At 56.4% G+C, this 60,948-nt stretch overlaps 3 protein-coding genes, 1 long non-coding RNA gene and 1 other non-coding gene across 8 annotated transcripts; 2 read left to right on the top strand and 3 right to left on the bottom strand.

Annotated features, from left to right (window-relative positions):
• Nucleotides 1-740: 740 nt before the first annotated feature.
• On the bottom strand, nt 741-8,706 carry UBE2Q1 (ubiquitin conjugating enzyme E2 Q1). Its single transcript, XM_025858801.2, has 13 exons — nt 8,206-8,706; nt 5,866-5,970; nt 5,443-5,547; nt 4,840-4,890; nt 3,300-3,440; nt 3,016-3,100; nt 2,725-2,785; nt 2,527-2,617; nt 2,368-2,426; nt 2,233-2,281; nt 1,869-1,964; nt 1,618-1,684; nt 741-1,220 (listed from the first exon to the last, which is right to left on the bottom strand). The coding sequence occupies exons 1-13, from the start codon at nt 8,530-8,532 to the stop codon at nt 1,189-1,191; spliced, it is 1,269 nt and encodes a 422-aa protein (XP_025714586.1). The 5' UTR covers nt 8,533-8,706; the 3' UTR covers nt 741-1,188.
• A 5,692-nt stretch (nt 8,707-14,398) lies between these two features.
• Nucleotides 14,399-14,504, top strand: LOC112813796 (U6 spliceosomal RNA). Its single transcript, XR_003205577.1, has one exon. It is a non-coding gene; the product is annotated as a U6 spliceosomal RNA (small nuclear RNA).
• Nucleotides 14,505-14,522: 18 nt separating this feature from the next.
• LOC141371747 (uncharacterized) lies at nt 14,523-17,359 on the bottom strand. Its single transcript, XR_012376943.1, has 3 exons — nt 17,210-17,359; nt 16,587-16,720; nt 14,523-14,652 (listed from the first exon to the last, which is right to left on the bottom strand). It is a non-coding gene; the product is annotated as an uncharacterized lncRNA (long non-coding RNA).
• A 94-nt stretch (nt 17,360-17,453) lies between these two features.
• Nucleotides 17,454-29,047, top strand: CHRNB2 (cholinergic receptor nicotinic beta 2 subunit). The gene is made up of 6 exons (XM_025858918.2): nt 17,454-17,642; nt 18,793-18,938; nt 19,101-19,145; nt 19,615-19,724; nt 20,507-21,407; nt 25,480-29,047. Exons 1-6 carry the CDS (start codon nt 17,579-17,581, stop codon nt 25,648-25,650), a joined length of 1,437 nt encoding a protein of 478 aa, XP_025714703.1. The 5' UTR covers nt 17,454-17,578; the 3' UTR covers nt 25,651-29,047.
• Nucleotides 29,048-29,883: 836 nt separating this feature from the next.
• ADAR (adenosine deaminase RNA specific) lies at nt 29,884-53,801 on the bottom strand. Of its 4 annotated transcripts, XM_073888601.1 has the most exons (16): nt 53,700-53,785; nt 47,093-48,249; nt 46,826-46,975; nt 45,100-45,280; nt 44,531-44,679; nt 43,843-43,987; nt 43,550-43,740; nt 36,844-36,991; nt 36,371-36,542; nt 35,863-35,956; nt 35,320-35,442; nt 34,951-35,084; nt 33,317-33,499; nt 32,878-32,990; nt 32,462-32,589; nt 29,884-32,278 (listed from the first exon to the last, which is right to left on the bottom strand). In XM_073888601.1, exons 1-16 carry the CDS (start codon nt 53,772-53,774, stop codon nt 32,041-32,043), a joined length of 3,381 nt encoding a protein of 1,126 aa, XP_073744702.1. In that variant the 5' UTR covers nt 53,775-53,785; the 3' UTR covers nt 29,884-32,040. The 4 variants fall into 4 exon arrangements, with proteins under 4 accessions (XP_073744702.1, XP_025714754.2, XP_025714756.1 ...); XM_025858969.2 differs by having other exon boundaries at nt 46,826-48,249; nt 53,700-53,729; XM_025858971.2 differs by lacking the exon at nt 53,700-53,785 and adding an exon at nt 52,679-52,830 and having other exon boundaries at nt 46,826-48,249.
• Nucleotides 53,802-60,948: the final 7,147 nt, after the last annotated feature.

Raw genomic sequence — 60,948 nt, 5'->3', positions numbered from 1 at the left:
GCCCACCACCCAGGCTGCGGGCAGGTGGGGCCCCGAAACAGGCTCACTGGCCAGGAGGAAGGCAGCACCTGGACCCTGCAGGTCCGCACAGCACCGCACGGCCTCCCCACCCCACTCTCCCCTGACCAGCAGTTCCCAGAGCCGGGGTGAGGCCCCGGGTGCCCCGAACAAGCCCCTGGAAGCTAACGTTTCCAGCAGGACCCACCTCAGGCGAGCGGCTTCAAAGAACCCATGATTCTCCAAGCCAGGCAACTTGCTTCAGAGCTCTGCCCATCTTCCCGCACAAGCCTGACGAAGTGAGAGGTCCAAGAGGTCACTTGGGGCCAGCAGAGGCCTTTCCGAGGGAGGGGAGCCAGGGAGCACCACATCCCCCACCCCTCCATTCATTTGGAAGCAATTCTCTGAAGTGGCCTCTCCAGCCTCCGTCCTCACTTTTTCTCAGAAATTTGGAAACATTTGTGACTGGGTAAGAAAAGGCGTCCTAAGGATCAAGGGCATCGTCCCGGCCTGCTCCGTTGTGGCCTAGCGGGCCGGGCTCTGCATTCCGAGGGGCCAAGTGCTGGTCGCTCCGGGGGCCTCCGGGAGAAACCTGGGGGGCGAGCCAGGCGAGCCTCAGCAGCAAAGTGCAGCCCCTCCTCCGAGCTGCCGGGCCCTGCCCCTCCCCCACCGCCCAGGCAGCGAGGGGGGGGACGGGGGGGCGGGAGGGGGAAGAAAAAGAAGGATGAGTCAAGACCAGCATCTTCAAATTAACAAACTGTAATTGTTTTCCCAAAGATACATTTTTTTTCATACACATCCATCATACACTGTAACCAAAAAAAGCAGTGTACATGAAATAAGAGAAAATAAATTAAAAATCCATAGCATAGGTAAGGAGGCTCTAGTCTGGAGCACAGCTGAGTTTCCAGCAGTAGAAGGAGGCTCGAAAGTTCTTTTGTAAGAATGCCTGCTAGCAGGGGTTCCAGCCAGGTGGCGGGCTGGTCTGTAAGTCGGTCTGGAGTACTTGAAACGGGTCTGTGTTTTTTCCTTAGCGTTTAGAATAGCCATCATTGTCCTGCAATAGGCAGAGCTATCACGTCCAGGAAAAACGAGGGAGGGAACCACAGAGGCAGCGTGAGATCCGAATACAGCATTCAAAGGTAATTGGTCCAGTGGCGCTGGGGGAGGTGGAGGCACGGCCCTCCAGGGTTAGCCATCTTCCTTGGGGGGTGTGTACCAGCCTGCAGAGAAGCCAGGAGACAGTCGCGGGGTGCAGGCCCGAGCCCACCCTCCCAGCCCGGTCCCCGAGGGCACCTCCAGGGTCATGGATGGGACGATCCCAGCAAGGGCTTCCCAGTGCGGGGGCTGGGGGACCGTCTGCTGTGACAGGACACGGTGGCATGAGCTTTCTGGAAGGGAGCTGGGGCAGAGGGCAGCCACCGAGCCCCCCTCCCCCCAAGCACGACGGGCTGGCGGTGCTTTTCTGGGGAGGGAGGGAGGGGACGGCACCACGTCCAGCCCTTCCCTGGAGAACAGGGGCAGGCGTGGTGGTAACGGGTAGCAAAGCCTCAGGAACCGAAAGCGGGGCTCCTGCTCTCTGGCAGGAAGTGACGTTCTCGGGCCCTGGCCGGGGCTCACCGTTCTTCTCGTGGATCTGCACCAGGGACTTGTACGACTGCTGTGCTCTCGTCAGGCTGTACTGGGACTGGGACAGGAGGCCACCATCAACACGGCCAGCCGTGCCCCCCTCCCCCACAGCTGCCGGCCAGAGACCCCGCGGGACCCTCTGCCCACAACCCCCTGCTCCCAGGACCACGCGGCGAGGCGCCAGCCAGAGGCCCCATCCCAGCCGTCCTGAGCGCAAGCAGCCCCGGGACCTGGCTCCTCACTTTGTTGGCTCCAAACTGCACTCGCGCTTTCCCCTTCACCAGCGTGGCGCTGATCTGCATGATCACAGATTCTATGGAGTAGGCGCTGCTCCAGCCCTGGGAACACGGAGCGACGGAGCACACAGGTCAGCAGACTTTCCAGAGGCACCTGACGCCTGCCCCCCAGGGCAGCTGCGTGGGGAGGGGGCCTTGCCCTGCACTCCGGGAGGAGCCAGCAGCTGTCGGCAGGGGGCAGTGGGTGCAGGCCCCGCCCCGCAGAACGAGAGAGCCATGTAATGCCCGCCCCACCCCGCCCCCCGGCCCGGCATCAACGCCGACGTCGGCACCCCCTGCCCAGGCCGCCCAGAGTGAGCAGCGGGCTCACCTGCTTGGTGAGAAGTTCCATGCAGATGGCGCCTCCGCCCAGAACGTACCTGCAGAAGGAAGGTCAGTGAGGTGGCTGTGCCTGGCAAGAGCTGCAGGCCCCTTCCCCGCCCTCCGCCTTCGCTGAGCCACTCACCCTCCGGAGAGGACTGGAGACACAACCCTGACGAACGGCGGGTCGAAGGGGAAGTTATCCTACGAGGGAGACAGAGATGACATCAGGGGGGGCCCACGTCCCCCCAGGACTGCCCTCCACAAGGCAAGGAAGGCGCCTGGCTGCAGAGGGAAGTCTTACTTTGAAGGAAAAGTTAAGTAGGATGAAGTCAGCTCCTTCTTTCTCTTTGAGGATCTGGAGATCGTTGTGCAAAGCGCTGTCCTGGTCGACTCTATGAAGTAAGAAGTATGGGCTCAGACCCCTGGTCCCAGCCCAGGGGCCCTAAAACCGCTCCAGCTCCCCTGGGCCACTCCCCGCCCACCGCCCGTCTGCACTCACTTGAGGAGTTTGACGTTCCAATCATACAGACTGTCATTCACAAGTTCGACTGCATAGTTTCCTGGGAAGAGAGAAGACAGGTGTCGTCAGGACAGTCCGAGGGGGGGAGGAGCCCGATGCAGCCCCTTTCCCAGGCTGACCGAACAGAGATCAAAGGCTCCAAGTCCACCCCACACGGACACGCACCCAGTCTAAGCCACTGGCTTGAGGCGCCGGATTCGTGGCCTCGAAGGTTCACGAACTTTCACATAGCTAAGAACTTCTCAAGGCCCCTCTGTGACCCATACTCACCGCCTTTGAAACTCTGTGACCGGTATATATCCCTGAGCTCCTTCATCAGCCGGTCAGTGGCCTGCACCGAGCCAGACACCGCGCCCTGGACGGGAGAGGACACACGTGCTCTGGAGACACACGCCTGGGCGGCCCGGCAGCTGTCCTGGACCAGGCCGGGCTCAGACACCCCACAGCCCACCTGAGGAGAGCCTCTGCCCCCCCGACGGACGTGCCAGGGCCTACCCCCACCTCCCAGCCGGCCCCACCAGCCCCCACCCGCCCCTCCCGGAGAAGGCACGTACGTTTAAGTAATCTTGCCTCTGGTTCTTCTTAATCTTCTCTAGGATGGCCAAGTTTTCCTTCCCGATGCCGTCGTCTTCAGATTTCTTGCCCTCAGCTGGCTCCTCCTCTTTCATTTCATAGTGATCTAGGTCTTCCGTGTCCTGGGGGAGGCGCGGGGCGGGTGGGAGAGAGGAGAGAACCGGCACGGGTTGTGCAGACGGCCCGCCGCTCTCCCCGCCCTGTCCGGCCTAGAGCCGCAGGCGAGGGAACAGCCACGTGTCCAGCAGGCTGGTAAACACGGAGCCTCTGCATTTCTGGAGCAAGTCCCAGCCCCGCTCCCTCCACGATCTGAAGGTCCCAGGCGGCAGAACCACGCAAGGACCCGGGGAAGGCAAGCAGGGACTCAGCTGTCTTGTTCCCTAGAATGACCCTGCTCCAGCCGTCCCTAAACCTCTCCCCTGGCAGCGACAGTCCCTTGGTAATTCCTAGAACGACTCGGGCCTGATGCTGTGACTCAAAGTTCACGTCCCACTGGGTCACTAGGGTTCCTGGGAGTTCTGAGGACTCTGGGTCTAGTGGGTACCCGGGTCAGAAGAAGTCTCCCGCCCGCCCCGTCGGCAGGCGGAGGCACCTGCTCCCGACGTGGGAACGAGGGAGGTGGGAGAGGTCAGGAACAGAAGGAGCCCCTCATGCACCCTGCTCCAGGTGGGCAAGCAGTTAGCTCGCTGCGCGTGGGGTGGCACACGGGCTGCCTGCCTCACGCAGCAGCAGCGACCCCAAGGCCCTGGAGCGAGCTGCACGCTCCAGCAGAACGTGGTAGCTACTAGCCCCCGTTGTCAACTTGGCTGCCCACACCCCTGGAATGCCTGCCACGTGCCAGGTGCTGTACCAGGCACTGCGCTCTGGCTCGGCCACTTCGCACAATCCGCACGCTGCCCTTCTGTCATCAGCCCCGCTCCCCAGACGAGAAGGCGGAGGTCGGTGAGGTTTACCATCACGCCCACAGCCACACCACCCTCAGCGCAGCTATGACCTGACTCCCGTTCCACATGGCCCTGAAGCTCAAGTTCTTGACCGCTGCGTGACATTCTGCGAGCGCGTCTACATTTTCAGGGACCAGACTGAGAGGATTTTGCGCTTATCACCCACTGCGTGGGGCACTGCACACACAGCACCTGGCTGCCCATTCACAGGAACCCCCTGTAGTCGTTACGATCCCGTCTTACAAGCGAGAAAACCGCAGCTTAGGGGACCAGGTCGAGTTCCCCAGTCCGACACCGGATGTGCACGTGGATCCGAATGCAAGGCCCCTGACGCTACCCGTGACCGCGTGGCCTAAAGACACAGGTGTGGGGGGCGCCCCGTCTCCTACGACTCTGGCTGCTCCCCAAGTCAGTCAGGCTCTCCTCAGTCCCCCCCAGTCTAGCCCGCAGCGCCGTAAACAGCGGGTGCTCAATGCTGCTGACTGCCAAGGCCTGCCCGCAGCGCCGTAAACAGCGGGTGCTCAATGCTGCTGACTGCCAAGGCCTGCCCGCAGCGCCGCCCCGGGGGCAACCCTACCTCAGGCATCTCCTCGTCTTCGTCTTCTGAAGACACATCCTCCTGTGTGCACTGCGGCGGGAGGGGAAGGCAGAGATCAGAGCCCCAGTGGCCCCCCAGCGCACAGCCTCCAACCTCTGCCCGCGTCCCCGCGCTCGCGCCCCAGCCGCTCTGCCAGCCGGGTCCGAATGGAAGCCATAGCCCAGGGAGCGACTTCACTGGCAGCCTGTCCTCCTCCCGCCACGAGCTAAAGATCAGGAGATGCCCAGTGGCTGTGTGTGTCACCCACGCACATGGCCCGGTGCGATTCTTCCAAGATCCCCTCTCGCCTCTAGACTGACGCCACGCCGTTGGGTCTCAGAGAGGAGCCCGGGTCCCCGATGGCCGCCCACTGCTATCGCTAACAGTAAAAAGGCCCCTAACCCTCAACCCGGGAGACATGCCTGGGGATGAATGTGACAGGTGAGGCCACTAGTGCCCTGTCTGGAGATGGCAAAGCCGAGAGCCATGACACGCGTACGTGTCTGGAGGGGCCAGAAAGGGAGAGACACTACTGCGGGTGTGTCTCGATGGACAGGTGTTCACTGAGTGCCACAGGGCCCCCGGAGCCCCTCCGCCGCTCACCTGCTCTGCTGGCAGGGGCTGGTCCAACATCTCCACGTCTGGGTGCTGAGGGAGGTTGTAGAGTTTACACAGGTCGGAGATGATCCTCTTCAGATGCTGCAACAGCTGGGGTAGGGGACACAGTGCTGGAGTCAAATGCTCCGGCCCCATCCACTCCGGACAGGTGTGTGGATGAACTCCTAAAACCCCATGTGGTACCTAGTTCTCTGAATCTTGGGGACCGTGTGGCTGTGGGGGGAGTTTCCTGGACCAATGCTGGGTTTAGCTCAAGGCTCTCCCTCCGGCTTCAGAAAACACCTCTTCTGAGGAGTCTGTCCCCAGATGTGCCCTTTCCAGGTATGTCTCCCTTTCACAGGGTATCTCTGTGACATGGGCCTCACAGCAAGAAAAGGTGCCCCCCACCCCAGCACCCTGGCCCCTCACCAGAGTATTCCCTTTCTTTATGTCCACCAGCCTCTCCAAGACAGCAGCCAAGTTCGGGTCATCGGACTCCACTGACCAGATGGGAGGCACAGCAGGGTAGGACTCCTGAGGGGAGAGAGCAGGGACAGTGGTCAAGACGGGAGACCCTGGGAAGGGCTACATTTTGCCTGCCTCCTCTCCCCCCAACATTTCTAGTCCCTTTGCCCCTCCTGCCCCCAACAAAAGCCCAGCTCAGCGGGTTAGTACCTAACCGAACAGCCTCCCAACGAACCCCAGACCAGGAGAAGTCCCCGAGAGGGCCCCTTCCAAAAAGCCTGAAGGCTTCTTTCTCTTCTCAAGAGCAAGATCCGACAAAGTGCAGCCACACTGTGCACGGTGCGGCGGGGGGGGAGGGGGGTCTCCTCTCCACCATGCTGCCGGTGCGGGCTCTCCCGCTCCCAGCACAGGGCCCGCCAGCCCTGCCGCTCCTCCAATCCCACGGTCCGTTCGGGAAGGGGTCCCCTCATCACAATGACACCAATGTGAAAAAAAAGCAAAGGTTGCAGATCACTTTCACTTTGGCTAGAGAAGGAGAGACATAAACTAGATTCTGTCTCCAGAACCTAAAAGAAAGGAGCAGGAAGACTCTCCCCACCCGGTCACTCCCAGCAGACGCCCTGGAAGGCCAGTTCTCCCCATCGCTCCCTTGGGAGCCTGCCACCCTCTCTGCCCAGTGTGGGCTGCAGGGCTCCACATGGCAGGCTGGGAGGAAGAAGCCTACGCTGCTAGCATTCCCAGCATTCCTGAGCCACGGTGCCAAATGCAGCCTGACCAGACTCCCCCTCTGCCCAAACCCAGGGGCCCAGTTCAGGCCAGGTCTCCTTTGCAGGGGCCACAGGGGGTCTGACTGAGAACCTCCTAAACTAACTTCCTTCCGGGCACAAAGACAGTGGATGGACTCTGGCCGCTAGAAGGGCAGCTAGAAGGGGGCAAACCTACCCTCCAGGAGCTGGAAGTTCAACACAGGAACAGAATCAGCTCCTGGGGTTTCCACCCACATCAGGGAAACCTACCCGCTTCTACTGGGGGCCTGAGCTCTGTCACAGCACTAGCCCTCAGTGCTGGAAAAAACGATCGCAAAGAAGATGCTCAAGCCTTCACCTCACGAAACCACACCCAGTCCCTCAATCTCAACTTTTTAGTGCGAAAAAAGTGGAGGAAGGAGGAAATGGGACATGCGTTTTGGTGGGGCACCATCCAACCCAGGCTGAGGCTTGCCGTACGCCTTGACCTGGTTTGATGGAGGAAAAGGGATGGAAAACAAGGACCACGTAAACTGCAATCAGGCCCCCCAGTACCACGCAACTGGCAGGTCAGTCTCTCCCCAGACTACTGGCAGTTGCAGTCGGCCTGCCTGTCCCCTGGCCCCCTAAGGCCCCTGGCAAGGAGAACGCTATCACAGCAGGTACGTTCGGCCAGGATCAGTGCTCCGCCGCGCAGTATTAAGCCTCCCCAGGTTCTCCGACGCTGACCCTCTTGCAGAGGTGTCTGAAAACGCATAGACAGGGGACATGTAGGGTGCCTCCTGGTTCAGCTATGCTAGCTCCCATGCTAGGCATGACGTTCGCTGGGGAGAAAGGGGCCGTTACCGCTCAGAACCAAGAGGATGGCCTTCCCACATCACCAAGAAAGGCAACCACCCAGGGCAGCTGGAGATACCCCAGGGCACAGGAGGGGAGTAGCAGATCTGCTCCCGGCTGGGGCAAAAGGAGGAGAATCACAGGTTACGCTGGAATGCAAGGGGAACCAGAGAAGCAGAACAAAAAGAAGAGCCCACGACCTGCGAACCCCCACTTGGTAATATTCTGGGAGCAACGGGGGGCTTCGGCAGAGGTGCCGGCGCAGGGATCCCACAGGTGGCACCGTGTCCTAAGTCACAGGTAGGAGCGACCGGGGGGCATCACTGAATGGTGCAGGGCTCCAGGCCAGGCAGGTCCCTGCAGCTGTGCTCAGGGCAGAGGCCCGGGGCCCTGCGGTGACAGCAGGGGAAGAAAGGGGCCCTCGCAGGCGGGAAGGCAAAGTCGCGGGGGGCCACATCACGACCCTCGGGGTGTGGGTGAGCGGCAGGGGCTGGTCGAGGCGCCATATGTCGGGGCGCCCCTCGCCGCCAAGGGGCCGTGGCAGACTCCGGGCGCACGGCACAAGCTCCAGCGGCAGAAGCAAGGGGAACCCGCCGGGAAGGAGCCGAGCCCCGAGAGCCGGGGAGACTGGGCCTCCCAGGTCCTCGGGGGCAAGCCGCTGTGCGGGGTGGCCCCAAGTCCCTGACAAGGGGCCCGGAGGGGCGCACCGAGGGGTCCTCACCGTGATGTTGCAGTGGATGCGGACGGGATCCCCGGGCAGCGGCCCCCGCGGGGGCAGATGCGGTCCGGGCGCGGCCCCCGCCCCGGCCCCTCCAGCCCCGGCCAGCAGGAACTCGCAGCTCAGCTCGTCCAGACAGGCGCTGGCAATGCGGAAGCGCTCGTGGCCGCGGTGGAAGATGGACTCGAGCAGCTTCAGCTCTCGCCTCAGGCAGGGCCCCGGCCCCGGGCGCCCCCCCGGGCCGCCCCCGGCCCCCGGCGCCGCCCCCTGGCCCCCCAGCTGCTGCCCCGGCCCCGGCTGCTGCTGCCCCTGCGGCTGCGGCTGCTGCATCCTCCGCTCCGCTCCGCTCCGGGGCCGGCGGGCCGGGAGCCTCCGGCCTCCGCTCGGGCTCCGCCGCCGCCGCCGCCGCCGCCGCCGCCGCCGCGGTCCGCACTTCCTGATCCCCCCTTCGCCAAGATGGCGCCGCCGCCGCCTCCGGGACGGGGCCCCCCCGCTCGCCGGCCCCCAGCCGCCGGAAGCCGCGCGCCCCTCCCCCTCCGCTTCGGCGGCCCGCCCCGCCCCTCACGTGACCGCGCGGCGCCGGCCTTCCTCACGTGACCTCTCCCTCTCGCCCGCCCCCTGGTGCTCGCCGGCCGCCTTCCACACGTGACCCAGGGGCTTTGGGCCCGGCGCTCTCGGCGCCTCCGCGCGTGCTTACGCACGTCGTGCGCGCGCGCGCGCGTCAGCCCTGCCGGCGCTCCCCTGTCACGTGCCCGGGCGCCGCGTGCTCCCAGGGGCCCCGCGCGCGGGACCCGCGTCCTTGCCCCGGCGTGTTTGCCCGCGCTCGAGCCGCGCCGGGCCTGCGGGGGGGGGGGGGGGGGGGGGGGGGCCCGCGGCTACTGGCTGGGCGGGAGCCCGCGAGCGGCTCCTGGGGCTCGCAGGCTTGGCCCCGGCCCGCCGCCGGCCGGGCGTGTGACCTGCGGTTAATCCCCGCCCCTGTGAGCCTCAGTGTCCTCGTCTGTGCGGTGGCTCTGGGCCGGGCGAGTGCGCACAGTGCCTGCTCCAGACGACTGCCGGGCGCCGAAGGGAGACGCCGCTGCAGTGTGCGGTCCCTTCCGTCCGGGGCGTGGTCGGTCGCTGAGCCTCGCCTCGTCAGCCCCCGCGGGTGGGGACGAGGCTGGGGCGCGGCGTGGGCTTCCCTCGTGGGCGCGGGCGCAGGGCAGCGCCGGTGTGACCCGCCAGCCTGAGCGACCGCAGCCCGACCGAGGCGGCGGCTGCTGCCTGTCGCGGTGGCCCTGGCCCTCGCTAGGTGGCACTGCCACCGGGGACTGCGCGGCGGACAGTCCGGAGCCTTGGAGGCCCGCAGCCGGCCTCCTTCTGCCCGGGGCCCCGGCTTAGCCTGTGCTTGGGCCTGGGGAATTCTGCGGGCGGGCTCAGCGCGTGAGCCGCGGGCCAGGTTGCCGGCTCCTCCCACCCGGGCTAAAATGATTGGGCTTTATGGGGAGCGGGCTGCAGACCCTGGGGCTCGGTGCTGGGCTGCCCGTTTATCAGGTCAGCGGCGGCTGATAAAGGCCTTCTTTGGCCAAGTTGAGCTCTGGGTGTTGAGAGACGTTTGAGACGTGTTCTGCTCTTCCTGGGGCCGTTGATCTCCCTGGGGGAGCCCGAAGAGTTGGCCCCATGTCCCCTTTGTGTCTGTGGGTGCAAGACGGTAGCACACAGAAGGCTGCGGGAACAGTTCCCACTTACTGAGCACTTCCCGAGTCAGGGTATCTTGCAAGTATTTCTAGTCCCCCCAACAGCTTTGCAAGGTAGGCATTTTTTTTTATCCCTGTTTTACAAGTGGGGGGTAAGCAGTGGCTACGCAAGGACACACAGCTGGTAAGCAGCGTGCTGGGCTTCTCTCCAGTCCCTGCCCTTCTGCCCCACTCTGCCTCCCTCTGATGCTTTCTCAGGAGGTTTTCACATAGCTTGACACCAGTCCTTAACCAAAAAAATCCCCACAGATGCAACCATTTGGAAAATCCTGAATTCCATATTTTAATTAATTAGTTAATTTATGGTTTTTAAAAAATTTTACTTTTTTTTTAGAGTGAGCACGGGGAGAGGGGCAGAGGGAGAGGAGAGAAAATCCTAATAAGCAAGCTCCATGCTCAGCTCGGTGCAGAGCTGGACGCGGGCCTCAATCGCACGACTGAGATCATGACCTGACCCAAAACCAAGAGTCAGACGCTTAACCGACTGGGGGACCCGGGCACCCTTGAATTCCATGTTTTGTAAAGGGTTTTAATGGAAGGAAACAAACTGACGAGACACTCCCACGGTGTTGCACGGACTCCAGAAACTCGAAAGTCTTGGTCACTGAGGGGAGAGGGGTGTCTTCCTCTCTGCTGATCCGTTTGTACCTCAGCTCTCCGGCTGGGAGAGCCCTCTGGTAGAAGCCTAGTGTGGAGTCCTGTCTGCTGAAATGTGGAGGGCAGGGGCATTAGACATGACGGGAACTGATGGTTACAGTCACTTAATGAATCCTTGGGTGCTAGGGAAACAGGAGTGAGTAAAACAAAACTCCCCACTCCTGTGGAGCCTGCATTCCATTGGGGGAAGCTGACTCAGGAGGCACAGGATTCCACCTGCCACATGGTTGGTAGCAGTGAATGCGTCCGACCCTGCGTTCAGCCCGGTGGGAGGGCGGACATAAGGCGGGCACTTCATCGCAGCTATGGGACGTGCCTCAGAGGGCAAGACTGGAGCCCTGATCCCGCAAGAAGCGGCGCACTGAATCCTGAAGGATAAGTAGCATTCCTCAGGGAGGAGAAGGGCTGGACGCTGTCCCTGGAGGAAAGGGTGGCACGTGGGAGGGTTCTGAGGTAGGACCATAGCAAGCTGGAGGAAGGGCAGGAAGGCTGTGTCTGGGGAGAGACACAGATGAGGCAGGCAGAGATTAAGTATTGGTAGATATTCAAAACCACGTTTAGGAACTTGGGCTTGGCTTTAAGATCAAGGAGGACCTTATCCAGGCAAGTTACTCAGCCTTTCTGTGCTTCGGTTTCTGTTCCTGCAACAGGGAGATTGTCCTCGCACCTATACCTCATGCGGTTGTTGGGAGATTGGGCGACGTAACATGAGAAAAGTGGTTAGAATGGTGCACCTGGTAAAGAGCTTTTAAAGTTTTTGGAAAGTGGAGGATCAGCATACCTTGGGTCTCAGGAGAGGAGAGAGGGTAGGAAATGAGGCCAGTGGCGAAAGCGGGGGTTGAGTTGCGGAGACCACGGTAGGTTGTGCGGGTTTTATTCAGAGTGCAGAGGGAAACCATGACATATTTTAAGCTAGGAGTGGCATGATCTGATTAAAATGTTAAAAGGTCATTCTGGCTGCTCTATTAAAAATGAACGTAGGGATTTTTGGTTTTTTTTTCTCCAAAAGGGTATGTGTTACCAGAGTGAGCAGATGCACCTGTTTGGGACACAGTGAGCGGCTTTCTCCTTTGACTTGCTCCCAGAAGCACAGTGTTCTGTCACAGACTCAACACATATGTGCTGGGCACTGGCTCTTTGTGGGGAACTGTAGGGGCATCGGGGAGGCAGTGACTCCTGGCACAGAGGGGAGGCTCCTTCCACAACAGCCGCTGCTCCCTTGATGCTGCCCTCAGGAGCGCACAGCCATGGATAACCTGGAGGCACATAAATCAACTGTAATACAGAGTGATGAACACAGGGATCGGGAGCGGTAACGGCCTTGAAGGGTGATATTAGGAATAACTCCCAAGAAGGAATATAAAGAAGTTACTTAGATGGAAGTGGGGGGACATTCTGAAAGAACTGGGCCTCAGAGTAGAAGGAGATGGGGAAGAAAGGTTAGGGAGAACAGAGGGTGCGGGGGGCTCAGCTTAGGCTGAGGGTGGAGTTGCTCGCCTCGGAGCCTTAGCCTAAGGCCCAGGGCAACCCTAATAGTATGAAGCCTGCAGGAGGTCAGTTTTTACCAATACATCAGTAATTTAAAAACTTAAAAATCTTTGATCCATCAATGTCACTTGGAAATTATTAAAGAAATATGCGGGGCGCCTGGGTGGCTCAGTCGGTTAAGCGTCTGCCTTCGGCTCAGGTCATGGTCCCAGGGTCCTGGGATCGAGCCCCGCATCGGGCTCCCTGCTCCGCGGGAGCCTGCTTCTCCCTCTGCTTCTCTCTCTCTGTCTCTCATGAATAAATAAATAAAATCTTAAAAAAAAAATGTGCAGAAATTTACCTGAAGTGGAATACACTGCAACTATTAAAAATAGTTACCAAAGAACACTCACTGGCATAGAGAGGTATTTGAGAAACAGTAAGTGGAAGTTACAAGTCTAGATTTACAGATTGATCCTTTTTTTAATTTTTAAAAAATTTTTAAAATTTTAATTTTTAAAATTTTTAAAAAATTCTTTTTTTTTAAATTTGAGAGAGAGAGTGAGAGAGAGCAGGTGAGAGAGCACAAGCAGGGGGAGCTGCAGAGGGAGAGGGAGCAGCAGACTCCCTGCAGAGCAGGGAGCCCGATGCGGGACTCGATCCCAGGACCCTGGGACCGTGACCTGAGCCGAACGCAGACGCTTAACAACTGAGCCACCCAGGCGCCCCAATAAATAAAATCTTTAAAAAAAATGAACAAGTATGTTCATGGCAGTATATTATTTTTAATAATTCAAAACAGGAAACACCACAAGTCCCTCAGCAGTGGCGTGGATGAACGAGGGCGTGTTTGAACGGGGAGTGTGCTCAGCAGTGCCCACGAATCTCACTAACATAATGTCTAAAAAACCACACAAAGATTAAGATTCCCTTTATATAAAATTTAGCAAAGTCAATGTGTGCTGTTAGAAGTCAGAATTGTGGTTACTTTTTTCAGTCATTTTTTTTATTTGTGGGAAAATATATGTAACATAGGATTTACTGTTGTAAGCATTTTTAAGTGTCTGATCCAGTGGCATTCAGTACATTCAGTGTTGTGTATCCATGACCTCTGTCAAGTGCTTGAACTTAAGCAGCAACCCCCCCTCTGCCCTCCCTCCATGATGTTCCTATTGAAGAGGAGGGAATGATGACTGGGAGGGAACATAATTGGGGCTTCTGGGTGGTGGTAATGTTCTATTTTTTTATCAGGGTGGGACTATATAGATGTGTTCATGTTGTGAAAATTTAGCTGTACACTTGTAATTTATATATGTCTTGTATGTGTGTCATGTCTAAATACACATAAATTTGGAGATATGTAATATCTACCTATTTGTATAGATAGCTATTATATAGATTTTTTATTTAATAAATAAAATTATTTTATTTAATAAAATATTTTTATTAATGTATAAATATATTCGATATTTATATGTAAAGTGTTAACAGTCTTTTTTTCTAGGAGGTAGGATCATGAATCTTTTCTACTTTGTTTTGCTAATTTGTGTTTTCCAATTGGTTTTCATGAATATGTATTACTCTGGTAATAGTTTTTAACAGTGAAGTAGTTTTAAATTTAAAATAACTTGTGGGGCGCCTGGGTGGCTCAGTCGTTAAGCGTCTGCCTTCAGCTCAGGTAGTGATCCCAGGGTCCTGGGATCGAGTCCCGCATCGGGCCCCTGCTCCACAGGAAGCCTGCTTCTCCCTCTGCCACTCCCCCTGTTGTGTTCCCTCTCTCTCTGTCTCTCTGTCAGATAAATAAATAAAATCTTAAATAAATAAATAAATAAATAAAATAACTTGGGGCGCCTGGCTGGCTCAGTGGGTTAGGTGTCTGCCTTCGGCTCAGGTCGTGATCTCAGGGTCCTGGGATCGAGCCCCGCATTGGGCCCCTTGCTCAGCGTGGAGCCTGCTTCTCCCTTTGCCTGCTCCCCCTGCTTGTGCTCTCTCTCTCTCTCTGTCAAATAAATAAATAAAATCTTAAAAAAAATAAATAAAGGAAAAGAGCATTAATTGTAGTGCCTCACAAGAGACAATGTTCCTTACCATCAGAGTCAATGGGAGTATCCCCTCAGAACTTTTCTGGTTAACATTTTGCCCCAAGGCTGACCCTTCTAGATGTGTCCATCACCCTGCATGGTTCTGGCTGGGACAGACGTTCTCTCTCCCTGACCACCTTTCTGGTGGGGATGGGAGGAGGCTGTGAGAGAGACGTGTGGGAGGTCGGTCCAGCTCTGCTTGGCCACCGGGTGGTTGTACTTGGAGGATTCTGTCGAGCTGCAATTAAACTTGAAGTAGAGCTTGCTTCTCAGCACATAGACTGAAATTGGAATGATACACAGAAGATTAGTATGGCTCCTGTGCAAGGCTGACATGCAAATTCATAAAGCATTTCATATTTTATTTAAAAATAAAAAATAAGGGCGCCTGGGTGGCTCAGTTGGTTAGGCGTCTGCCTTCGGCTCAGGTCCTGGGATCGCGTCCCGTGTCGGGCTCCTGCTCACAGAGAGAGTGCTTCCCCCTCTGCTCGTGCTTGTTCTCTCTTCTCTCTCTCAAATAAATAGATATTAAAAAAATAAAAAATAATAAGCTTGAAGCAAAAGCTGGGGTACCTGAGAAGACAGAGGCCAAGGTGAGCAGGCTACGCGGACTGGCCCTAAAGGAGCGTCAGGAGCAGCCAAGGGCTTCAAGCGAGCCCATGACCCTCCAGTCCGTCATCCCAGAAACAAGCAACCACTCTGGAGAACACTCAGCCTTCCTCAGTTACTCTGCATCCACCAAAAGAGAAAAATCCTAAGCACTAAGGACATCTGCGTGTACAGCTCCCTGGCATTCTTGTTCAGGACTTTGAAATGCCTGTAAGCCACCCGGTTTTGCTGGCTTCCCCCTCTTTGAAATCTCAGTTTCATGTCCATTTCCTGCAGATGCTCAGGAACTATTACCTTCCCCTCCTCGTAGCACCTTGTTCATATCTCTACCCGAGTGGTCACCACACTGTGTAGTAAGTCTTTGTCGCCAAACTGTGACCTCCTTAGTAGCTGGGTGCTTTGATCACTGTATCCTCAACTCCTATACAATCATTGAAAAACAGTAGATCCCCAACAAATGTTGATCTGAAATGTTGAAGGTGGGTCATTTTCCCACCTCGGACCCTCTCACCAAATGGAGTGATTGCACACCTTTCTTCTCTTTTCCTTAAGGCTTTTATTCTCCACTCCTTTCCTCGCTTCCAAGATTTCTTTAGTTCTTAGAAGATCATTACATGTATGCATTTGTCCTGCAGCTTGTGCAGGTCTGTGCCCACTGCCGTGTGCATCACAGGGCCTGTGGCCACTCACTTCTCCTTTTCCAGTACTTGTCTTGTTTTTGCCCTTCAATTTCAGGAACTGAGGACATGTTAAATAAGTTGCTTTTGGCTGAGCTTTTATTTATTTTTTTAAATATCAGTTTCTTGGACTTATTTATTTATTTTTGATTATGTATTTAATTTTTTACAATAAACATACAGCATATTTGTAAGGAAAAGAAATAAACACATAATCAAAAATTTAGAAAAGACACCCACTATAAAGCCAGTGTGTAAGCCATCACTGAGAGTAACAGGCAATAACTGATTAAAGCATTAAGTATTCTCTGATAAGAGAAAGCCTTAGAAAGGACATAGGGCCATTATGGACAAAACAGCTAATATCTGGTGCAAAGTAGTCATTGATTGTCTCAAGGCAATGGGCTGGTGGAGGGAGCTTTTTCATAGAAACCATGCCCTCAGTATCATTTTACTTAAAAGTAAAATAAATATCCTGACTTTCTGAAATCCAGCTTTGACCACAGTATAATTCATGTCCAAATGAGTGTGATGAACTGGGTATAGAGGAAGGTTTAGCTGAGCTTTTAAGAAGGAATCTTCCCCTACACACTAGAAGATGTCGGTCCTACATGAGCCCCTTTTCTTATTTGTTGAGTCCTCATGACAAGCCTGGCACTGTGCAGGTTCATGATCTGTCAGCAGAGGCAACCACTGCCTTAGGGTGGTTTTCATCGACTGGACACCATTTGCGAACATATAGCAGGGCACTGTCTTAGTCCTTGGCCAGATATAGCTTCCTTGAGGAAGTGACATTTCTGTGAAATGTTCAAAGTTGACTAGAAGGTGGTTGAGGGGAAACAGAGGTGATAAAAGAGCCAAGGGAGCAACGACAGGTTAAAAGGCCCTGGAGTGGGGCGCCTGGGTGGCTTAGTTGGTTGAGCGACTGCCTTCGGCTCAGGTCATGATCCTGGAGTGCCGGGATCGAGTCCCGCATCGGGCTCCCTGCTCGGCGGGGAGTCTGCTTCTCCCTCTGAGCCTCTTCCCTCTCGTGCTCTCTATCTCTCATTTTCTCTCTCTCAAATAAATAAATAAAATCTTTAAAAAAAAAAAAAAGCCCTGGAGTGTGGAGGATGGGGCAGGGGCTGGGGTGGATAATGTCCATGATCTGAAGACCTCACCAGTAGCTGGAGTGTGGAGCTGGGTGGAGTGGTCCAGATGAGGCTGAAGAAGTAGGCAGAGAGGGACTCAGAGCCTGGACGTATGACAAGGCTGCTTTAGTCAATAATCTTAGTTGTAAGTGACAAAAATCCACCTAAGAGAAAAGGGAAGACTTAATTGGCTTTCATGGGCAAAGATGTCATTGAGTTGTGAATCCTCTGGCTCATGTTTGCTCTTCTTTGCATTAGCTTCATTCTTGGGCTTGGTCTCTGGTCCTCTGACCCCCTTTGTTACACAGAAGCCAAAGACTGGGGTGGAAGGGAATGGGGCGAGAAAGCCTCTTTTCAGGCCCCCTGGGGGAGGGCAGGAAGGTTGGCCTTTGAGGGAGTTCATGGAGGTAGAGAAGGGGACGGGTGGGGGGTGCTGTTTCCAGACTCCAAAGCTGTTTGCTTTTGAAAAATAGCAAACCCACAACCCCCTATCTCTGGGAAGGCCTAAAATGCATTCTCTCAGCCGCATCTTGAGCCTTCCAAGGAAACAGGATCGTTTGGATTGGTAAGAGCAAACAAGGAGGGCGGGAACTGCAGAAACCCCTCCCGACTCCCGCCCCTCCTTCTGGCCCCTGTGCAAAGCGGGTTCTGACCTATTGGTCTTGCTCGCGCTGCTTCTTCCCGCCCTTCGCAGAGTCCAGGTCCCGCCCCAACTTCGGGGCTGCAGAACTCCCCGGGCCGGCGAGCTAGCTGAGCAGCAGAACGTCCCACCCTGGGACCCCCTTTTTTCCTGGGCTCCGGCGCTTCCGCCTCCGGGGCGGAGACTCCTCCCCCTCCCCGTCCCAGTTGTGTTCCCTGGAAAAGCAGCCGGGAAAGCGTCCGCCTGCTCCGGCCGGGGCGAGCGAGAAGCCGGCTCCCCTCCGCAGCCCCGCAGCCCCGCCGGCCCGCGGCCGCCCGCGCGCAGGGCCCCTCCGGCGGCGCGGGCGCTCCTTCAGCACCGCGGACAGCGCCCCGCCCGCGGCATGGCCCTGCGCTCCGGCCCCGCGGCGCTGCTGCTGGGCTTCGGCCTCCTCGGGCTGCGCGCCGGTAAGGACTGGGCTCCAAGCTGCAAGGGGGATCCCCAGAGATGGAGGAGCCCGCAGGGGGACGCCTGGGCGGCCGAGCTGGGAGGAGGACATCCCCGAAGGAGTAGGCGATGCAAGGAAGCGAGGGAGATCCGGGCAGTGGTGGTGGGGAGGGCGTGGGCACGGGGAGGGAGTCTCCCCAGGCCTTCTGGGGTGGCAGGAGGGCACACTCTGCGGCTGAGATGCCATTTGACTTCCCGTGAAACATCTCCAGAACTCTACCTGGAAGGGCACCCTCCCTTAGCTCTCCATCATTTTCTGTGCCCCACATTGGGCTCCTGATTCTGGCCACTCCACAGGGGCAAGACAGGAAGGGGAGAGAAGTGACTTCTCAACTCTCTTACACGGTGGGGCGGAAGACTTGGAAGGGAAGGCGCTCTGCCAGGCTGAGTGCCAGGAAGGAGCTCTGAGGGGTGGGGGTACAGCTGTGCAGGGCTGCAGGAGAGAGAGTCTGTGGAGGGGCGGGTACAAAGGGATTGTACAGCTAAACGAGCTTCCCACACCTGCATGCCATCTTATGGGGGGTGGGCTCCCATATGTGTGGAACTGGGGACTGAATACACGTTCTGACACACAGCGCAGGCAGCCCAGCTCTCCTCTCCAACCCAGTGCCTTTGAGGGTGGGGGCGGGGTGGGGTCACAGTCCAAGTCACATGTGGAGGTGCATAATGTTACTTGTACACACAGATGGGCCCTGACTGAGGAGAAAGGTTGTGTGGTGGGAAATAAAGAGCTGTTCCCTTTCACTACCATCCAAAACCCTCCTTGAACTGCAGGGATCTTTTAGGAGAAGCTGTGAAAACAAGAAATCTCAAGTCTTTTGAAACTATAGTCTGAGACCTCGCAGAAGAGCAGGTCTCCACTAATCCCTGCAGAGTGGGCTTTTAGTCTGGAGACATCTGTGTGAGGCTGTCTGGTCTCCCTGGTCGGTGATGTCAGAGAAGCGTTTCTCTGTGAGGGGCCCCCGTGGGATAACTGAAGCATTTTGCTGTATCCTTAGAGATGGAGAGGTGGGAGCTCCCGTTTCGGCCTGGTTGCCCCACTGCCTAGGGAGAGTGGGATGCTAGGTGGGCCCCCCTTGCCTACTTCCTTTCTTCCTACTGCCCACCCAGGAGTGTCGGGCACTGACACGGAGGAGCGGCTGGTAGAGCATCTCCTGGATCCCTCCCGGTACAACAAGCTCATCCGCCCAGCCACCAACGGCTCGGAGCAGGTGACGGTACAGCTCATGGTGTCCCTGGCCCAGCTCATTAGTGTGGTGAGTGGGGGCCCACGCTCTCTGCCCAGCTACTCAAGTCAAACAGCCAGAATTACTCCCCCGGAGCTCCCCAGGCTTGGGGAGTATGGGAAGGATCACAGATGGCTGTAGAGAGCCTGCAGGCTGAGGGGCCTTCTCAGCAGCTTCTTTTCTTCCCTGCAGCACGAGCGGGAGCAGATCATGACCACCAATGTTTGGCTGACCCAGGTTAGTGCTCTTCCTGCCCAGTGCACATCCCTGGTCTGCTTTTCCCTCCTTAGTTTTGTTTGTTTGTTTGTTTGTTTGTTTTGCATGTGCTTTCCCCCTCTTTTAATCTCCTCAAAAAAGGCAGAAAGGTATAGACTTTGGAGTGCTAAATAACTGGATCTGAGACTTGGTGCTTCCACTCACCAGCTCTGTGACTTTGAACATGTTAAACTCTACAAGATTCATTTTCTTATTTGTAAAATGTAGATTCTAATAGCTTAGCTTAGATGTGCAAATTAAATGAGAAACTATCTTATGAGCCACATTTGCTGGGCAGGGAAGTCACTGTGGGGAGGGGATGGCTTTTCCAAGCCCTCTCAAGCCAGATTGCCTCCCCCCTCCTCCCCCACCCCCATCCTGTCCTTGACCTTGAGTCTCAGCAAGGGCATGGGTTGGTAAGGTTCCCTCTCTCCCTCTCTCCCTCTCCCAGGAATGGGAGGACTATCGGCTCACCTGGAAGCCTGAGGAGTTTGACAACATGAAGAAAGTTCGGCTCCCTTCCAAACACATCTGGCTCCCAGATGTGGTTCTATACAACAAGTAGGTGGCCTTGGAGCAACGGGAAGGTTGGAGGAGACTACAGGAGTGCTCTGGGAGGGAAAGGGTCTTAGGGAAAGTAAGTTAGCTCGCACAGCGGGACAGAAAGGACTTCTTGTTGGCACAGACACAATCAGTATGCAGCAGACAGACCCAGACGAGTGAGGTGTAATGTGGAAAATCCAGACGATTCCAAGGTGATTTGGGCCATGCCCAGTCCCCTCTCCACCAAATCTGAGTCCCATTGTTGGGAGCCTCAGTGGGAGAGAGACAAGGGTTGACAGCCCCAGTGCCTATATGGATTCAAGAACAGCCTTTCCTGGAGGATCGTTCAGGGTCAAAGAACTTGGAGGCCCCAGTGTCTCCTCTGGGTTCCGTCCCCTTTCCTGCAACAATCCCACTTACCTCCAAGATCCTAAATCACTAGTGGGTGCATCTCCTGCTCCCACCTGCCCCTTTCCCCTTCATTGCCTGGGGCTCCTTACTCTGGCCTCCCAGGCTCCCCCAACCTCTCCTCTGCATGGGGAGCAACCAGCTCGCACAGTGCATGACAAGTAGCAGACAGCCCCCGTCATCCACCCTCTTCTGCTTCCAAAAGGCCTCACAGGCCTCCTGACCACCAACTCACCCAGATCCCCTTCTTGCTCAATTCCTGCCCCACCTCTGTCGACTCCTGGGCGGTTACCCTCCGGCCTGGCTATCCCTTCCTCCCGCTCAGGGCCGGGTTGATGGGTGGGGTGCAGGAACGCGTGAGCCGGGGCTGACCGCGCTCCTCCACTCGGCAGTGCGGACGGCATGTACGAGGTGTCCTTCTACTCCAACGCCGTGGTCTCCTACGATGGCAGCATCTTCTGGCTGCCGCCCGCCATCTACAAGAGCGCGTGCAAGATCGAGGTGAAGCACTTCCCGTTCGACCAGCAGAACTGCACCATGAAGTTCCGCTCGTGGACCTACGACCGCACGGAGATCGACCTGGTGCTCAAGAGCGACGTGGCCAGCCTGGACGACTTCACCCCCAGCGGCGAGTGGGACATCGTGGCGCTGCCCGGCCGGCGCAACGAGAACCCGGACGACTCCACGTACGTGGACATCACGTACGACTTCATCATCCGCCGCAAGCCGCTCTTCTACACCATCAACCTCATCATCCCCTGCGTGCTCATCACCTCGCTGGCCATCCTTGTGTTCTACCTGCCGTCGGACTGCGGCGAGAAGATGACACTGTGCATCTCCGTGCTGCTGGCGCTCACCGTCTTCCTGCTGCTCATCTCCAAGATCGTGCCGCCCACCTCCCTGGACGTGCCGCTCGTCGGCAAGTACCTCATGTTCACCATGGTGCTCGTCACCTTCTCCATCGTCACCAGCGTGTGCGTGCTCAACGTGCACCACCGCTCGCCCAGCACGCACACCATGGCGCCCTGGGTCAAGGTCGTCTTCCTGGAGTGGCTGCCCACGCTGCTCTTCATGCAACAGCCGCGGCCCCGCTGCGCTCGCCAGGGCCTGCGCCTGCGGCGGCGGCAGCACGAGCGGGAGGCGGGTGCCCTCCTCTTCCGGGAAGCCCCCGGGGAGCCGCGCGCCCGGCCCGCGCGAGGCGGGGCGGGGGCGGGTGGCTGCGGCCTCCGCGCGGCGGTGGACGGCGTGCGCTTCATCGCGGACCACGTGCGCAGCGAGGACGACGACCAGAGCGTGAGTGGCGCGGCCGCTGTGGCCTCCTCGGGCTCTCCCCGGTGGGCTTCCGGGAGGCGGCGCCGTGGAGGCTGGAGTCGGTACGGGCGGCGGGGACGCCTGGGGAGGCCTTGGTGGCTTTGCGGCCAGCCGGTGGCCGCGACCCCGACGCCCAACCCCCGCTGGCCCCCCCCCCGAGTCCGAGCTGGCGACTGGTGATCGCAGCTCTCGGCACGAAGGGCTCCGGGTCTCCCGTGCGCCCCACGGGGGCGCGGAATGGGGGCGGTGGAAGATGGGTGGGGGCAGAGGCCCAAGTCACACCCCTTTTCAGCGCCTTTGGCAGGGCCTGGTGAAATCGTTTTGGAGGAGGGGCAGGTGGAGGCAGGGGCTTCCCAGAGCAGCGCCCCCGCCGCGCGCACACCCGGCTTTTTGCACCCAGGCGCCCGCCGCGGAGGGGGACCCCGGGAAGCCCCGAGCCCGCGCAGGGGCAGAGTGCCATGGGCCGGTGGCGGCCAGCGGGCAGCCTTCGGACACCGGCCGGTTCCAGGCTGCGGCTCGCCAGTGGTTGCCATGGTGACTGGCCGGGTTTCCGTTAGGATGCAGCCGTTCCGGTTTGGGGGTGAGGAAGGGCGGCTCCAGCGCTACCGCTGGGGGCGGGGGTGGGGGCTTGAGAGCCTGGCGTTTCCATTCCCCAGGAGGGCAGGACGGCGGGCTGGAGCTGGGGCTTGGCCAGGGAGCAGGGTACGGGCCTGATGGGCGGAGGGGGGAACAGGCCCAGGGAGACGTGGCCGGGCAGCGCTGGGGCTCAGCCGCGCGTCGCGCCCCCGCCGCCCCTGCCGCAGTCCGCTCGGTGCTCGGTGCAGTGGCCTACTTGGACGCCGCACTGGCATCTCAGACCACACGTCCAAGCCCCAGTGCTCCATCTAAACCCCACCACCGGCTTGCTTCTCCTGCAGTCTCCCCATCTTACAGTAAACGGCATCACTGTGCACCCAGAGGTTCAGACCAAAAACCTGGAGTGATTCTTGACTCTTCTCTCTCTCACCTCCCCCCCATCCAAGTCAGCGGAAGTCCTGCCCTGTGAGCGCGGTCTCCAAAGTCCTCCCAGCTGTCCCCTTCCTCCTCACCTCTCCAGGCTACTCCCGGGACGGTAGGCCTCCCGCAGCTCTTCCCGGACTGGGGCAGGATCTCCTGGAAGTCTCCCCGAGTCAGCTCTGTTCTCCTTCCTCCAAATGTGCGCCGTCTCCTCACCTTGTGCGTTCTCCTCTCTGGCTCAGGTCACTGGCCCACTAGTCTAAGCAAGCAAAGCTCTGTCTTATCTCAGGATGTCTGCACCCATTGGTCTCTCTGCCTGGAATGCCCTTCTTTTTTTTCCTTTAAAAAAGTATTACTGGGGCTCCTGGGTGGCTCAGTCCCTTAAGCATCCGACTCTTGATTTCCGCTCAGGTCATGATCTCAAGGTTGTGGGATTGAGCCCCGCCCCCGGCTCTGCCCTCAGTGGGGAGTCTGCTTGGGATTCTTTCCCTCCCCGACTTCCCCCTACCCCCCCCACACTCTCTCTCAAATAAATTTTTTATTATTTTTTTAATTAATTAATTAATTATTTAGAAGTAGGTGCTAGTATTTTTTTAATAAAGATTTTTTTTTATTTGAGAGAGAGAGCACGAGAGGGAAGAGGGTCAGAGGGAGAAGCAGACTCCCCGCCGAGCAGGGAGCCCGATGCGGGACTCGATCCCGGGACTCCAGGATCACGACCTGAGCCGGAGGCAGTCGCTTAACTAACGGAGCCACCCTGGCACCCTCAAATAAATTTTTTTTAAAAAGTATTATTATTACTATTAATGTTTGCTCTCCTGTTTGAGAGTAGGTTGCAGACATTGTGACCCTTTATCGTGAATAATTCAGTGTGTCTTGTCCTGATAATAGAGATGTTGTCTTGCATACCCAGGATCAGTGATCAAATTCAGGAAATTCAACATCCATATCATATATTTAACTGATATAAAATCCATATTAGAAAAGTTTTCCAGGGATAAGCGTCTCCTGGTCCTGGGATGGAGCCCCATGTTGGTCTCCTGCCTCTGTGGGGAGCCTGCTTCTCCCTCTCCCTCTGCCTCTCCCCCCTGCTCATGCTCTCTCTTTCTCTCTCAAATGAGTAAATAAAATCTTAAAAAAAAAGTTTTCCAACTTTTGGAAAACTTTTGGGGGGTGCAGTCAGTTAAGCATTCGACTCCTGGTTTTGGCTAAGGTCATGATCTCAAGGTCATGAGATGGAGCCCTGCGTCTGGCTCTGCATCAGCTTGGAGCCGAATTGAGATTCTCTCTCTCCCTCTGCCCCCCACTGCTGCCCCGTGCACCTGCTTGCTCTCTCTCAAACAAATAAATAAATCTTTTTTTAAAGAAAGGTTTTCCAGCTTTCTCAGCAATGCCCTTTGCAGCTCTCCCCACCCTGACGCGGGGTCTCAGATTGCACTCGGTTGTCCTACTTTTTTCTTTTTCTTTGATCTGGAACAGTCTCTCAGCTCTGTGTTTCATAGCGTCAACATGTTCACGGGTGTGGGCTGGCCCTCAGTTTGGGTTTGTCTGATTGTTTCTTTCTTCAATTTGTTCCGGCCATAGCTGGCTCCTTCTTTTTTTTTTTTAAGATTTTATTTATTTATTTGACAGAGAGAGAGAGAGACAGCGAGAGCAGGGACACACGCAGGGGAGAGGGTCAGAGGGAGAAGCAGGCTTCCCGCCGAGCAGGGAGCCCAATGCGGGACTTGATCCCGGGACCCTGGGACCCTGACCTGAGCCAAAGGCGGACGCTTAAGGACTGAGCCACCCAGGCGCCCATAGCTGGCTCCTTCTCATGTTGCAACGTGACCTTCAGTGTCCCTTCCTCAAAGAGGCCATCCCAGACCACCCTACAGTGTGTCTTCCCCTCCGTATCTCTCTCTCCGTTCTTTGTTTCCATATCAGCACCCATCAGTGTATAATTTTTTTATTCTTGCTTATTTGTGTCCCTTTCCCTCTGTGGACAATAAGCCACAGCCGGCATTTGTCTTGCTCTTGGTCACACCTCCATGCCTGGCACGATGCCAGGCCCACGGCAGACACGAGCAAGCTGTTACTCAGCAGCCGACCGAATTAAGGTGCACAGCGGTCTCCTTCCCGGGCCCCCAGATGAATGTGTGCAAAGGCCCTGACTCAGGCTCAAGGGGGGCCGACCCCGGGACAGCTGTCAGACCCAGACGGTATCCTCTTTCCGATGGATTGGTCGCATCTGGGGACCAGTGCTCACCCTCTGGGGCCTGTGTGCTGGAGGTGCTGCTGTTGGATGGGGTGCCCCAGGCAGTCACAGATGGATGGGGGCCTGTGGAGCCAGCCATTCATTTGATAACCGGACACCCATTTACCGGCACTCTGTTGCACAAGCTGGGACTGCAAAGTGAATCAGCCAGGGTCCCTGTCATTTAGGAACTTGTAGCTGGCCGGGGGCAGGGTAGGATGGCAGACATGCAAATTGAAATGGCAATACAGTGCAGTAAAAACACTGTGATCGAGATGTGTCCACTGCTGAGGGAGTCCAGAGAGGACGGTGGTTCATGCTGATCAGGAGTATCAGAAAAGATCACTTCAGAGAAGAGGTAACATTTGATTTGGGCTTTAGAGGATGTGTAGGAGTTCACCAGGCAGAGAAAGGGAAGACCAGAATTCTAGACAGAAAGGAAACTCAAAGGCACAGAGACTTGAGAGCACACATGGGGCTTTGGTAAGTCTGGGTCAGAGGGTGGAAGGGGATGGTAAGTAGGTGGGTGCGTATTTGTCGTGGGTGGGTCTTCAAGTTTGGATGGGCCCTGAAGGCAGTGGGGCCGCTGGAGGCTTTTAAGCAGGCAAGTTAGGAGCCACGCTTTGGAAAAGTCGCTGTGGGGTCATGGAGGGAGAGGAGTGGGGTGCATGTGTACACGCGTATGTGCATGGGTGGGTGCATACGTGTGTGTGTGTGTGTGTGTGTGTGTGTGTGTGTGTGGTGAGACCTGCCTATTCCCATTTCACTCCTGTCCTGCATCATGTGACTGATACCCCGGCCTCCTTTGTCTCCTCTGTCCAGGTGAGTGAGGACTGGAAGTACGTTGCCATGGTGATCGACCGCCTGTTCCTTTGGATCTTTGTCTTCGTTTGTGTTTTTGGCACCATTGGCATGTTCCTGCAGCCTCTCTTCCAGAACTACTCCACTGCTCCCTTCCTGCACACAGACCACTCAGCTCCCAGCTCCAAGTGAGGCCCTCCCGCTCTGTGCCGCTCCACCCCTTGCCCTCTGTACACAGTCATTTTGGGCGGAGGAGGGGCGAGTGAGCTACAGGTGGGGGGGTCAAGTGAGCTACGGGGGGGTGGGGGGGCGGTCAAGTGAGCTACAGGTTGGGGGGGCGCTGCCGCAGACCCAGCCTCTCCGTCCCCCACCCCCAGCCCCTCCCAGCCCCGCTGGCGGCAGACAGACAGCACACCATGGAGGCTGGAGGCTGGAGGCTGGACCCACTGCTGTCTTGTCTTACGGCAGCCGGGCGGGAGTGCTGCTGGTCGGGCATGGAGGTTGGGCCTTCCCCTCTGAGGGAAGTGTGATGGGGAAGGGGCCAGGTCGGGACAGAGTCCCAGGGCCCCTGCCTAAGTACACGGCCTCTGGGCTGGCAGGTCTGCCCAGGGGCTTACCTGGCGCTGTGGTCAGACCCCTGGGGGCCCTCCAGCCCAGCCCCGCAGCCCCTTGCTTCTAGGGGCTCCAGAGCTCAGCCCCAGGTCCCTGCACCCCTGGACTTCCCCCCACTTTCCTTCTTGCTCAGGCCGGGTGAGGCAGGCCAGGCTGGGCTTCGAACCCCTGAGTTCGGAGCCTTCCGGTGACCTGCTTGGAGCCACGTCCTCCAACTGTGCACAAAATGCAAGCCCTCCGGTGGTCTCTCCCCACTTGAACTGACCGGTGTTTGGAGTCAGGAAAGTGAAGCTGTTAGCTCTGAGCAGACCCAGCCTTTCTGCCCGCAGCAGAGGGGGCTGGGCAGGAAAGAGTCAGCACTGGCCCAGCCGCACCCCACAAGCAGACCTGAGCGGGGCGGGGGCAGAACCTCGTTGCCGTCACCGGCTCCTCAGAAAGCACGGCCGTTGCCTCCGTCCTGTGGGCTTGTGGAGGCTGTATCCTGACCCTGCTCCCAGGGACCAGCTGGGGGCCACCTGGCCTCTTAGCCTAGGAAACAGACCTCTGATGGACCTCCTGCCCCCACCCCTGCCATGTGACTGGCTCTGATTTGTGGTCCTGGCCTGTCTTCAGTGCCAACAGGTGGCCCAGCACAGCCGAAGGGCCGGCCGACGCAGACCATGCCGTCCTCGGGAGCACAGCTGGACCCCTGCTTCTGCAGGTGCAGCAGAGGTGGGGGCAGTGCTCACAGGTCGGGGGAGACGCACTGCGTGGGCCACGGGACCAGACGGTCTCAGTTTGGATTCCAGTCCTGGCTCACACCTGCTCGCTCAGCCACAGGGAGCAAGTCCCTTTGCCTTTCTGGGCCTCAGTGACCCCATCTCTCGAATGGGGACGGTAGCGAGGAGGAAGAAGCCCAGTCTGTACTTGGCGGAGATTTGATGGGTGTGCAGGCTAGGAGGTGGGCAGAGCTGGGGGCGGTGGGCTCACCTGACTGTCCTGACAGCCTTCCTCGCACACCCCTCCTCTCCCTCTCTCTTCCTTGAGCAAACCGAGTCCCCTGAAGCAGGGTGGGAGTCTGGGGAGCCGGGGACTGGAGGAGTGCAGTTGAGGGGAACTTTCTGGGGGCCACTCGGTGGGTCTGATGGCTGTTGCTGTCTGGAGTGCCCGCAGCAAAGCATCGTTCCGTTCCTGGGCTGAGCTCCTCCCGACGCAGGTGTGAGCTCAGGGCCTCTGGGCGGACCTCGCCCTGTCCTGGCTGTGGACACCCAGGTGGCCACTGGGCAAGAGGTGCCTCGGCGTGTTTCCCGGCCTGCCGGAGCGGGCTCGTGACCTCCCTTCTGAGTGGGTGTCTTGGCCCTGCGGAGATCCCCTCTCCTAGAGCAACAAATTAAGAGTTGCCTGTATTATGCCTGGACCTGCTGTGGATTCCTAGCCCTGGGGAAGCCTCCAGGAGCCTGAAGAGCAACCGGAAAGGAGCCCTCCCTCTGCAGGGTGGGGTGCCGGCCCGAGGCCCTCGCTTCTGGCTCTCCCGGGCTCCTCACTGTGGCCTGGGCCACGTGGCTGGGCCTGTCCTTGCTTGGAGTACTTCTTCCAAGGGGCTGTTGTCCAAGTAAGTCACCAAAAATGCTAGAGGGCTGAGGCCTGGAGATTGCTGCCTGACTGGGGACAAGCATCGTCCCTTCTCCTACCTTGGTGTTGCCAGGGGAGCTCCCTGTCCCTTCCATGGGGGGCCGTCTCTGGACAGTATCAGGTGCCCCATTCAGTGCCCCTAATCTGGAGAGGACAGTGCACACACTGGACCGAAGCCTGAGCAAGGTGGGCTTGGGAGGGGCTGCTGAGGAAGCAGGCGGGATTGTCTCCATCTGCAAAGCACTCTGCCCGATGAGCAGGCCTGCCCACACCGCTTTTGACGGTTGGCGCTGCCACAGGAGGAAAGCAGTTTCTTGGTGGCAAGGCGTCTGATACTGCAACAGCTGGACTGAGTCATCGAAAACTTGAAAGCAAACAAGACAAGGCAGCCTCCCAGCTGGCCTTCTCTGCAGAGGAAGGCTGTGCGTGCAGGAAGGGCGAGAGGCAGGGAGTGCTCTGGGCAGGACCTGGGGGCTCGACTCCTACTCCTCCAGCCCCAGGCCTCTGTTCTGCAGGGAAGGGGCCCCTCCACTCGCTCGACTCGCTCAGCTGAGCCGTCCGCACGGCTGGGCCTCGAGGCGGGCGGAGGGAAAGCAAGGGGCATCTGATTCGCTCCCTGGCCCAGAGTGCACTCGGCTCCAGCTCTCAGCCTCTGCTTCCAGGTGCCTGGGCCACGGCCACGGCGTCCCTCAGCCCAACAGCTGCCGGCTGTCAGCCACCCAGGCCGGAGCGAGAATTAGCATGTTTCCGTGTTGTCCCAACAGGCCCGAGGGCCCAGCGTGAGTGTCACACGGTTCCTGAGGGACTGTAGGTCTAGGAGTTGTAGCTAAGACAACTCACCCACCCCCCCCCAGAGCCCCCCCCCCCCCGCCCCGTTGGCCTTGGCCTCCCTTGTCTGTGCTTCTGGAATATTTGCACTGGTCTAGCCCACTCCAGGCCAGACTCCTTAGGAACTCAAGGTTCTTGTAAAGAAAGTTGTTTCCAAACATGTCTTGTCTCTCTGCTCTATTTGGGGGCCAGGGTTGGCAAATTTGGGAAACCGGGGGTGATGCTGGAGAAATTGGACCTGTGAGCCATGAAAGACAGTACAAGCCTCTGAAGGTGAGCGGTAACTTTAATTTCTGTAATCGATGCCGGACAAGGGCACTCGTCAGATGGAAAAGAAATGGATAGCTCCTGGGGGGCACTCGTCGAGAAGGGCCCTGGAGGCAGGGTCGGCCGGAGTCTCTGCACAGCTCGTGCGCACGGGGAGACCAAGGCTGTGGTCCGTGTGAAGGCCACACCTGTCCCCAGAACTCTGGTTTGCTTTGGGCCCAAACCTGGAAGGCGCTCAGTTGTGGCCCCCGAACGGGAACAGGTGTAAGGAGCTGACAACACGCTGTGGTCCCGCGGGCAGCCCTGCGTCCCAGCCCCTCGGAGCGGGTGGTGCGGATGGGCTCGTTCCCTCCGCACATGGGTCTGGCGCTCATTCGATGTGAAGGAAGGAAACTGCGTCCTTAAGACTTGGATACGTTTCTCCGGCAGCGGTGCCGCCGGCCCCCCCCCCCCCCCCCCCCCCCCCCCCCCCGCCCCCGCCCGCCACCCCCCACCCCATCCGTCCCCACAGGGGCGACATCTCCTTCCCCATCTTCAGAAGCCCTGGATCTCGGCGGACCACGAATGACACCCCCACACGGCTGTGGTCCTTAATGTGCCCCCAGACTCGTCACTGGCCCTCCTGGCCTCAGCTGTCCCATCGGTCGCGGACGGGGAAGGAGGCTTCGCTTTGACTCCGTGTCCTTAAGCCGGGGACGGATGTGGTAGAGACTCTGGCCTGAATCGCAACACGGGAAGGGGCGCATTCTCTGTGAAAGTCACGCGGAGAAATACTGCAGTGCCTCCCCGAGACTGCGGCCCAGCCGGCCCCGGGCCCGCCGAGAGCGGAGAGCGCAGAGCGAAGGAGAGCCGAGAGCCGGGGGCGCACACGCACTTCCCAGCAGGCAGAGCACCTGCGGCCGCGGGCGCTGCCGGGGCGGGGGGCGGGGGGCTGCGCAAGTGACGCCTGCGCGTTGGGACGCGGTCTCCGAGGACAGGGTGCCAGGACGAGGCGCGGAGCCCTGGGCTCTGCTGGGGTGCTGGGGGTGTGCAGCCCGCGGCAGGTGAGAAACCGCAGGCCCGCGGCCCCCTCTGCCCTCCCTCCCCCGCGAAGCCAAGACTGGAGACTTTCTAACAATTCAGATTCTCTTTATTTATGAGGAATGTATATTGTTAGTCACGGTTATCGAGGGACACATCAAAGCGGAATCGTAGACTGGAGTGCAGCCGCGGTGGCGCCAAGTCTGTGTTTGGGTTCTTCCCGTCCCCTCTTGGGGTCGCACCAGGACCCAAACCAACAGTCGCTCAACGTGAGTAAAGGAAATAGCTTCGAGCAGCGACAATTTTCACAAGTGATTATTCAGAGGATGCACAATGGCCACAGTTCAGACAAATCAACTACAAAGATCATTTTAAAAAAGGAAGAAGGGCATCCTGGTTACTAAAAACAAAGATTGGACAAGAAAGTAGAGCACTGTGGGAGGGAGCTCTGCCCCTCCATTCCTGGGGGGCGCAGCCGAGCCCCCTTCCTACAGCAGGAGCCGGTGTGTCTCATCTGACCTTGGGGCGAGCGGGGATCTGCTGTGTGGAGGGCCCCTGGGCTCCCAGTCACAGCTCTGCTGGAGATTCTAACGCCCAAGATGGAGCAGAGGGTCTGAACGTTCCTCGGGGTCAGCAGGCGAGACCCTCCAGCTGCCTCCTGGGAGGCCGGCCCCACACGCCTCTGGCAGGTGCGCTCAGTGGGGCCGGGCCCCTCCCCCCCAGAAGGCAGGCACTGTGTCCCGACCGGCTCCGTGGGACAACTGGCTATTCCACAAAGACATCTTTAGTATACTTCAAAAAAACTTGGGTGTTGTTTTTTTTAATTTTGGTCAATAGCACAGAGGAATAGTAGCCACCAGAACCAAAGTGTGAGTGTGAGTGTACCTACTGCAGAAGAGGGGTCCAGACAGGGCTGCCTCGGCAGTAGGGAGGGGGGCGCGAGGGAAGGGGGACAATCGTCTGTGGGCCTGGCCTGGAGCGCCGGCGGGCAGAGACAGAGGCGTCACCTGGAGGCGGGCTCAGGTCTGGCTGGTGCGGCCGTAGAGCCGGGCTCCAGAGAGGCTAGCCTGAGGTGTGGACAGGGGACCCACCTCAACTCGGTTTCAACTACTGTCGGGCATCAAGCCTGCAAAGACTCCCTGACAGGCCTGGGGCCTGCCCTTCTGAAACTCCCCGGCAGACAAAAGCACTTGGATAAATGAAAAATTAGGTCTGATTTTAAAATCTGTGCAAGTATAGGTTCTCCGTAGCAGTTAAGAATCAACATTACGACATTTTTAAAAACTCCTAAGGTCCCCATGCCTTGGTCAGCTTTCCCTGGTCACGGTCATGAGAAAGATACCGCGCGGTGCCGTGATCCGACCCGACATGATTGTTCTGCCCTCTTCCTCTCAGTCCTGATTTTACCTGAACAGAGGACTTGTGGTGCAGGACCTCTCCCACCCGGGGGTTGGGGTCTGCGGCCCCTCTGCGCCCCGCCGGCAGGACAAATCCCCAGGAACGCTTCTGGAGGACAGCAGGTGCGCGGTACCGCGAGGCCGGTCTGCACGTGGGGGCGGTCGGTGTCACCCCCCAGGGTTTTGCTCCTGTGGGTGCGAGCCCTCGGCCAGCCCTCGGCCAGCCCTCAGCCAGCCCTCCCTGCCGCCCAGCTGCACCCCACCCCCCCCCCGCTGGCTAAAGTGCAAGACCCGGAAGGTCACCGAGCGCCACCTGCGGATGCCAATGGCACCCGGCCCGGTGATGAACTGACGGCGCTTGTAAACTCCTGTCTTCATACCTGTTTCACCGAATTCTTGAAGGTCACCTTTTACCTTCTTGGAGGAAAAGGAGAAACTTAACAATCATAAGGAGGGAATTGCAAAAGGGCAGAGGAAGACGGAGGGGCCTGCAGAGTCTGCCAACGAAACCTCCAGCCCTGACAGGACTCGGCGCAGATCGGCCTGACCCAGACAGCGAGAGGCTGGTGTGGCAAACGCGAGGCGAGGACGTGGAAACCAAAGTGGGGCTGAGCGGGAGGGCCTTGCACGGTGGGCAGGAGGGGCCGACGTGCCTCCCTCCTGGTGGAGAGGGCAGGGGCGGGTGGGCGGGCCTGGCCCCTGGCAGACGCAGGGCACACGACCCACCATTCCCAGTGTCACCAACGTGCTTCCACCAAACAAAGAAAAAGAAAAAGGAAAGGAACACCTGCAGACTGACGTGACGAGGAGAGCCGCGGCCCCTTGTCGCCCCCCAGGCCCTGGCCCCTCACACAGGGCAGAGGTAGAAGTTCTTCTCCTCCTGAGGCTTGCTGATCCAGTCCCCGTAACCCATGTCCCTCAGGCCTTTCTTGAAGTAGTTCTTGGCTATCTCGTACTCTCGGGCAGCTTTCTTCGCCTCGCCGTATGAGAGTCGAAGCAGATCCCTGCGGTACCGGAAGGAGCAGAGCTTCTTAAACAGGAGAAAAATGTTCTTTTTGGAGACCCGGGACAATTCGTTCCGCGGCCTGGAGGAACAAAGGTGCTTGTTACTCCCCAGGAACAGAGAAGGCGGGGAACCTGGGCAGGGGTGCACGGGGTGCGGTGGGGGTCGCAGAGGAGCGGCTCCTCGGCAGGGCTGGGGGTGCGGTGGGGGTCCCGGGGCGCCCGGGCGGGGGGCGTGGGGGCTTGCAGGCGGGCCGGCGCCTCACCCGTCCACAGCGCCCCTGGTCCCGTCCAGGATTTCCAGGTCGTAGCCGTCTGCCAGGCACCAGTTGACGCTTGTCTCCTTCGTCTTCCCCGACTGCCTCTTGGAGTCGTACACGCTGACTCGGCCCACCTAGGGGTCCCGGGAGCCACAGGGGAAAGATGGAGACCTTCCAGAAGGCCCTGGGGCCCCCAGGGGAGAGGGCATGGCTCGTGATCTTTGCCCGCAGCTAGAATTCTGTGGGGCGAGGACTCTGGTCATACTAACCCCAGCTCGATTCAAATGGGGCCCAGACTAAGAAGGCCCTTGGCGTCCACGAAGACAAAAGGCCCAGCTCCCGGGACACCCGTGGAGGCCCCTCCCCTGCCCATGGCCAGCGACCGAAAGACCGTCAACGGAAAGGTGGAGGGGCCACAGCACCTTGGGGTGGTTGACAATGAAGGGGGGCCGCAGTCCGTCCTCGAAGGCACTCCCATCTCTTGTCACACGGCAGCAGATGGCGCGAGTCAGATGCCCTTGGCTGAAAAGGTAACCTGTGCAGGAAACGGAGGTGCGCACCTGTTTGTCCTTGGTGCTGCCGCGAGGTGGAGGCGCCGGGGGGGTGGGGGACGTGGAGGTGCGAGGGGGGTGGTGGGACAGAGGCAGCAGGCCTCGCGGACGGTGGGTGTGCAGGGCACACAGCCCCAGAGCCACAGGCACGACATTTCGGGCTTGGGGGTGGGGGAGGGGTACCGTCTGACCAGGAAGCCCAGACCCCACCACTGGAAGCCACAGTCTTTCTGGGACCTGTGGTGAGAAGACATGCCTCCCACCCCAGCAGGGTGGGCAGTGAGGCCTGTGCGGATGCGGGCACCCTTACCCAGCGTCACAGACTTGAGGTACACAGGCTGCAGGAAGTGCGTCAACAGCGCGCCCTGCAAGCCGAGCACATTCCAGCGCAGGATCTTGTCACTGCAGGACATGGTGCGGAGTCTCTCCCCGAGCCGAATGCCGTCCCACGTGGGCACAATGTCACTGGACTCCACTGGGATTGTGCCTTCCCCTGTGGAGGGACTTGGGTCAGAGCCACGGGGGCCCCTGGGCCAGGCCACTCCCCGGCGTGGCCTTTACACTCCTCACATTGGGCCAAGGCTGCGCACAGTTATTCTTCACAGATTCCACAGCACCTACTATGTGTGGGCACTCTACTCGGTGCTGGAACAATGGCAAGCAAACCAGAAGATCCTTGTGCTCCTGGAACGTTCGTGGGCGTGAGGGGGCAGCAAGGGACAGACCGCCAGTAAGCAAGCAAAGCAATATGGACACAAGAGCTCCGAACGGCAACAGGGCTCAAAGCCCGAGGGACCGATGGCGGCAGATGGCGGGGGGCCTCCAGGGACGGAACTGCCAGGGTAGCAAAGACACCAAGGAGAAGCAACAGCTGAGTAAGAGTTTCAGGCACGGAGAACAGCACAAACCAGGGCCCTGGGGCAGCGAGAGGCTGGGTTGTCCAGGTTGCGGACAAAGAGCCAGTGGGCCTGAGCCATGTGCGTGTGTGAAGTGCGGTGGGAAACCGCTACAGAGCCTGTTCCGCTGTTTCCCGTAACAGCTTTATTGAGATATAATTCACCCATCTAAAGCGTGCAGTTTGATGGTTTTTAGTATATTCACAGGATGTTCAACCCTCCCCACAGTCAAGTTTAGAACCTTTCATCACCCTCAGAAGAAGCGTCCCTACATCCGCCAACCTTCCCAGCCTGGACCCCAGGCAACCACGAATCCACTTTTTGTCTCTACAGGGCTGCCTGCTCTATATTCCCTACGTTTCATATAAATGGAGACACGGAACGTGGGACCTTTAGCAACTGGCTGCTTTTTGAGGCTCATCTGTGTTGTAACAGGTGCCAGAGCCATACCCCTTTTAAGGCTGAGTGTGACTGCACCGTGTGGACAGACCCCGTTTGGTTCATTCACCAGTGGGCAGACCCTGGGGCGGTCCCCACTTCTTTGCTGTTACGAGCAAGCGTGCACTAGTCTCTGTTCTCTTGGGGACGTGCCCCGGAGCGATGTGGGTTTTGACCAGCGAGGTGACCTGGCCTGAGGGCAGGGGGGTGGGTGTGAGGTGAGCCCCCCCACAAAGGGCCCTGGACGAGGAGGAGCCGGCGGATGGGAGGGAGCCGCACACTTGGTGCCCACCTCTGTCACTCCTTGCGACTTGGTCCCGCATCCCTTCTGCTCCCCCCAACCCCAAGTGGTCCCACCCACCCCCTGGCCGCAAAGATCAATGATGGGAAACTGACTCCCACACTTCTGTCTCTAGCCACGCTCTCTGCCCTGAGCTCTAGGCAGGTACCTCTGCCTCCTGGCTGACTCGCAGGTCCCCCCGACTACCCGGTGCCAAGTGGGATCTTGGCCTTCCTACACCCCCTCCCAGCAGCGAACAGCAGCAACCTGATGGGCCCGGGGCTCTGCAGAGCCTTCCCATGGGCAAGATGGAGGGCATGTGTCACTCACCATTCTCCACCTTGGTGCGCAGCTTGCCTTGTTTGGGATTCTCAAAGACGGGGTAGTGGCGGGAATCTGAGCTCTCCACGGCACGGTCACTGCAGGACTTGTCAAAGAGGGCGCCATCCCCACACGGGGCCGTGCTGCAGAACAGGGCGACCGTGGAAGCTCACCTGTGCAGGGGGCCCCCCCAGTTCCCCGGGGCTCGAGAACAGCCAGATGTGGTGGAGGCAAGGGGCTTTCCCCACAGCCTCCCGCAGGCTGCTGAGCTGAGTGTGGCCCACGGAACGGCTCTGACTGATGGGCCAGGACGGCCTTCGGGTACCCAACCCTGGGGCCTGGCAGGCCCGCTCATGTGGCAGCAGACACCAGACAGACCTGATGTACAGATGGAATGACACGGTCTTCTTGATTTGGAGCTTTTCTCCTCCCTTCGCAGGCTCAAATATGCTCTCCTTCGCGGTCTGGGGGTTGTATTTCATTAGCTCGCTGTAGAGGAACCTACAAGGGGAACTCTGGCTAGAGCCACAGCGCCTTCTGTGACCCGGCCCCAAGTAGGGAAAAGCCCTAGACGTGCAGGCTTCTGCGGTTTCTCATGCAGAAGAGGTGGGGGACCCTCCACCAGAGGCCTCGACACCTTGGGAAGCAAGCCAGCCTCTCAGGTCACTTTTGTTTCTGCGCCTTGACCTGATAAAGACCAGTGAGCTGGAGGGCAGAGCAGGGGCCAGCAGGGGGCTTCCTCGGTCCTCAGATACACACGGATGGGTTCTGCGCCCCTACAACCCTGAGGCCCGAGAGATTCTGGTGCGTTTTTGAGAAAGTTGGAGGGAAGAGGGCCGGCTGCGGACAGGAGGCTCTGCGGCCCGAGTCCCGGAGGCGTCAGGCGTGCGACAGGCTCACGGGGCCCCCGCGCTCCCCCACCTGATGAAGCCTCTCCGTGAGATGATCTCTGCATGGCAGTCGTTGACCGTCTCCCCCTTCAAGCTGAGGGAGTCCCCCTTCACACAGCGGTTCCCTGGAAGGTGTTGAAAACAAATGTGATCTTTCCCAGGGAAGTGATGACAAACAGGATAGAGGCTGTTTGGCTTTTTCTTTTTTTTTTTTTTCAGAGATAAGGGGAGTGCGAGTAGGGTTAGGGGCAGGGGGAGGGACCAGCAGAGTCCCCGCTGAGCGCGGAGCCCGATCCCAGATCGCAGGCGCTGGATCCCACCACCCGGACATCGGGACCCTGAGATCACGACCTGAGCCCAGGCGCCCCCACAGAGGTGGGTCGTGAGGGGCCGAGGACGGGGCCAGCCTCAAGTACCGCCCCCGCCTCCCGCGCCCCTTCCCCGTCCATGCGCGCAGATGGCGGCCACGAGAGCCACGGAAGAGCCTGGGCTCCGGCCTCAGGCGTGCCCACGCAGCCCCAGAGGAGGGCCTCGCTGACCTGTCCCCAGGCTGACCACCACCCCCAGGTCGTCGGAGGCCTTCTTCATGATGACGGCGGCCAGGATCTTGCGGCCGAGCAGGGAGGGCTGGAAGCTGTTGGTGAGCGCGTTGAAGCAGCGGTGGCTCAGCATGGCGATCTGGTCGTGGAAGGTGCTGCCGGTGAGGGGAAGCTGCGGGTACAAGGCTGCGTCAGGGCCGCCGCGTGGGGCCGGGCCGAGCGCCCTCGGCTGAGCCGCCTCTCCCTCTCGCACGTGCTGGCCTGGCTCTGCGTGTCACTGAGGCGCCAACGAAAGCCCAGGACTACGTCACAGGAGAGCAAGTTAAGAGCCAGCTCCACCCAAAGAGGAGTGAGCAGGACCCCACAAAGACAGCGCACCAAGAGCAGACGTCTTAACGGTCTTTGGCTGTGCTTCTGGGGCCTTGAGAGGAGGCCACAGGGCTTCTGAGACCGGCCCCCGCCGCTGGGGTTACCTCTGTGAAGCCCATGCGCTCCATCTTCTCGTTCTCCCCGACCAAGACGCGGAGGGCCGCATCTGCCGCCTCCTGCTTGCCTTGCTTCTTGCTGTGCGCGCAGACGGCCGGGAACCAGCGGCCCCCGACTTTTGCCTGGTAAACGAACCTTTGGGATGAGAAGCAGGGGGTAAGGGCAAGCGCCTGACCGGACACAGCTGCTTCCCAGGCTCAGGCTCCGGGGACTCGCCCCGGGAGATGCCCCTTGTCTGCCCCCTGCTGCACACTCTTCTCTAACCCGGCTCTGCTCAAACGCAAGCACACGCAGAGGGGACACTTCGTGTGAACACTAGGAGCCCCCTGCCATAGATCGAAGGGGGCCCAGAGCCGAGTGACAGCACGGTGTCACTGAACGCCGACGAGGCGCCACGGCCGCCTGCATTGTGAGGGGAGCTCGGCCTGGACGGGGCTTAGAGAAATAGCCAGATGGGCACTTCCCTTCATAACTCAAGCAGAACCGAGAGGGACATGCTCTCCCAACTCGAATCGCTACCATTCAACACCCTAAGGCTGAAGTGCTGGATCCTGTTTCCTCATTCACTTCCTGACTGGCCCAGACGCACCCTGGAGCGGTCAGAACGTCACGGTCTGCTGTAGACAAGGGACCTAAGCTTTCATTCCTGGAAGCCTCGGGATGGCCATGGTGAGGCGAGGGGAGTGCATCCTGGGCACGTGAGCTGTGCGGGGCGTGGGAGGGAGGACAGCCCAGGACACGGACGGGAGAGCGTGACGGGGCATCCACCAGCCAAGGTTTCAAGAATCCTGGCTCCCAGTCACATCCTAAACTGCTGGTGGGCGAAGCCAGCTCTGGATAATCCACCTGCAGATATGGCTTTGTTACCGAGATTCATCGGCTCAGGCAGTAAAAGGAATCAATCTGTATGTTCAACCACACTGAGCTTCCCACTCCTCCTTGCTTATCCTCAGCAGCGCATGCCTCCCTGTGCCAGCAGGTGTGTGCGGGCCGGTGGGCTAACGGAAGGTCCGTGAAGGAGGGGGACATGGCATGAAAGATGCTGGAAAGCAGTGGGGGCCAAACCGGGCAGGACCTTTGCCTGAGACTCAGGAGAATCTCATGCCTGTTCCATGTGTTTGGAAAGAATATGAATTCTATGCACAAAGATACACACACACACACACAAATATATATATGCAGGCTCACCTCAGAGACATCATGGGCTCAGTCCCAGACCACCACAATAAAGCCAATATTGCAGTAAAGCAAGATAAAATAAATTTTCTGGTTTTCCAGTGCACATAAAAGTCATGTTTATACTATACTGAGTCTCTTAGGTGTACAACAGCATTAGGTCTAAAAACAGTATACATACCTTAATTAAAAAGTACTTAATAAAATATCTAAAAAAAAAAAAACCCGCTAACCGTCATTTGAGCTTTCAGCAAGTTGTAATCACCGATCACTAAATATAATAACAGGAAATTTTAGATATTGTGGGAATCACTGAAATGAGACCCAGAGACACAGAGTGAGCAAATGCTGTTGGAGAAATGGCCCGACGCAGGTTTGCGACTGGCAGTCCTCTGTAAAAAGCCGGTACCCGCAAAGCTGCAACAAGCAAAGCGCAGTGGAAGGAGGTGTGTCCGTGGATATGGCACTCCGTACTTGGTGCAGGCTGTAGGACATACGCCGGGACCCCCAAGGCTGCACTGGGCTCTAGGGTACTCGCCAGCTGCACTCCCTTACTTGGTAACCGTAGGAGGCCCGTGGTTTGCCTTTCCCTGGACCGCTGGGGACAGTGAGTTAGGGAAGCAAAGACACTAAAGACAGGAGGAGGTGAGGTGGCGGAAGGCGCAGGGCGGCGGGGAGATGCCTGCCGGGTGCTTCACACCGCTGTGGAGCCTGCTGACTGGCTGCAGCTTGCAGGGGTGAGGGAGGGAGGTGGTGCGTGGAAGGGGATCCAGGGCACGGGGGGCTGGGTGGGCCACACAACAAAGCAGATGCAGACCCGCAGGTTTGGCGATGGAACGATAAGGCATCTGTCATATCGTCATTGCTTTTCTCAATTAAGCGCGATGGAAGATCATCGGTTTCGAGTAAGGAGAGGGGATTTTGGTGGAAGTCTACATAAAGAGAGCAGGGTCTAAAACGGCTTAGACTGGGAAAGAGAATTCAGTACAAAAACAGAGTAGTGAACATGCTGGGGAGGAGGGCCGTGGGCGGTGGGAGCAAGAGACTGGCCCTGGGAGGGCTTTCGGCGCCCTTTGCCCGCTCTGCTCCCTCCCACCGCAGGCCTGGGGTGAACCAGCCCCTTCCCAGAACCTCGGGCTTTCTCTTGACTGTCCCCAGGCCGAGGCGCCTTACGAAGTCTTACGAAGTCAGGCCACGCCCAGCAGATTCTCAACCCACCATGTACCTCGAGCTCTTTGTAACATGCACGAGATAGGAGACCTTACGTCTCCCTATGTGATTACTGGTCCAAATCTGGCTCCTGTCCAAACAAACGGAATGGGGTCCAGAAACGGTCTCTCAATGAATGAGCAAAGGAGGGAGAGCCGTTTAGAGGGGAGAAGAGGCTCGGCTGCCAGAGGCAGGAGGGGGGCGCTGGAGAGCGGGACGTCTAGGACGCAGGGCCTGAGGCTGGCCCACCTGAAGGAGGTGAAGGGGGTGGACACAATGACCCACACCAGGTTGCTGGCAGGAGCTACTGGGTGGACAGTGAGGTCACCTGCGGACATGGGGGAAAGAGCATGAGGGGCGAAACCCAAGAGCTCGCCCTGGGGCAGGTCAGACTCGACAGGCCCAGTCGAAGCGAGGCCAGCTGTGTCCCCACCCTCCCTCCGCCCGCTGGCGCCTTCCAGTAAGGTCGCCCAGAAGGGCCGAGAGAAGGGCTGACAGAGGGAAGCCGTGTTCTCCCGCCACAGACGTTATGGCGGCCCTCCTGCCTGCACCCCTGGGGCCCCCTCCCTGAGGCGCTCAGGAGTCTTCACGCCCTCCCCCTGCTTCACGGTAAGTTCTTAAATTCTGCACGAGTCTCGGGAAGTCCAAGGGCGGGTTTCACGCAAGCAAAAGAGGAGGCCGGACAAAAGGCAAGTGTGAAGAGCGAGGGTGACGGCAGGGGAAGGCTGCCGGGTGCAAAAGGCAGGCCCCGCGCGAGCCAGCGCCAGCGCAGGGGCAGGAGGGCCTTTCCCGGGGCCCCGGGCCAGAGGTCTCAATTCCCTCCTCATTGCGGTCATGTTCTCCCGTGAGTTAAGCCAAAGCCAAAGGAAGGACGGACAAGGGCACAGATGGGTAGTTCATACACGGGAGCAGTAACAGATGCATGCGAACATGAGTAACGTCACGGACTATGGAGACGAGTTTAAAATAAGACACTATTTTGTGAGCTCTTCTCCTTTAACCACCTTTTAAAATTGAGCAGTAGGATACGACACAAGTAAACATTCAAATCGTTAGGTATACGAGGGGAGTAAGTGTCCCTCATTCCCAGAAGCAAACACCGGGACCAGATTTCTGGCCCCGCGCTGTCGGCCAGCTTTGCTCTCACGGGCTGAGTGCCGCTCCGTGCTGGGCGGGCACTGCGACTCAACAGTCTGCAGGCGGCAGAGGTGCAGACCATCTCAGGCTGTCCGTGACAAACAGCACGGGGGCGCCCCCGCGGTGAGGGTGCTGCTCTCCACCCTGGGCCTAAGGCTCGGGATGAGACTTGGCGGACGCTGGGAGCACACTGACGACGTGTACATTTAACTCACACACCTCTCATTGGAAAAGAACCCCTTACTTTTAAGAAAATTGGCCCTAGTGTTTTAGCCTCAGGTGGTTCTTCTAAGACACACCGATTCTCCTGACAGCCACACCTCTGTCTTTTTTCTTTATGATTTTATGTCTTGATTGGAAAGGCTGTGCCCCTCCAAAATTCTCAAGCAAAAATCCCTGCTTTTATCTAGAGATTTTATGATTTTATGTATTTTTAAGATTTTATTTTTAAGCAATCTCTACACTCAACATGGGGCTTGAATCCACAACACCGAGATCAAGAGTCACACGCTCCTCTGCCTGAGCCAGCCAGGCGCCCCTAGTTTATATTTAAGTCCCTGACAATGAAATCAGACGTTAGCAAGGAGACAGACACCCAGCGATGTCTTATTGAGATGCAGGGGGCCAGCCACCCCCGACCTGAAGCCTCGCCTGCCTCTGCGTCTGCTGTGAGGGGCTCTGGGGGCCGCACCCTCCGCTGTCCCGCCCACTGGTCAACGCGCCACGGCCGTGCGGCCCATGCCTCTTTCAGAACTTTCTGGCTATTCTCCCACATGGATTTTTCTTTTTTTTTCCCTTTGCAAAGATTTTATTTGTCAGAGAGAGTGAGCACAAGCAGGGGGAGTGGGAGAGGGAGAAGCAGGCTCCCCGCTGAGCAGGGAGCCCGATGAGGGACTCGATCCCAGGACCCCGGGATCATGACCTGAGCCGAAGGCAGATGCTCAACAACTGAGCCGCCCAGGCACCCCCCACATGGGATTTTTCATACGAACCTGGGACTCAGGTCTTCCAGGTCTAAAATAAAGAAGCCAATCCTACCAGTGTCTTTAGTAGGATCGTGTGAAACGTAAACACTAATCTGGGGACAGCTGCAGTCATTAAATTGTGTTTTCTATCTGATCACAGAGTTATCAGAGCCTGCATGTCTCCTGCTCGGAATGTGCGCAGGTCTTTTATCTGTTTAGCTGCTGCTGCAAACAGGCTACTTTCTCCTACTACATCTTCGAATTGCTTACTGCCGCACACAGAAAAGTTCCCGGCGTTTGCAGGTTAGTTCACAATTCCCTGCTTTCCTGACTTCCCCTCTGTCTCTGGTATTTCTTCCCGCCTCTCATGCATACCTCAGGTACACAATCACATCATCCATCCGCACGTAACAGAAGCTTCCTCTCCCCGCCTCTGTCTTAATGGGTGGCCTGAGCTCGTGGTGCTAGCGTGCCTCAAAATAACGTGGACCTGGGCATCCATGTGTCCCGACCTTGCTGTGAACAGCTCCCAGTTCAACATGGAATAAGTGCCTGGCTTTTGGCTTCAGACATACATTGAGTACCTGCTATTAAGCAGGTACTCAATAATTTCTACTTTATTAACAGCTTGGTTTTTTAATCTGAATGAATGCTAAATTTTACGAAAAGCCTTTTTGGAATCTCTGGAGAGGATTCTGAGTTTTGTCATTATTATCTGGTAAATAATAATAACAAACATCCTAACACAGACTAATCTTTGCATGGCACAAAGACATCATTTCTCACATTTTAGAATGGCAAAGATAAAAATTTGATTCAGATATCCCGTTTCCAAAGTTCATGTTACACCACTCCCCCTTTACTAAAGACCTACGTAAGTACCTGTTTCCACCAACCAAAAGAAATCTGAAGAGGATTTTTGCTTTTATGAAAAAAGGCAAGAAGTGAAAACAGCGTTCAGTGCTGGTATATCGGTCTCTAGGGGCTGGTGGGCAGCCCAGGTCAGTGCCCTGGGGAACTACGGAGCACCTTCCAACAAAGAGCAGAATGGGATGCTCCTGTTACGTATGAACAGCAAGCCGGGTGTCAGTGCGCACGGCCACGTCCGCGTCGCAAGTGGAGAAACACACCAGCTCAGCCCACGCTTACATGAAGATGCTCTGGAAGGATGCACGGGGCTGTGAAGTTACCGCGTGTTGGCATATGTCAGGGTGTGAGGAAGGGAGAGCTGGGCCGTGGGGGAGGGAGGGGTGAGGACCAGAGTCTTGTGTTTCATTTTAAGGAGCTATATTATCTACGCAAAAAACAAAACCCTTAAAAACTGTATGTGACCTATCGCCCAGAAATGCCCCTCCTGAAGATGTCTGCCCCGGAGAGCAGACAGAGCATGAAGACTGCTTCCAGGAGCAAGACCGCATCTGACCCAGACGTCGCGGCAAATTGATTAGATCAGTAATGCAAAGTGGGGGCTATAACATCAAGAGCAATGTTCTCTTTCCTAAACTAGGTGGTGGGTACAGGGGCGGCTGTTTTAGGAAAGACCTTTATATCTCTTGCTCGATAAAACTCTAAAATTATAAGCATCTATTCAGTGGAATATGCAGCTGTGGGTGGCGCCCGGCCGGCTCAGTCCACGGAGCGTGGGACTCCTGGTCTCAGGCCCATGACAAGTCCCACCCTGGGTGCAGAGCTTACGTTAAAAAAAAGAAAAAAAAGCTTCAGAAAACGTATAGAAATACGTAGCTACAGAAAGGAATATGATCGGTGTGTGCATCTGAGACGTGCAATGACCTCTAAGATGCACTGGTAAGGAGGCAGGTGTAGGACAGAAGACAGGATTTATACTTATTTTTGTTTAAAAAGCAAAACAAAGAAAATGTACTAATAAGTGCATGGAAATTTCAAGAAGTACTCAAGAAGCTAGTAATAGTGTGTAAGTCTGAGGAAGGAAACTATCAGCCTGAGGGAGAAAGGAGACTTTTCCCTGCATCCTTTTTAAGCTGGCCTGAATGATTTTCTATGCACATATTCCTTTAAAAATTAAATTAACCAAAAACAATGAAAAGGAGCATACTTGCTGTAGGAATGACTGTACTCTCCAGACTGTGGGTCTTCCAGGGCCGGACCTGTTCCTGCGGGCCCCGACCCCGGCACCGTCCTCTCCCCGCCCCGGGGCGTGTGGCTGCCGCAGGGCTAGGACACTCACTTGGGCTCGTGCGGAGGGCCGGACTGGTCGACCAACTTGAACTCGGCCGCGAAGCCGTGGGAGCGGGCGTACTCTAGCAGGCCGCCCACAGGGTTGGTGTTCAGGTATCTGACGAGCTCGCCGATCCTCCTGACCTTGTTGGGCATCCCAGACTCCAGGTTATCGAAGGATTCTGTGTTCGTGCCCCCAGGCTGAAGGAGAATCAGCCACACAAAGAGGAACCATAAGCACCTACGGAAACTCTGAGGGACACAGGGGCAATGCTGAGCTGCACGGCCGCTAGGACGGCCCACCTGGGTATCGGAAGGCGCCGAGCTGGTGGCCTCTCCGTGCAGAGCCTTCATGGCCTCCTCTGCAGCCATCTGCTTTGCCACCTTCTTGCTGGGGGCGCTCGCGGTGGGGAAAGTGTGGGCTCCCATGGCGACACAGTACTGGAACCTGGCAGGAGAGGGGAGGAGCCGGGTTAAAGCGGCACTGACGGCAGAGACCCCCTCCCGCCGGGCCGTCCTCTATGAGCTGGTGGGTCCTTGCACACATTGCCTCTGGGCCTTGGCCCACGCGGCCCCTCTGCCTCGACGAGTCGGTGCCCTGGGCCCTCCTCCTGCCCCCGGCCTCTCTCAGCCTGGCTGACCCTAAGGGGCACGTGAGCACCGAGCTGGCTGTGCCTCCTCCGGGAACCCCCTCCGGAACGTGTAGGTGTGTGGAGCCTCAGGTACGCCCAGATCTATGCCTTTCAGACCCACCACTGGCAACCGTCAGGCCGAGCGTCTCCCTAGCGCTCAGTCCCCACTTCGCCCTCGGAGTTCCCAATCCCAGACTGACTGCTCCACAGCAGCGGGCACGCCTCGTGGCTCCCCACTGTCCGTACTGAAAACAGGCGGACTGCTCAGTGGGGTAATGGGCCGCCTCTCGGGAGGCAAGCAGGAGAATTTCTCTCTCTTTGGAGAAAACCTCAGCAGAGATACATGACACGAGATGTACTTGGGGTCATGGGCAGGGCCTTCTCTGGACAGGAGACGGAATTCACAGGAGCTCCCCAGCTTGTGCACACACTCAAGCAGGGTCGTGACGGGGTTCTTCCCAGAAAACAAGGATGCTGCGGAAGGGGTGCTGGGCTGGGACTCTGCCATCTGGAGAAAACGAGAGACGAGAAACGGCTGAGAAACCACGGGCTGGCGCGTCCCGGCGGAGCGGCGATGGGTTAGCCACATGCGAGGGGCTAACGTTCCAAAGGGAGAGTTTCCGGGCACGTTATTGAGACGGTCTGGGTCTCGTTTCTTATCTGCCAACAACGGTGCTTGGACTCGGCCAGCTTTAAGGTCGCTTTCCAGCCTGGAGGTCTGTACTCCAGTTGGGCTGGGAGGCGGGCAAGCAGAGGTGCTGGGTGTGAGGGTAGGGGAGCATGGCCAAGAGGGGCAGCGGCGGGAGGGGGATGCGGCCTCTGAGCCACGGACTCGGCTGCTGGCACTCAGACCGCCTGCGGGGGTCGGTCAGACGCTGCTACAGCGACGTGGGCAGAGCGCGGGGCCCGCAGAGGGCAGGATGCCTACCTTCTCCGACCCCTTCTCTGTGGGATCATATGGTTCTTCCGGTCTTCCGCTGTCCTTGGCTTTCGCTTCCTCCAGCAGGATGGTCATGGCTTTGAGGGCTGCGTCCTGCTTGGCCACCTTCTTGCTGCCGGCTTCAGCGGGGGGGAACTCTCGACCACCAATGACGACTTGGAATTTGAATCTTGACGGGAAGGGAGTAGATGTGTGAGTGCAGGCCGGCTGTCCCTGCCCAGCGGCCCCCGGGGCCCTGCACCCTGGAGCCTCCTGCTACACGGAGGGGCTCTTGTCCCTTTGGGATCTCAGCCTCCCACCTTCCAGAAACAAAGCAGCCAGCGGCTCTCCCCAGAGCTCACTGGAGTGAGCACAGCTCAGGGGAGACCCGCCCTCCCTTCACAATGAGTCAAGAGAGAGCCTGTACGAAACACGATGAGCTAAAACCACCACTGCAGCCACCCACGGCCTTCGTTCTGAAGCAGCTGCGGCCGACCGGCCACCTCTAGGATGGGTCCCCGAGTCGGCGAAGGCTCCTTCCCGCACAGCCTCACACTCCCACCGGCCTACAGGGATCGGGCACCTGCCGCTCCCCGGGGCCTGCTCCTTTCCCCAGCCTCCGCCAGAGACCCAGCGCGCTACGGCTGGGTCTGGCTCACTCTACGGCTCCACGTGTCCGGAGCCTGACGCGAAAGGCGTCTCCCTGGTAATGTAGAAAACCAAAAAGCCTCTGTTCCAGGCCTCCGGACTTAGCTTGGACCTCCTGTGCTCAAGTTTTCAAATCTGTTTGGCTCTTTGCTCAATCTGGGATTTCGATTTAGAAAGGTAGGTCAAATTTCTTATTTCCTGGGTCTTTTGAAATATTTGAGTATGGCACCAACGTTTCTTACAGCTGGAGTCCAAAGAAAGGTTAACTGCAAAACCCACCGCTCTCCCCCAGTTCGGGGGGGCGGGGAGGGAAAAGAGGGCCCGACGGCCACCCAGCCTCTGTCCCAGACACGGACCAGTCCTGGCCCCGCCGGCCTTCGGACACACACACCCGTCTCAACAGCCCTCCTGCAACGCCTCCCTGTCACAGAGACAGTCGACGTGAGGAGTGAGGGTCACAGCTGGGACCATGGCCTTGGGAACCAGCCCGCGGCTAAGGTAAAGGGCAGTGGAACTCACTCCCCGCACCCCCACCCCCGGCCTGCTCTGCGGGGCGCTGCACGGTCTCTGCCCCCGGCAGCAGCCTCATCTGGGCCCACCCCTCTCCCTTGTCTGGCCAGCAGCCTGAGCAAGGAACTTTCTGATTCACAGCTCAGGAACCAGAGCAAGTGCAGAAGAGGTGTGTGACCCTAGAACCGCCACCTCTCACAGGTGGGCCGCCCACCCCGACACTACCCCGTCCCAGCAGGAGCTGAGCAGGAGGCTGCACGGCCTGGCCTGCCCCACCTGCTCCTGCACCTCCCTGGGGAGCTCCACCCACGGAAGGGGGGAGGGGAGTCCCGGCTTCATGACCTCCCGTGACACTGAGGCACGGCCAAAGAAGCTGCCTTCCAGCCAGAGCGTCAGGCTCCCCCTCGGCTCGGCGGGAACTCTGGCTGGTGCGAGGCCTGCATTTCCTGCTCCAGCCCAGGAGGCAGGGCTGACAGGGGCGATTTAACCAGAAGCCAGAGAAGCAAAGGGAAGAGGCGGGGGCTGCCACACGCTGCTCTGGGGTGGGGGTGGGTCCGGCTCCCAGGCGGTCTCTTACCGAGGCTCATGGGGTGGTCCGCTCTGCTCTAGCAGGTTGAACTCACAGGTCTGACTGGCGAACTGGGCATACTCGAGCAGCCCGCTGATGGGGTTCTTGAGCTGACACTCAGTCAGTTTCTTGTAGGGCGAGCAACGCGGCCAGCCGTGACTGTAGAAGGAGGGCATCTCCATGATGGCGCGAAACTCACCTGGTGCCGCGTGGATGCTATTCAAGTCATCTGGGATGTCGTCGGTGGCCCACTGGCCATTTTCAAAGTCAACATACCCTGTTCTCGAGGGGCCGTTGTCGTGGGCAGGTGGCTTCAGTTTTACTGGCTCTGGCGCAGTCCCCTGCCGGTTTTCCAACTTTAGGACTGGCTCCTGCCCATTCTGCACTTCTGCGGCTGCCACACTGTCCGAGGCGTCCGGCGCGGCCGGGTGACGGGAGGGGAGCACCGCGTCTCCTCCAGTCTCGGGGACGGCAGCTGGGATGGCCTCGGGGCCCAGGGCTGCGTTTCTCTTCATTTGGACCCGCTCCCGTTTCTTGTCAGTCAGATACCACACGGGAGGAGTGGTGCCCTGCCGGTACACGTCACCCTGCCTTTCCAGCTCCATCAGCACGGCGTTCACATCGCGGGCCCTGGTGAGGCCGATATTCTTGGCCACATTCAGGGCAGAGGCGCCGCACACGCTGAACAGGTAGTCACAGACTTTCTCCTTGATCTCAGCCATGTCAGAAGGGTCGGGAGGAGCTTCCGAGCCAGACTCTGAGTGTCTGTCTTCAATGTCCAAACTGGGCTGTGAGGCGGGCGTTTCCCGGCCACGGCCGGGGGCGCTGGCTACTTGGCTGTGCTGGCTCCCAGCCTGCACGGCGACTCTCCACAGAGGGGGCGTTCCTGCCTCCTGATGCAGCTGGCCCTTCTTCTCCAGAGAATATAAAACTCGATTGACTTCCTTCTTCGGGACTCTGAGCCTCCTGGCCAGATCATGTGCTGTGGCAGCCTTCCCTTCCCCAAGCTCCTGCAGGAAGAGCTCCAAGACCCTCTCTTCCTGGCCCTGGCTGATACCTAGCTCCTGGAAATGTGAGGACAGCCTGTCGACCCCTCTCCACGGCAGGGTCCTGCCGTGGGGGGCAGGACGCGGGGACCCTCTCTGGAGCACCTGACTTCTGGGAGGCACGCCCCTGGGGCCACCCCAAGTCCCCAGTTCCCTGCTCCTGGCAGGTGGTCGTGGAAACTGTGGCCCAAGTCCAGAGACGAATGGTGGCAGTGATGGCGTCCGCTTCCCAGGCAGGGGCGCTTCAGGGAGCAGCCCCCTGAGAAACTCTATCTGCTGGAGCTGGAAACGATCCGGGGCAGATCCTGGCCCTGGCTGTCGGTGTCTGAGCTTGCTGTGCTCATAGCCTTGAAACGGATGGGGGTGGTATCGGCCGAGCGAACACCCCTGCAGAAGACAAGATGGAAAGGGAAGCGAATGAGGACCTCGGCAGTGAGCCCGCCCCTTCTCTCTGCCTGGGGGGCCGCACCTGCCTCCCGATGGGGGGAGGGGTGAGGGAGGGCCGGGCATGTGACCCAGCAAGGCCGCCCCCCGCCCAGTACGGCCCGGGGGCCGCCACAGGGAAGAGTGAGGGAGCGGAAGGCGGCGCACGCGGAGCCGCCAGGGGCACATGGGGCGCTGACGCCTCAGGAGGGCCTTTCCCGCCACCCTAGTACATTCTCTCCCCTTTGACAGGATTTTAGGGGGAATGAATCCTCCCACTTCCCAAAGTAAGTACCCTTTTAAGATAAAGATAAAGAAATACTTATTTTGTTTTTAAAGCAAAACCAGAATAACCTAAAAATGCCAGTGGCGTCCCGGGATCAAGAAGGGGCCTGGGCAGGACCCCCGTCTCAAATCTACCATTTGGATGGCGAGAACAAAATGCACGTGGGCTGGATGACCTGGAGCCCCAGCCCTTCAAGGTGGCAACGGGGGCACCTTCCCGCCTGGGGACCTCACAGCTTCCTCTGCTCGCCACTGCCACCCCGGGAGGCCCAGAATGGTTTGGGGGGCAGGATGGTTTCCCTAGGAAAGGAAAGACACACTGTCCTCACACTTCAGTGTGGTGCTCAGGTTTGGAAGAGACACCGGGCACCTCTGCCCGAACCCCCCAGGCTCCCCCGGATGTGTGGCGCTGGCGGGGCCCATTCCTGGGCACTTCAGTCCCATCCCCCCGAGTCCCTGCGCTGCCTCCCCACAGCTGCTTCTGCCTCCTGCCCTTCAGAATCCTGTCCCCCGGGACACAGGCGGCCCCGAACGGTCACACCTCCCAGAACACTGCACACCTGTGTCCCCTACCCACACGGGCCAGCTCATCCTGTCCCAGGTGCTGTCCACCGGATGGGAGAGGTGGCAGGAGGTATTTAAGGGACCTGGGGGGCGACATCTAGAAACGACATTTCCTCCTGCTTGTCCCTCCTGTCTGAGCACCCTGAAAGCCCCAGTGACCTGTGGGCAGCTATGCCCTGCCTTCAATAACCAGCCTTCTCTCCCCCACAGCCCGTCAGCACCAGGGATTTTAGCACGTGGCTCGTCATGCTCACGGCACCCTCGCTCCTCAAACCCGGAAACGCTCTCCCAGGAAAGGACCAGTTGGGCCTCTAAGGCAGGTGCACACGACATGGGCAACCCTGGGTCTGGGGGCTGAGTTTGCCGAGTCCCGCTCTCTTCCGGTGGCAACTTCCCTGTGTGTCTACAGCTTCCGCCCCGGACTCCTGTAGGGCCGGCGCACAAGGGCCCAGCCGTGGCTGTGGTCAGCGGCTCCCCAGGCTTCCTCATTCTGGCCTCACACACATCCTCAATCAGCCCGGGGCTCACGGCCAGTTCCCTCCTCTACCCATGGGCCCTGCCCCCTCTTCCCACACCGAGGCTTCCACAAGGTGCTGGCAGGGTAACCTGCTCCTCCTGAACTTGGATTCAGTGTCCCGCCTGGTGGCCAATCCAGTTTCACAAACACACACTGGCTCCCTGTGGATGGAGGCTCTTCTTTACCAACGCCCCTCCCACGGTCTCCTGCCCCTTCTCTTCCGCTGTCTCTCCATGTCCCTTTCTTCTACTCTTAGGTAGAATCAGTCCCTAAGGTTTTGTCTAAGGGCCTCTTCTTCCTCCCCCAGGCTGGTTTCACGCCCCCCTACCTAAATTAGCCCTCTTAAGAAACAACAGTGTTCCAATCTATTACCCCCAGCCACCACCTTGTAAAGCTAAGACTTGAATTTCCAAATGCCTAGACAGTCTGTCCACCCTGCCCTACTTCAAACACCACATATTCTGAACCAGATTAACATTTTTCCTCAACCCAGCCCCTTCTGCTGTTCCTACGACTGTTGACAGCATTGTTCTCCCCGCGGTTATTAGGGGTAGAAACCTGAGCCAGCTTTGCTGCCTGCCTTCCTTCCTCACCTCCCACATCTACTAGGGTAGCTGCTAAGTGCCATCTTGTCTACCCCCAGCCCGTAGTTTCTCATAAATGTGTCTTTTTCCAGCTCCAGCCCCTAATTACTTCTCACGAGGCTGCCACGAAGCCTTGATCTTTGTACCCCTACATTCCAACCCAGTGGGCCTGCTGGTCTCTCCACTGGCCCCGTTACAAGTCTCACCCTTTCCTTCGAGTTCTCCTTAAATGCCACCTTCTTCCGGAGACTTCTGACTCACAGCCCATGGAAGTTTCCTCTCCTTGAGCCCCCCCCCTCAACTCCTATTATACCACTTACTTTACCTTTGGTCACACCACTGCGTTTTTTTTACTGGCGCATACAAATTGTGGTGTATCTGCAAGGTGATTACCAATATTAAGTGCTCCAGAAATGATACTCAAGCCTCCACTCCCGATACTCTCCATCAAGTACTGATGCGGTGGGGACACAGCCGACTTCACGGCGAGCTCCCGGGGGGCGGGGGGGCGAGGACTAGGTCTCAGTTATCCCTGCACCCCTAGCACTGAAGATAGCACCTGGCATCAAGTTGATCCTGAACCAACATTTGTTGAATTAGTGATTGCAGCAACAAGCCGTCCCTAGAGGGTCAACCCCGTCTCTTTGTTGTTCCTCCTGCTGCACACTGCCCTGCCTCCTACCATACTGCTAGGGACCAAAGCGTTATGCGGTCACAGAGAGTGAGTGCCCAGCTCACAGCTGAATTATGGGGACTTCAGGGATTTTCCCATTAGCTGTTGGAGTGACCTTGGTAGAACAATTATTTTACAAAGCAGTTAGAGTCCATCTAGCTAAATGCTAGATTTAAACTGCTGCTACTTGGCTAAAATCTGCAAAATATTTGAATGTCTATAGAAAAGGCACCCGTAAATTATGACACATTCATGCTATGGAACGGTACTTTTTTTTTTTTTAAACAATGTGTTAGGATCTATTCATATCCACCTGGAGAAAGTCTAGGAATGATACAATGTTGAATTAAATAACAACAAAAAAGCAAGTTGAAGTACAGATAGGTTCTATGCGCATTTTGGAAACAGAAAGCAAAGTCTCACCATTATGTGCATGTGTGTGCACACTGGAGTGAACACAGACAAGAAGGAAGGAAAATACACATGTATTTGTTTACAATAGTTATTTTAAGGAAATTTACAGGGAGATTATTTTGTCTTTATGCCCGCTTAAGTCTTCTAAAAGCTAAGCCAAAGCATGGCTTGAGAACAGCCATGTGGAGAGGCTCTGTATGGTGAGAGCGAGCTTGTGGCAACCAGCCCATGGGGATCCTTCCTAAGTCCCTCAACATCCCCAAGCCACTTCACAGCCATACCCCATCATTTCACTTTCATCTAATCTCTGTGTTTAGGATCCAGAGCTGAGCCCCCACCTGTACCACATGGGCTCCACAGGGTCATATATTGGTATGTGTGAAGAAATGCTTTCCTTCAGGTCAGGTGTCCCTAATCCTTTGGAAGAGGGGAATGAAAAATATATATATAACTTTAAAAAATGGAAGTATAATTACAGACATAAAATTTATCCTTTTCAGTTTATTATTCTATGAGTTTTGACTGTATGGAGTCACATACAGCCCTATAACTACTACACAATCAGGATACAGAACATTTCCATCTCCCCAGAAAGTTCTCATGCACTCTGCAATCAGCTCCTTCCCCGACACCCAGGCCCGGGGTCGGGCCACCATCAGGCAGCCACCATCAGGCAGCCACCATCTGCTTCCTGGCCCCCTAGCTTTGTTCTTCCCACAATGTCAAGTAAAGGGACCCAGAAGCGCACAGTCTTCTGAGCCCAGCCTCCTCTGCGTAGGGTGGTGGATGTGAGGTTCCACTTGTGGAATCAGGAGCTCCTCGCGTTTCTGGCCTAGCCACATACACTGTATGGAGCTATGCAGTTTGCTAATCTGATCGATCATCTGTTGGAGGGCATTTGGGCTTTGCCAGTTTTTAGCAATAACGAACACAGCTGCGATGGGTATAAATTTTCTCCTACAGGTAAGAAGGGCTATTTTTCATTTCTCAAAAGCCTAAAGAAAGTGGAAAGGGTGCAGAGAGGGAAGGATAAAACTGAAGCATGTTTCCCAGGAGGCGCTAACTCTGGGCCCTCGCCGAGAGGGAGGGGGCCGCCTAGCCCTGGGCTCAGGCCGCGCCCCGCAGACCCGGCGCATCCCCCCCTTAAGCGCCCCTTCCCCCACACTGCTCAGCTCTGCAGAATTCACAGGCAGGCTGCAAATTCCTAGAATATGGCGCGCGCGCACACACAACCCCCCCCCGCGCGCGCACACAACACGCCACGCACCCTGTCACCGACCCAAGCGCGAGTGCACGCAGGGGTCAGAGGAGCGCTGGCCCAGCAAGGTCTGGCCTGCCGAGGCCGAGCCGACTTACCTGCCTGGGGTCCATGGCGTCCCCGATGCATGTCCTGGGGCGGTGCTAGCGAACCGCCTCCCCTCCCCCTACCCAGGCGCGACCCTCCCCAGGTGGGCCGCCCCCCCCGCAGCCGCCCCCCACGCGCAGACGCCAGGTGCCCCCGGGGTCAGCAGCGCAGTAAACAGCTTGGGCGCGCGGCCGGTGGAGAAATGGCCCTGGTTCAATTTCACTTTCGTTTCTTCAGAAGGACTTCCCCTTTGGAAAGTTTAGCGGGGAGGAGGGGTTTGAACCGAGCCAGCAGATTCGAACCTGATCTTTTCCTTGCGGGACAAGATAGCCTTTCTTTAGGAAAGCAGCCATAAATGCGTGCATTGCCGTGCTCAGGAGTACAAGGGGCAAAGTAGAAGGAAAGCAAGCCTCGCTGCGCCCCAGCTCTGCGGAAACAGCCTGAGGCTCCGGCCTCTGCCTAGGGGTCCAGCGCTAGTGTGGCGGCCTCGCGGAAGGGGGTGGGGGCAGGTCTCTGCAAATGACTAGTCCCCGCCGCGGACCATTTATTCACGTTCCCGGCACGTTATCAACGAACTTAACCCGACAACAGCATGGGCACAACTTAGGGTCTGCACGTTCCTCCTCCAGGCAACGGTTAAGTCCCTCCCAGGCATTACCTCCTCCGTGGTCCCACTCTGCAAGGTAGGCATGATTCTCACATGACTGATGTGGAAACTGAGGCTTAAAGGGCTGATAAATCCACGCCTCACTCTGCATCACCCCCTGGGCTCCCCCGAGTTACACCTTGACTTCCCAAGAGAGAACTTATCCAGAGGGGGAAAGGCAACGCTTTCCTGATAGGCTTATACACTTGCTCTGTTTTGTCCAAGAGATCAATTCTAGTGATAGGCAGTCCCCACCCCTCCCCAAAGAGAACTTTGTGTTTCCTCTGCACTTCATCCCCATTGCCTGTGAGATTCACAAGGCGGCCCCTCCCAGCATGAGGTCCAGCTGGCGCCCTTTCTCTACCATCCCCTCCGAGCATCCCCACCTTCCAAGGGTGCATCATCCCAATTTCACATTTCCAGTGCCGTGAGCTCTTTCTCCATTCTGTGCCTTTGCACATTTATTCCTTGGCCTAGAATGTACTTCTTCCACTCCTGATGAAACAGTCTTGATCAAGATATTACCTCCCACGGAAGTCTCACCCCACTCTGGGCTGGAGAGTGGGTGCAGTTTGTAATTCCTTATTTTGTGCTTCTCCATGACTCAGCACATACACTACTAGAGCACTTTCACCATCCTCCGAAAATGCCTCAGTCACTGAACAGAACTTCCCTAAGTGTGTGCCACGTAAGGTGTTAAGCACTGAGGATATGCATCCTCCACTAACAGCCTGGTGGGGCAGAATGGCCCTCGACAAAGATCACAGTGCTGTGAGTTACTTGGTTATGTATCTGCCTTGACAGTCTTCTCCTCCAGGCAGGAAACAGGTGTTATACATCCTCACATCCTCCACATAGTAACCTTCAGAGGGTTGGTTAGCTAATAGACCACTGGATAGAAAGACCAGGAACGTCCAAAGAAGAAATGGAAAAGATGGACAAACCTACAAAACAGGACTCAATACTCAATTTCACTGTATGGGGGAAATGCTCAGGAAGGCCACAGAGACTTACTGCCCTTCCCTCAGACAGGCACCTTAACCATCGGATCAGACCAGGTGGGAGCAGCTCCTGATCTCTACAGGAAACAAGTTTCCCATTACATAGGAAGGTGTGAATATACACACCCTACAATTCAGCAATTTCACTTCCAGACCTGGATACATGTACATGGAGTTCACAGTTACCTTATTCACAACAGCTCCCAGCCTGGAAGCATCCCAAATGTCCATGAAAAGTAAAATGGGTGAAGGGTGGCATATGCCAATGATGGAATATTCTATAGCAGCAGACGTGAAAGAACTGTAATCACGGGGCGCCTGGGTGGCTCAGTCGTTAAGCGTCTGCCTTCGGCTCAGGTCATGATCCCAGAGTCCTGGGATCGAGCCCCGCATCAGGCTCCCCGCTCCGTGGGAAGCCTGCTTCTCCCTCTCCCACTCCCCCTGCTTGTGTTCCCTCTCTCGCTGTGTCTCTGTCAAATAAATAAATAAAATCTTAAAAAAAAAAAGAACTGTGATCACATGCAATAAAGTGGGTAATTATCGAAACACGATAGCAAGTGAAAGAAGTCATATAGGTCCTATCTGGTTCCACATCATGAAGTCCCAAACCAGGCAAAACTGTAGTAGGCACTGCATAAAAGCCAGGAGGGGATTACATCTAGGGAGGAAGGAGGTGGCTACGGATATTGGCTGCTTCCCCACAATTCATTAAGTCACACACTTGCACTTTATGCACATTTCTGCACAGATGTGCTATACTTCACAATTTGAAAAGGTTAAAAACAACCACAAACTCTCCCTACTGTCCTTCCAGCCTGTCTCACTATGTTCTATTTTCCATGTAAGTAAAATGTGTTAGGTCTTACCACTTTTCCTACCTTCCGGCTAAACAATCCCACAGCCTTTGACCCCTCTACAAGAATGGTCTAGAAAAGCCTCAATCACAGCTACTGGACGCAGGGGAAGCTCCCTTTTAACCTGACACAGGACGTGGTGCTGACGCAGAGGGGGACACATGCTCCTGAGCCGGTCGGCGCGAGCCGTGTAACTGTCCTCCGCCCCTGCAGCTCCAGCACCGGAAGACAGTCTCCCTCAGGAGCCGCCCCCTGCACCCCACCCCCCGCCCAGACTGCTTCAGCTCCCACACGAGGCAGTGAGGTCAATCTCTGTGCTGTTCTATTGGATGGAGCACTTTTTAAAAATGAGCCAAAAGTAACATGTCAATTGCAGAAAATTTCAGAGAATGCAAACAAACTGACCCCAGTCCTCTGCTGTTAATTCACCGGTGCCCACCCTTCCCATGCTTCCTCTGTGCATAAAGGCACCATGAACACACAGGTGCTCCCCTCTGGGGCCTGTGAGTGTCTGCTTGTGAAGTAACCCCAAATGCCAAATTCAAGTCCTCCTGTGTACATACACCTTAGGGCTCCTTGCTAGCAAGCGCCTACATGAGAGTCACCATCTAAAGTAAGGTATGCGTCAAACAGCCCCTGGCTCTGTGCTCTCAGTGCTGCCAAGATCTGGCTCCCGATGTGCCGCTGGGAACCTGTGCTCCCCCTGATGATGGAGAAGGTTGTGTTATCATCTGGGCTGCCGGGGTGGTTTTAGTCTCCAATCTTGGTTATCTTTGCCTTTTAACTATAAATGTTAGTCTGGCTTTGGAATGATTAATTTGAGTTGTTGTGTATAACCTGACCGCAAGCAGGGATGCATGTTTACAGCAGTGCTTTTACTCCGTCATTTCCTATAGCCAGACCTTATGCACATAGGGCTACCTCCAACTGAACCATCTATGTCCGTTCTGGAAAGCAGACCTCTGCACACTCTCCTTCAATACTTGCTCAGAGAGCCATGCTGCAACAGAAACATCCTGCCTGTGAGTGTTTGCTACTTAACTTGCAACATGTTATATAAAAAAAGTAATAAATTACTAAGTTACTTTTAACTACTAGGGCATCATTTCAGAACAGAACATGCACATAAATAAACTGTTCTTTTTTTTTCTTTTAAGGTTTTATTTATTTCTTTGACAGAGAGCGAGCACAAGCAGGGGAAGGGCAGGGGGAGAAGCCAACTCCACACTAAGCGGGAGCCCGATTCAGGACTCGATCCCAGGACCCTGAGATCATGACCTGAGCCAAAGGCAGACACTTTACCGCCTGAGCCACCCAGGCACCCCAAAAAACTCCTGTTCTTAACTCCTAGGAAATCCATAATAAGCAATTCATAGAGCTGCTAGGCACGCATGTATTGCCTGCCTTTTTGGTTATCATTTCTCTTCAACTCTTTATCACTGGGTTTTTGATTTCACTGAAACAGCTACTGCCACATCAACATAATCTCAGCATATTCTCAGGATCTTCCCACAGTAACCCCACTTGCTCTGATAACCTGTAAGGCTTTCTGCACACAGACCGGTGACCTGCCCAGTGGCTGTATTTATGCTGATGTCTGGTGTTAATGACCAGACTGGCTTTTGAAGTTACAATAAGGTAAGAGGTGCTTCAAGTACTCCAGAGACAGAGGTCTCTAACAGCACCTCTACTAGCAGAAACTGCCTATACCTGATCAAAATTATCCAGTAAATGCAAGAAAAGTGGATTTACCAACTATCTATAGGCACCAGGGTGATAGCAAGTGTCATCATACGTGGAAGATACAGTATTAGTAACAATGTCAAAACCGTACGAGAATAATGGCTAACAGGCCTGTGCTAAATATTTCACATGGAAGTTTACACCATCAACACATATTTAGTCTGCTAAAACCCCACAAGATGACCTTCTTGTAACTTTATGCATCAAGCCCTGACTCTCTTAATCTGCCTCTCCTATGCCAGACTGGCCTGGCACATGGCATACGACCGACTTCTCACCTGGCTGCTGGCCCACATTTGGGCTCCTCTGAGTCAGGGTCCAAAGGGGGGACCTCCCATTCACTCTTGCCTGCTCTTTGTCCCTAGGGCCCGGCCTGCAAGTGGATGGGCTGTCCCAGCTTGCTCCAAGGTCATGTCCCCATGTCCATGGTCTGCAGGAGGCAGAGGGACAGGTGCAGCTCTGTGCTGGGCAGGCGTAGCCTCTGACCCTCAGCTCTGCACTGTGTCCTGGGTAAGCAGCCTGATGTCACCAATAGCCAAGTGCTGAACAGCCGTTTGCCAAACAGCCAATTCCTTGAATGACCAATTTACAAAATAAATGATATGCTGACTTTACTTTTTTAAGCTCTCTAGTCTTAACTGAGCAGTTTTGAATTCTGTCTTCATAATAGTCTTAGAAGAAATGTAGTCTGCCCGTCTCCCCATTGCCGTAGAGCTGAGGCCGAGGAGGAGACTGTGGACAGCAGAAGGGGCGGAGGTTGAGGGGCTCCTGCAGAACTCTCAGTGGACTGACTTTGTGGACACTGAACTAGAGCCATTTCCAGATGTCCACAGTGTTATTCCCAAAGGGAGTGAAAAAGGCTTTGCTATTCCTAACACATGTCTTTAAAAGCCTTTCCTTCAGCACTGACCAGGTCGCAAACATTCCCAACTACACACACCGGGGAGAAGGTAAGTGAAGAGAGCTGTCGAGAGGCTGACTTTGAAGACAGGAGCGATGCAGCCACAAGGTAAGCACCAGAGCCTGCAAGGGGTTCTCACGGAGAGCCCCTGGCGGGAGCCCAGCCCAACAATACGGATTTCAGATCTTTGGCCTCCAGAACTCTTGTTGTTTGGAGCCACCAAATTTGCAGTAATTTGTACTGCAGTTCTGGGAAACGAATACACCATCCTTAATGGTCAGGGCAAACCAGGGAGCTCTGAATGCAAAAGGAGGAGAGACCTCGCTCTGTAGCCAGGGATTTGTGCATCAGAGAGGACATGTGCACAGCCCCATCTCCACGTGTTAGTTAAACCAAACAGTACACCTTTCTCATTACTGTCCGGTAGAATTAGTCTTTTGTTTTCATTTGAAAACATATAACAACAAACCAATAGCCAATATCATATTTAAAATGGGTTAGGCATTCCCACTAAATGAGAAAATAAGGAGGGCCACCATTACTACTATGATCTTATTTCTTCAATTCTGAGATGCAACCCTAACATTTCTGATACTGTAATGTGAATTACAATGTGTGGTACACTAATATGGTAGCCCCCAAAAGCTATTTTTGAATCAGTAGCATGTTCTATGCTCAACAGTCTTAAAGTGAAATATGGTATTAAAATTGTTTTGGAAATTCTAGCATATAATGGAAAACAGAAATATCAGATAAACTTAAAAGTAAAGAGAAAACAGATTACGTGCAGATAATACCAAAACTCTAATCGATTGCAGAATGAAAAACTCTTAGGAAACCAATGGCAGTCAAGGAATATGGCTGGATGTAAGAAAAATATACAAAACACAACTTCTTCCTTATATGTAGTAGGATAAAAATACTACATTCTTTTTTTTTAAAAAAGATTTTATTTATTTATTTGAGAGAGAGAATGAGAGACAGAGAGCATGAGAGGGAAGAGGTTCAGAGGGAGAAGCAGACTGCCCGCTGAGCAGGGAGCCTGATGCGGGACTCGATCCCGGGACTCCAGGATCATAACCTGAGCAGTCGCTTAACCAACTGAGCCACCCAGGTGCCCCAAAATACTACATTCTTAATAGCAAATAAAACATTTTAAAAAAAGGAGAGAGAAACATCTAGGAATAATCTCAAGGAATGTGCACAGCCTACCTGTGGAAGAGTATAAAACTCCGCTGCAGAACATGTCTTAAATAGAAGGATCACCAACCCCAAATGTGACGGCGGAACAGTTTATGAATGCCAACAAGAGCCAAATTCAATAACGGTTTACTGCAAATTCTACTGAGGTGAGAGCAGTAAGGAGTGGATATCTGACAAAATGATCAGAAAGAAGACAGTTACGCTAATTAATTCACGGCCGTAGTGGTGTCCTGCAAGAACGGAGTACAGACTGGCAGAACCACATTCCCTCAACAGGCCTTAGTGTGTGTACGGGTCCACTGCATGATGGGAAGCCGAAAGCAGCAGTGAGGGGAAGAAGGCTATGTCAAAACATGGAGCTCAGCCAATTCGTTGGCTTTTTTGGGGAAAAAGTCTATTTACAGCCTTGCCTTATATTAATAAGGCAGAATAAATTACAAATGGATTAAAGGATTATCTATATTTTAAATAAAAACACTAAAAAACAAGTCAGTATGTATGACTTATTTCATAGCAATGGAAGATATCAGAAAGCAGGACATCTGTTCACTGCAGATAAGTTTTGTACTTCAAAAAATATGACATTGTTTGAAAACAAGTTTAAAAATGCATTAGTAACACAACGCAGAGAGGGAACACTTACCACACATGCCGGCCAGAGCTCACAAGCATCTGTGTATGCCAGGTATTTAGACAAGACAGCACACACAGTGCTCAACGGGCCAGTGCTGTGCTTTACCCCATAACCCCACAATCACCTAGGAGACAGGGGCACTACTGCTGTCCCCAGGCTGCAGAGGAGGAAACTGAGGCTGACCACAGCTATATAGGTTGTTCAAGGTAATACAGCCAGCAGGATCCAGACACAGGCATCCGGCTCCAAAGCTGGTGCCCTTGGCCACGACACTAAGCTACCCCCACTAAAACTATAGTCAATAAAAAGGCAATCACGGGGCGCCTGGGTGGCTCAGTCGTTAAGCGTCTGCCTTTGGCTCAGGTCATGATCCCGGGGTCCTGGGATCGAGCCCCGCATCGGGCTCCCTTGCTCCGCGAGGAGCCTGCTTCTCCCTCTCCCACTCCCCCTGCTTGTGTTCCCTTTCTTGCTGTGTCTCTGTCAAATAAATAAAATCTTTATAAAAAAAAAATAAAAAAAAATAAAAAGGCAATCACACACACACAGACACACACAAGTACAAACACTTGGGAAAATACTCACATTAATAACTAGCGACATGAAAATGTAGCAAGATCTACGTCTTCATTCATAAAATCGGTAAAAAAAATAAGATTACTCAGTGCTAGTTGGGGACTCCATGCTTACCTTCACAATCTAATCTTGGACTCTAGGGATCCACTCTGGCCCTATCCAGAATGTTCTCAAATATGAGTAGGTCACTGCCATCTCCCTTCTTTAAACCCTTTATGGCTGCCCACTGGTTTCCGGATAAAGGCCCAAGGTCCTAACAAGGTCTGCAGTATGCCCCCACTTCCTGGCCAAACCTCCCCTAATCAGACTTCACAAAAGTCACGTTCCATTCTGTTTGTCCAACAGTCACAGAGCACTCCCGCAGCCTTGAAAAAGCCAAGTCACGCACTGTTTTCTCCCCCAGTCCTGTCCCTACACCAGGGGACAGAAGGCACATAAAATTTATAGTACCCATAACTGGAGGAAAGCTTTTTTTTTTTTTTAAAGATTTTATCTATTTGACAGAGAGAGAGACAGCGAGAGAAGGAACACAAGCAGGGGGAGTGGGAGAGGGAGGAAAGCTTTCTTCATGGTCTTTATCACTAGTTGTAGCTACCTATTTGCAAGATCATTTGATTACTCATAATGTCTGTCTGTCCTGAGCAGTGCGAGTCTTAGACCCCTGTGACCCAGCCTAGTGCTCTGGCAATAGAAGGTGCTCGACAGATATCTGTGGAGTAAGTACAC

Source organism: Callorhinus ursinus, unplaced genomic scaffold (genome assembly GCF_003265705.2).
Source record: "Callorhinus ursinus isolate GAN/ISIS: 27379988/994484 unplaced genomic scaffold, GSC_fseal_2.0 scaffold92, whole genome shotgun sequence".
Lineage (NCBI taxonomy): Eukaryota > Metazoa > Chordata > Mammalia > Carnivora > Otariidae > Callorhinus > Callorhinus ursinus.
The sequence above is the reverse complement of the archived record's forward strand: the minus strand, read 5'-3'. Positions and strand labels throughout refer to the sequence as shown.

Coding starts and splice junctions, on each gene's coding strand:
- UBE2Q1 (XM_025858801.2), bottom strand. CDS start 8,532: ATGCAGCAGCCGCAGCCGCAGGGGCAGCAGCAGCCGGGGCCGGGGCAG. Junction 2,427..2,526: donor TACTTAACTTTTCCTTCAAA/GTAAGACTTCCC, acceptor TCTCCCTCGTAG/GATAACTTCCCCTTCGACCC. Junction 1,221..1,617: donor GCAGATCCACGAGAAGAACG/GTGAGCCCCGGC, acceptor GCTTCTCTGCAG/GCTGGTACACACCCCCCAAG.
- CHRNB2 (XM_025858918.2), top strand. CDS start 17,579: ATGGCCCTGCGCTCCGGCCCCGCGGCGCTGCTGCTGGGCTTCGGCCTC. Junction 19,725..20,506: donor GATGTGGTTCTATACAACAA/GTAGGTGGCCTT, acceptor TCCACTCGGCAG/TGCGGACGGCATGTACGAGG. Junction 21,408..25,479: donor GCGAGGACGACGACCAGAGC/GTGAGTGGCGCG, acceptor TCCTCTGTCCAG/GTGAGTGAGGACTGGAAGTA.
- ADAR (XM_025858969.2), bottom strand. Junction 36,543..36,843: donor AGCGCATGGGCTTCACAGAG/GTAACCCCAGCG, acceptor TTGTACCCGCAG/CTTCCCCTCACCGGCAGCAC. Junction 35,957..36,370: donor GGTGGTCAGCCTGGGGACAG/GTCAGCGAGGCC, acceptor AACACCTTCCAG/GGAACCGCTGTGTGAAGGGG.